The sequence below is a fragment of the Helianthus annuus genome, chromosome 14, assembly GCF_002127325.2.
Source record: "Helianthus annuus cultivar XRQ/B chromosome 14, HanXRQr2.0-SUNRISE, whole genome shotgun sequence".
Taxonomy (NCBI): Eukaryota; Viridiplantae; Streptophyta; class Magnoliopsida; order Asterales; family Asteraceae; genus Helianthus; species Helianthus annuus.
Window position 1 is genome coordinate 120,023,174 of NC_035446.2, and position 72,089 is coordinate 120,095,262.

At 38.3% G+C, this 72,089-nt stretch overlaps 1 protein-coding gene and 1 long non-coding RNA gene across 2 annotated transcripts; both read left to right on the plus strand.

Moving 5' to 3' along the window:
• Positions 1-18,297: 18,297 nt before the first annotated feature.
• On the plus strand, positions 18,298-22,716 carry LOC118486394. Its single transcript, XR_004878785.1, has 2 exons — positions 18,298-18,525; positions 21,926-22,716. It is a non-coding gene; the product is annotated as an uncharacterized LOC118486394 (long non-coding RNA).
• Positions 22,717-30,797: 8,081 nt separating this feature from the next.
• Positions 30,798-37,448, plus strand: LOC110909196 (diacylglycerol O-acyltransferase 2). Its single transcript, XM_022154227.2, has 10 exons — positions 30,798-31,030; positions 32,871-33,088; positions 33,181-33,255; positions 35,020-35,105; positions 35,297-35,403; positions 35,779-35,934; positions 36,026-36,112; positions 36,664-36,761; positions 36,865-36,952; positions 37,074-37,448. Exons 2-10 carry the CDS (start codon positions 32,895-32,897, stop codon positions 37,173-37,175), a joined length of 993 nt encoding a protein of 330 aa, XP_022009919.1. The 5' UTR covers positions 30,798-31,030; positions 32,871-32,894; the 3' UTR covers positions 37,176-37,448.
• The last annotated feature ends 34,641 nt before the right edge of the window (positions 37,449-72,089 follow it).

Consider the following 72,089-nt stretch of genomic DNA (forward strand, 5'->3'; position numbering starts at 1 on the left):
ACGATTGGTGTAGGTTGTTCAAACCTGTCTATGAGACATTATTGTTATGACTTAATAAGTCTCATGGAGTTGTATTGATTTAGGAACTCACCCCTTATATAGGTTCATTCAACCCTTGAACCTATTGAGCGATATGGCCTAGGAGCTCATCCCCTTACATGGCCCTAGCCATGCAGTTTTTTGCTAGGTTCTCAACCTAATATTAGGATAGAAAGACAAGTTTGATAAATCAACTTCATTCATTCAAGCAGTACCTGCTTTTTACAAAAGGTTTTCATTTTGATACAAACCAAACTTTTCTGTCTAAACATAGAATTTTCTCAGGGTTTTTCCGTTCCAATGTCTTGGAAGCCTTTTGCCTTCTGAGTCTGCTAGCTTGTAGGATCCGCCCTTGTGTGCTTCGAGGATAGTATATGGGCCTTCCAATTTTGGGCCCAGCTTCCCTTGATTTTCCTTTTTGCTAGCTTCGTTGTTTCTGAGGACTAGATCTCCTGGTTTGAATCGTTCATTCTTAACCTTCTTGTTGTAGTAGGCTTCCATCTTCTGTTTGTACTTAGCTTCTTGTATTGCCGCTTGATCTCGGGCTTCCTCTAGGAGTTGTAAATTCAACATGGTCTCTTGTTGATTTGTTTCGGGATCCATGTTGACAACTCGTTGGGTTACAACTCCTATTTCAGCAGGGATTACGGCCTCGGATCCAAATACCAAGCTATAAGGTGTTTTCTTGTGACTTGTTTTTTCGGTTGTTCTAATTGCCCATAGAACACTAGGCAATTCTTCGAGCCAATTGCTTTCATATCTTCCTAATCTCGTCTTGATGCCTTCCACTATGCTTCGGTTGGCCCTTTCAACCTGGCCGTTTGATTGCGGGTAAGCCACTGAGCTAAAGATCTGGTTGATCCTGTATTCTTTGCACCAAAGGCTGAAAGGTTTCTCAGCAAATTGCTTTCCATTGTCGGTGACAATTACTCCCGGCAACCCATAGCGGCAGATGATGTTTTCCCAAACGAAGTCTATGACTTGTTTTCCTGTGATCTTGGCAAGGGGTTTAACCTCTGGCCACTTGCTAAAATAGTCAATTGCTACTAACAAGAATTTTACTCCCCCTTTGCTCGGAGGGAATGGCCCAACAATGTCCATTCCCCACTTATGGAATGGCCATGCCGAGGTTATTGGAACAAGATCATGTTTGGGACTTCTGGGGATTGGGGCATGGATTTGACAGGCATCACATTTCTTCAATTGCTCAATGGTGTCACAATGCATCGACGGCCAGAAATATCCAAGGTTCATGAGCTTTGCAACCACCGACCTAGCTCCAAAATGAGCTCCGCATACTCCTTCGTGTATTTCCTTGATCAAATACTTGCTTTGTTCAGGACCAACACATCTTAGCAAGGGGGCAAGGTAACCTTTTTTGTAGAGTGTTTCTCCTTGCAACACATATTGTCTTGCTTTGATTTTAACCCTTTCGGCTTCTATTTTATCATTGGGTAGTTCATTATTTTGAAGGAATTTTTTGATGGGAGTCATCCAATTTGGATCTTCTTCAGTGACTACATCTTGGACTTCCAATTCATCAATCGATGGGGCCTTCAACACTTCAACCAACACCTTTTTAGTGAGGTGGGCAAAGGTGAGGGATGCTAATTTACTCAAGGCATCGGCCTTTTTGTTTTGGGACCTTGGAATTTGCTTGATGCTGCATGTTTGGAAGGTGTTCATCAATTCCTTGGATTTCTCTTTGTATCTTCTCATGTTGGGTTCTTTAGCAATGTAGCTGTCGTTAACTTGGTTTGAGACTAGCAATGAATCTGTGAACACTTCAAGCTTCTGAACTTTCATTTCTTTGGCCAGTCTTAAACCAGCGATCAATGCCTCGTATTCAGCCTCGTTATTGGTGGTCTGAAAATTAAAACGGAGAGCATATGTGAATTCTAACCCTTCAGGGTTGATTAGAACTAAACCAGCTCCTGACCCTTCAACGCTTGAAGCCCCATCAGTAAATAATTTCCAGGCTTCAGGGTTGGAGGGTTCAGTGGTTGTGGTGTTTACTTCGTCAATTGTTTGGCTTGGGACTTCCACCAGGAAGTCGGCCAGAACTTGAGCTTTAATGGCTTTTCGTGGGACATAGGTGATGTTGTGCTCACCCAGTTCCACTGCCCATTTTGCTAGCCTTCCAGAGTTTTCAGGTTTTTCAAGCACATTCTTGACAGGTTGGTCAGTGACCACTTGTATAGGATGTGCTTGGAAGTACCTCCTAAGCCTTCTAGCTGTTTGAACCAGAGCTAGGGCAAGTTTTTCGAGGGGAGGATATTTGGTTTCAGCTAATTTTAGAGTTTTGCTGAAAAAATAAACGGGTACCTGGGCCTTGTCTCGCTCAATGGTGAGGACTGCACTGATGGCTTCGTCAGCGATTGAAAGGTACACCGATATTACCTCCCCAGTTTCTGGTGCTGCAATATCTGGTAGGGAAGCTAAGTGTTGCTTCATTTGATTGAAAGCTTCTTCAGCTTCGTCAGTCCATTTGAAATCCTTCTTGTCTGAACAGTTCTTGAGCGTTTTGTAGAAGGGCAGAGATCTTTCGGCCAGTTTTGAGGTAAAACGCTTCAAGGCTGCAAGCTTCCCATTTAAGCTTTCAACCTCCTTCTTGGTTCTTGGTGGTTTAGCTTCGAGGACTGGGAAGTGGGTCCTTCTTCGTAGGGGGGAAGCAGACACACTGAAGCTCCCAGGCTTCCAACCGCTGCCTCTTGTGAGGAACCTTTTCATCAGAGTATACCATATTGACTTCCTTTCCCTTGCCTTCAGCCATCTTGTCTCGAACTCCTTTTACCAAATGGGCGAGTTCTCCTGACTTAACAGCCTCTTCAATTCTCTTTTTTAGTTGGAAGCAATCGTTGGTGTGGTGTCCCTTTTCTTCATGAAACTCACAGAATTGCGTGGAGTTCTCATTTTTTCTGCTTTTGGGGAGAGGCCTGGGAGGTCTAAAGTTTTGTTTGACTTCTTCTGTTGCCAGGATTTCTTGAGGGGTTTTTGTGAGGGGAGTGAAACTTATGCCTTTTTCTCTGCTTGAAGGGTTCCGACCTTCAGACCTTCGAGAGTCTGAACCCTTTGGGCGCCTATCATAGGAGTTGAAGTTTCCCCTCTTTCTAGCTGGGCTATTGCTTCGCCAGCCGGACCCTCTTTTCCTTTGTTCCTTGATGTCTACAGCTTCCTCTCCCCGAATGTGAGCTTCGGCCCTTTCAAGGGCTTCTTCCAAGGTTTTGGGCAGAGACTTGTTGAAATCTCGTGTGAGGTATTTAGAGGTTATGGCGTTCATAAAGCCGGCCACTCTCATTTTCTCGTCTGCCCCCACATAGGTCAGACCTTCCTTTTTGTATCGTTCAATGAATGCCCGAAGACTTTCATCATCACGTTGTTTTATCTGGAAGATTACTGTTGCGTCTTTGACATATCGCCTTTGTTGGGAGAAGTTTGCCAGAAAACCCCTGCTGAGATCGTCAAAGCTTCGAATGCTTTGAGCAGGTAGGTCGTTGAACCAGATTCTAGCGGATCCAACAAGAGTCTGCATGAACATTAGGCAACATTCAGCGTTTGACCATTTTTCTATTCGAGCTGCACCAGTGAAGATCTGGAGATAATCCTCAGGATCTTCAGTCCCATCATACGTTCTGATGTGGGTTGGCATCTTGATCTTTGATTGAAAATCATAATCGGCTATCTGCCTTGAGAAGCATGAAAGGTTGCTTGGCTTATAGGGTTTAGCCAAGTCCTCTTCAGGCCTTGTATCTATATTGTTACTATTGCCGTGATTCCCCTGAGTGGCTAGCACTTGATTAATGAAGTGTTGCCACGGGAAGTTGGCCATCATCTGGGTCATCATATTGGGTATGAGGTTGAAGCCTTGAAGGCTTCCTGGACCAACCGAGCAGTTTATTCCAAGAGGGGTGCTAGTAACAGCACTTCGTGCTAAAGGGAGCACGGACAGAGCTTGCTCCCATGTGGTTGTTACAGAAGCTGGATAGCTTGTCACTGGGGACTGTAGGAGCTGGTCAAGCGTTAGCTCGTGTCCCAAAGGAGCACCACTAGTAATTGGTTGGGAAGAGAGGATAGGATGTACCTTAGGATTTGTCATAGTGGACAGATAAGGGTGAGGGTTTGGAGGGTTACTGGGACCAGCCTCACTTCTTGTGGTAAAAGGAGGTAGGGGTGGTCCGGGAGACAGCGTTGGCTCAGGTTCGTCATAATCTAAACGAATCCTTATACCCGTTTCCCTTTCTTTACTCACATGCTGGTTAAGAAGTGACCTTAACTCAAGGAAATTATTTGCGACCCCCTCGGGGGTAAGTTCAACACGTGCTGGGGTATCAGATACACCGACATTGAGAGATGGAGCCCCAGATCTGGATGGAGTTGGTGTGTTGAAGGTAAGGAACTCGGGTGTGCTCCCCGGAGTCGAGAAATATGTTGGTATAGCCACATGAGCTTGGCCACTACCCGGGGTGGAAGTGTTTGGAATCTGATTTACTTCTCCCGGAGATCCACTTTCAGACATGGTGACTTTAAGTGAAGAGAGCTACACTACTAGGTCTTTTTTGAGAAGAAATAGCGGCGTAGCCCCACGGTGGGCGCCTGTCACACCCCACCCAATGGCGGAAACATCGGGATGAGACGAAGTGTGAAGATTGCTCGAGACATCATAACACTATTTGTGACGATAATTAAATAATTCCCATTTCATTTCATAACTTTCAATTGACAACAATACAAGAAATTCAAATACAACAAGTTTAACAAAAATTACATGATAACATAACAAAATTGATACAACATATTAAACCCTAACGTCTATATGTATATCTAGGCATCAACGCTACTTCTTTTCTTAGCATCTTCCTCATCAACCTGTAACATGTTTAAAATAATTCAATGCAAATGCAAAGGCGAGTATACAAGTTTGATACGTACATAGCAAAAGATAAGTCTTGAACAATTCCTCATAGCAAGCATGTGATTCAAGATAAACATTTAAACATGGCATGTGTCTAACATATCAAGCCAAGAAAACGCAATATGCTCATGACATAACCGATGATAAAGGGCGGGTCGTTAATCCTATAGCGCTACATATGTCACGGTTTGGCTCGTACGAAGTTAATGATAAGTTCAACACATAAGAATCACCCAAGTTTAAAGTATCAAGCCATCACGTATACAAGCATGTTATAGGAATGTTCATGTGTTTAAGCAAAATGTTCATGTGTAAGTTTGTTGATAGATAAAACATGTTACACCCCAAAAGTGATAAAAGTAAAAGGGGAATACGAGTATACTCACAAAGTTTGCATATGTTTTCCGATTATCCAATGTGACAAAGTTGCCGAGGTTGGAAGGTTGAATGCGTAAGGGTTTAAGTTCAAGCATGTTTAGAGTCGAGATTTGGAATGAAAGTGACATGAAAATATTATATCAAAATATTCATCTTCACACATAACACTTGTATGACACTTGGTAACCTCATGGGTTATAATGATTTTATGAGTTGAACACCCATAAGAATCATAACAAGGTTTAGGTCCTTAGATGATAACCTACTACTTTGACAAATGAATATGATTTCAACATCAAAGATTCGAGTGTACATAGATAGTATGTAGGTCGTATATTATACACATATTATTAAGTCCAAATGTTCAAGTATTCAAGTAAGAGGTAGAAGATTACATCTTCATTTAGGTACCTCAAGTTGAGTCATGGGTGTCATGGATGGGGTAGGAAGACAAGGCTTCCATTTAGGTACCCCTTTGAAGTTCACCACTACACTTGATGTAAAAACAACCAAGGAGGGTCATGAACTAAGGTCTTTACATGTATGTAAAGTAAACTAACTAATAGAAATCATCAAATCATGTGAGGATTGTATGTTTGGACAACCCAAGTTGTTCCATAATCACTCATGTATCAAAGACTATGTTTGACATGATTTGTGGGTTGAAACCCTAGACAAAACACCAAGTTTATGAGGTTTAATCCTCTGATTTCAAATGTCTCAACCTTGTTTTTAAGCTTAACCAACCATGGGATAAGTTGTAAGCATTAGGACATAGGCATGAGATGTGTTAGACACAAGTTGCATAGGTTTAAACAAGTTTTGAAGAACATAAAAATCAAAAAGAAAGTTTATGGACTATTTCGGGGCATTTCCAGGTCTGATTTCTCCAAGGAGAAGACTAGGAATCGAACCCCATGATTATCCAAGCAAGTAGGAAAAAGAATCAAGTGAATCGGATAAGAATTGAGTGAGTTATGCACATTTTCGTGAAGGGGTGTCAATCTGCTCGAACCTTTGCTTTCAGCTATGGTTTGGAGGATGTTTTGAGAGTTTTTAGTGTTGCAAAAGTGGTAGGGAGGCTGGTTATAAGTGGTATTTATAGGGGGAAGGATTAGGGTTTCAATGGGTTGGGCTTTGGAAGTGTTTAGAAGGGGTTACACCTTGAAACTAGCCCACAAAACCCAACTATATGGGGCTGAATTTTGCTGAATTGGGGCTGCCATATTTCTTTATTTTTTTTTATTTTTTAAAACATTATAATGAGTAATTTTGTTAATTAAGTTGTGTAATAATATGCAACAATGTTTCCCCTAACTTGTAACAAGGTGAAATATGAAATAAAACATGATTTAACTAGGTAAAAAGTGTAATGTACAAGTATGTAACATGTTTGTAAGTGACAAGTATATGTCACATATTAGATGATTAACCGTTGTATAAATAAGCATATTATTAGGGGTTTTTAGGTATCAACAATATAAGGACAAGCATGGACATGCATCGTGAATAAGTATAAGTATGAATTACAAATAAGGATTCGATGTACAATGAATTCGAACGTATGAACATGTATGAATATGTAGATGGTGAATTTAAAGAAATACGAATTTTATTTATGATCCAAGTCTTGGATTTTACAACGAAAAGACGACTACAATAATAAAAGATTTCCAAAAATAGCATTACAAGGCGAGCTTTCTAATTATGGAAAGTATGAAAAAGCAGGGCGTTACAGTCTCCCCTCCTTTAGGAAATTTCGTCCCGAAATTTATTCAAGAGGAAGACCTTGGAGAAAAAGCATTTTGGCTAAAAGAATCGAGACTTGGGAGTTTTGAAACGTTTAGAAAAGTACGAAATTTTGAAGAACGACAGGATAGGAATTTGTTTGACTAAAATGGGTTGAGGCGTTTAAGCATAGGTAAAACGGGTATGCGTGCGCATAGGCAAAGGAGTTTAAATAAGTTTGAATGTGAACGGAGTTCATATGAAAGAAAGGATAATGGAGAATAATAGGAGTATGGGGTGAATAATTGACACTAAATGAATGCAAGTATATGAATGATATAAGTATTAGATAGACGAAAGTAGCGTGTTAAAGATGAAGTCTCGGCATGGATAATCGGATATGATGCGTTTGTGAGTTGTTTAAAGCTTGTATTAGGTCCAAAAGGTCTGTAAAACACTGAATTTCTCATGGCACGTTTTACGAAAGTTTGGTAACATGGTGAAAACACTTATATATAGGAAGTACCAGCGGCGTATCCACCATGTTTTGACCATGTTATGTCCGTTTCGTCTTCGGTGTCATGTTACGTTCCGTGTATTACCATACGCAGTAGCACACTCTATGGTTCTCATACGCCTATCACTATAATCCCGTGTGCACCCGTGATTATTTTGATCGTCGCATGATCCGCATAGCTTGTACTAGTTGTGTATGAATCGGGGTATACATAAAAAAAATTAGAATGTGTACGTACAAGAATGTAGTATATAAGCAAGTCCATGTTTAAGTATGTGTGGGACCCACGCAAGCGAATCCCTCGGGTTGCGCTCGCGTATAGGTACGAATGTATGAATCATGAGTAAGGATGAAAGTATGAGCATAAGTTTAAGTATGAATACGCATGTATGTATGAGCATAAACATAAAACGTGTAAGTAGTATGTGTACAAGTAGAAGCGTAAAACGTATAAGTAGTATGCGTATAAGTACAAGCATAAGACGTATGAACATAGGTGTAGGTGTGAAAAATAAATATTGCGTAAATAGTGTTTGTTGGGACACCACGGATCTAAGTGTATAAAACATTCAAAAGGTCGAGTATGTAAATACGAATGATATAAATGATGTTATCGCAAGGTATCGACCAAAATGTGTACGATGATATGCATGTATAGTTGTTTAAATGAAACATTGAGTTTATCGAATCAAAATTAGGTTGACCTTGGTTGAAAGGGTAGAATATAGTTGTGTATGTAAGAGGATATAAAGTACTAATTGGTTAAGCATAATGTATTTTTGTAATGATTGAAATGCTACTTTTGTTAAAAAAAAATTTCATGTAAGTCAAAGATTGTCGGTTCCCATGAAGACTTCTTGCCCGCGTGTTTTGTAAATTGGTGTAGGAAAAAGGTTTTCGTTAAAAAGTAAGTTCGTTTCATCAAATAAGAAATTATGAATTTAGGAGGTCCTTGTGAAAACTAGGATCTTTAGAAGGGAAATTTAGCAAAAGGACTTAGAAATAAAAATAAAATAACAATTGATTTGTTGGTGTTGGAAAGGGTATTTGGTAAAACAATCAAATAACTTCTATAAGATCTTATAAGTATTCGGGAAAGGTTGGTTGGATTTTGATTAAAAGTAGAAGGTGGGCGTGTTTTAGTGATTAAGTCGAATATGAAGTTCATGGGCAAGAGTTTCATTGAACCGATTAAATTGATAGGTAGCATTTCGTAACGTTTTGAAGTTCGAGCAATAAAACGTTTTAAGACATGATTATGAATTTCGCGTATATGAGTTGAGTGAAAATAGATTGTAGAATAAAAAGTACGTTTGATAAAACAATGTATTTCGAAATCTGTATGAGTGGGTATTTTTAAATAACATTAAACAATTTGGGTATAAAGTATGATCGAGTTTGCATAATAAGATATTTCGAAAGAGAAGTTTTGGTAACGGTCACCTAAGTAAGGGAATCACCCCTAACTCGTTGGTGAGGTCGTTTTAAGGAAAAGGGAGTGGAGCTAATCGTCAAGGTAAGGAAGTCACTCCCATCTCGATGATAATCCACTTGTCGTTACAAGGAAAACGAATTTAAATTATATGAAATCATGCATACGTATAAATGTATGGAAAAGGTTCAATATGTTGTGTGTGTGAAAAGAGAAATCGAAAGTAAACTCGAGTTTGAAAGATTGCATCGTATAAATAAATAATAGAAACACATGTTTGACCAAAGTTTGGAGTGTTCCAAACGGAACTTTGACTAACCAAAGTGGTCGAAAAGTCTTTTGAATTTGAGGAGCATGCTTTGGCCTAATAGGTAAAATACTCTCGCCGACAAGTCGGTTAACGGTATTTACCCTTCCGGTTACTACATGTCCCAAATCAATCGAAATTTCGAGACTTGGCGGGATTTATGAAAAAAATCAAGGAGTGGAACTAGTCGGCAAGGTGCGGGTTTCACCCCTCTATTGACGATTTCGTATCCTAAGTGTGGTTGATACTCGTCGGGTCAAAATTTAATTTCAACACTATGACGAGGGTCCACTAGAATTTGAAATTCGAATTTCTCCATCAAGGTGAGGATTTCACTCCTAACTTGGTGGTGAATTCCGTGTAAAAAGAAAGGTAGAAGGATTGAGAGTCATTCACCAAATTGTGGGTTTCACGCCTATTTTGGTGGACTCGTCTCGTTTGTGCAATATGTGTGTTGTCGGATTTAGAATAGTCGAGTAAAACGCGTGAGGAAAAGTGTATATTAAAGATTAAACAAACAAGTATAACATGTCAAGAATATCACAATAAAAGTGAAATGATGAAACGAATATTAATGCATAAAAAGTATGTCAAGAACACACATAAAGGATAAGACGATGAAACAAGTATTAACACATAATAAAAATAAGTATAGCATGTTAAGTGTTAACGCATAAGTGACACATATGCTTACAAGATCAAGAGAATAAATAAAAGCAAATAAGATAGCATGCAAGTAGTTTTTAGTAAAACGTACGAATAAGGCTCTAGAACTATAGACTAGGTTAAAGCATTCCTACTTTTCCTAATTCCCTATAGTTATGGCTCTGATACCAATCTGTCACACCCCACCCAATGGCGGAAACATCGGGATGAGACGAAGTGTGAAGATTGCTCGAGACATCATAACACTATTTGTGACGATAATTAAATAATTCCCATTTCATTTCATAACTTTCAATTGACAACAATACAAGAAATTCAAATACAACAAGTTTAACAAAAATAACATGATAACATAACAAAATTGATACAACATATTAAACCCTAACGTCTATATGTGTATCTAGGCATCAACGCTACTTCTTTTCTTAGCATCTTCCTCATCAACCTGTAACATGTTTAAAATAATTCAATGCAAATGCAAAGGCGAGTATACAAGTTTGATACGTACATAGCAAAAGATAAGTCTTGAACAATTCCTCATAGCAAGCATGTGATTCAAGATAAACATTTAAACATGGCATGTGTCTAACATATCAAACCAAGAAAACGCAATATGCTCATGACATAACCGATGATAAAGGGCGGGTCGTTAATCCTATAGCGCTACATATGTCACGGTTTGGCTCGTACGAAGTTAATGATAAGTTCAACACATAAGAATCACCCAAGTTTAAAGTATCAAGCCATCACGTATACAAGCATGTTATAGGAATGTTCATGTGTTTAAGCAAAATGTTCATGTGTAAGTTTGTTGATAGATAAAACATGTTACACCCCAAAAGTGATAAAAGTAAAAGGGGAATACGAGTATACTCACAAAGTTTGCATATGTTTTCCGATTATCCAATGTGACAAAGCTGCCGAGGTTGGAAGGTTGAATGCGTAAGGGTTTAAGTTCAAGCATGTTTAGAGTCGAGATTTGGAATGAAAGTGACATGAAAATATTATATCAAAATATTCATCTTCACACATAACACTTGTATAACACTTGGTAACCTCATGGGTTATAATGATTTTATGAGTTTAACACCCATAAGAATCATAACAAGGTTTAGGTCCTTAGATGATAACCTACTACTTTGACAAATGAATATGATTTCAACATCAAAGATTCGAGTGTACATAGATAGTATGTAGGTCGTATATTATACACATATTATTAAGTCCAAATGTTCAAGTATTCAAGTAAGAGGTAGAAGATTACATCTTCATTTAGGTACCTCAAGTTGAGTCATGGGTGTCATGGATGGGGTAGGAAGACAAGGCTTCCATTTAGGTACCCCTTTGATGTTCACCACTACACTTGATGTAAAAACAACCAAGGAGGGTCATGAACTAAGGTCTTTACATGTATGTAAAGTAAACTAACTAATAGAAATCATCAAATCATGTGAGGATTGTATGTTTGGACAACCCAAGTTGTTCCATAATCACTCATGTATCAAAGACTATGTTTGACATGATTTGTGGGTTGAAACCCTAGACAAAACACCAAGTTTATGAGGTTTAATCCTCTGATTTCAAATGTCTCAACCTTGTTTTTAAGCTTAACCAACCATGGGATAAGTTGTAAGCATTAGGACATAGGCATGAGATGTGTTAGACACAAGTTGCATAGGTTTAAACAAGTTTTGAAGAACATAAAAATCAAACAGAAAGTTTATGGACTATTTCGGGGCATTTCCAGGTCTGATTTCTCCAAGGAGAAATCTAGGAATCGAACCCCATGATTATCTAAGCAAGTAGGAAAAAGAATCAAGTGAATCGGATAAGAATTGAGTGAGTTATGCTCATTTTCGTGAAGGGGTGTCAATCTGCTCGAACCTTTGCTTTCAGCTATGGTTTGGAGGATGTTTTGAGAGTTTTTAGTGTTGCAAAAGTGGTAGGGAGGCTGGGTATAAGTGGTATTTATAGGGGGAAGGATTAGGGTTTCAATGGGTTGGGCTTTGGAAGTGTTTAGAAGGGGTTACACCTTGAAACTAGCCCACAAAACCCAACTATATGGGGCTGAATTTTGCTGAATTGGGGCTGCCATATTTCTTTATTTTTTTTATTTTTTAAAACATTATAATGAGTAATTTTGTTAATTAAGTTGTGTAATAATATGCAACAATGTTTCCCCTAACTTGTAACAAGGTGAAATATGAAATAAAACATGATTTAACTAGGTAAAAAGTGTAATGTACAAGTATGTAACATGTTTGTAAGTGACAAGTATATGTCACATATTAGATGATTAACCGTTGTATAAATAAGCATATTATTAGGGGTTTTTAGGTATCAACAATATAAGGACAAGCATGGACATGCATCGTGAATAAGTATAAGTATGAATTACAAATAAGGATTCGATGTACAATGAATTCGAACGTATGAACATGTATGAATATGTAGATGGTGAATTTAAAGAAATACGAATTTTATTTATGATCCAAGTCTCGGATTTTACAAAGAAAAGACGACTACAATAATACAAGATTTCCAAAAATAGCATTACAAGGCGAGCTTTCTAATTATGGAAAGTATGAAAAAGCAGGGCGTTACAGCGCGAACTTGTTGACGCAACAAACACGAGACCAAAGATAGTAGCTGAGTTGATTAGGCAAAAAGGTTGAAGGGTTCAACCTTGCCTAACGCAGGTCGCGGGGTCCCCCCACGTTTGCAAGACGTGGAAGGAGGTTTACTAGTTTGTAATTGTTGTTTGCTGAAGGTTCTTTCTCCGAGGCGTACTCGAATCCAGAAGTGAGAGCAAACAGAATGTGTGTGGTGGATGTGATAAGGAGTGACTTGGACGTGAGCAAGTACTCCACGAGTGACCAGAGATGAGAGAATCTCAACTGATCCGAATGTCTTTTGGAGTAAATGAGATGTCTTTTTATAAGGGAAGACATCTCCCAAAGTGGCATGTACAAGACTAGTAATCCTGCTTGCAGTGGAGGGTTTCCCCTTTTGGGGTTGAAGGCTTTTGACCCCTGGGTAATAACGTGTATTGTGCAGACCTGCTCTGCTTTTGCGGCCGAGGGTTGGTGAAGCAAGCTCAGGATGTGATTGATTACTGTTTACTCCTCGCTTTTCCCATCTTACAGCTTTTCAACCAGTGAACCCTTTTAACCATTTAAGCATTTGCATATCTAGTCACTTTATTTAATCTTGGGCTACCCCCGTCATCAATCCTTGTTATATGATTTTATGCTCACCCCTAATATATACTATGAATGAAAATAAGATAATGAAACGATAAGTAAAATTAACAAAATGTGTCCTTAAATAAATGTTGCAGTCGTATTTTTACAAATGATGGAAGCTACGAGGGAGGTTCTTTCTAAAACTGTCTAGGGTTATGAAGTTTGCCCCAATCATCTATTAGGCCAGAGGGCGTGGCTTAACGCTACCCTGCCCCCTCAGCGATTTTAGTGTCCCGGAACGCTATGGACTACACCGCGGGATTTAAACGGGGGGCGCTATGGAGTCATCGCCAGCACGCTAATGAGCATTTTTGAGGGGATCGATGTGTGTTTGGTCAATATGACCGTTATATGAACGGTAACTTTTAAAAAAAAATAATTTTAAAATTTATAATTTACCTATAAATACCTACCCTTTTCTATAATTTTCATCTCTTCTTCCTTTACTCTTTATACCAAATCTCTATACTTTTTTTTCATAATCACACAATGTTTCCCAACAAACAAAACGTGTGGGATCCGAACCATCAGTTTTGGCAAAGTGCACCAAACAATCCCAACGACGAGCAAGAAGACCGTTATCGAGGAGGACTGAGTCATTTTGGAGGCTCGTAAGCCACAAATTCGAGCGAAATATATTTTAGTTTTTATTTTCTAGTACTTTATTTTTTAACTTTGCATTTTTTAGGACTTTGTAATTTTAATTTTAATTTAATGAAATTATGTTTTTTTTTATTTTCTAGTTATAAAATTGGCATATAATTTAAAAAAATAAAATATATAAATAAAAAAATAATTAGGTAATGATGATGGGGGCTTTAAACCATTGCATGCAAGTTAAAGGAAGGGGCTTTAAAGCGCCCTGTGTGACGTGACGGTGAGGTGGCGTAAAGGGCTTTATACCACACCATGTAGCCTTAGGGTACCTTCTAGTCAATGCCTATGATTTATGATTCTACATTTGAAAATTAACTATTAATTATAATTAGTAGACGTTTTTGTGTGTTTAACTTTCCAGGTCTTTTATATATTTTAGGTGACCAATTCTTATGGTGGTCGGGAAACCGATACATTTCAAAAAAAAATCTAAACCCTCCATGGAAGTGGTATTCAAGTTTTTCCCATAACTCAATCAGTGATGAAACTTAAACTTGGTCACAAATTATAATAAAGTTCTCTTCTCCCTAAAATACAACTAGAGGTTCAAACTCATATTTTTTCTTAACAAAACTCAAAATTTATAAAGACTAAATTACATAAATGGTCCGTGTGGCTTGATCCAAATTATGACCATAGTACTTAGACTTTTTTTTGCACTGGCAGTTCCAGTGGTTTGTTTTTGTTTACACCCCTAGTCCAAAACACTAATGTGCTTAACTTTTTCTGTTAAATATGTGTAAAATTACCATTTTACTCTTTATCCATATAAAATCAAACCACAAAGACCAACGATGTAATTTACTTTATTATATAAAAGTTTAATTATTTATTATTAATTCATTATATATATATATATACACACACAACATATATATTATCCCAACATATTTTAAATAACTAAACCACAAGCACACAAATTGTTAAATAAATATATCAAATACTCATAAATCAAAACATTAATGATATTCCAAATTATTTCACATTTATTATTGTAATGAATAACACATATATAGCAAATATTTTAAGAAACCACTAAATTTAGGTTTTTGAAATTTTGGGATAATTACACTTTTTAATATTATTAATTCAAACCCATCACTGGTTCGACTTAGTTATTTTTTATATGATAATGTTTTACATTTCGGTTAGAATTTTGCTAATTAACACGCCGCAATGCGCGTTCATACTAAATACTAGTTTTTATAGATAATAAAGTTAATAAAAACAAATATTATCATATTAAAACAAAATAAATGACATTATTTACCAACTTAAAAAGAAACCAATTTAAATAATTTAACTACATTTTTTTAATCATGACCATATTTGCACACACACATTAGGTTTTCTATCAATTTGAACGAGAGATAGAGATTTATAGACCGCGACCCACAGTGGGCGGTCGACGGTACGATTTCGGTGAAGGTTAATTCAAGTACAACTGAACCTAGCCGCTTCAGTTCATTCATATAAGCTTCATCTGATTGAATTGTAGAGTCTAAATTCATATGCATCAACAAATATAGAATTTATAAGACTCTTTAAACACATGCCTCTTTCCTATTGGATCTTAGGGTGGATCATCATGATATAGGAGTCGATTTTTTAGACGCTTGGGACAAGTGTCACGTTTTAAAATGAATAGATTTTTGTGTATTTTCTAACTTTGGATGATTCAGATGTTTATTTTGCTAAAATTGGTTTTGTGAATATTTATTCCGGTCATTTTCCCTATTTATTATAATTATACGGGTGTGTTGTGTACTTTATCCTTCAGTTAGATATTGTTAATATTCAGCCGTTAAATAGCAACACTTGCTTGAGGGGCATTTTGGTAAATTTACCTTTATTTTGTGTTTGTTATCAGATTGAACATGTGCTTGAAATGATGTAATTTGTGATGATTTGGATCTTTGGTTTAGGTGATTTGTTTTAATATATATTGATATAAACTAGTTAATTTTCCCGCGCTTCGCGGCGGATAATGCAGTTGATATCGTTTTGGTTCCTTACGGCATTAGATGAAAAAAGTTAAACACAACTACGTATGTAATTCATTAAAACAAATTAACGAATACAATTTATCAGAAAGAAATAAAATTACTTAGATCATGTGTAGTGGGGCATTATGGGGGCATTATTTAAAAAAAGAACGTCCACTCCTCCATTATATAGGGCATTATGGGGCATTATTTTTGAAAAAAAATTGCTTGGACATTATAATTAAAACGCCTAAATTGGAAAAGGGAAGGTTTGACTGAGTTTGACCCATCAATGAGAAAATAGTTTGCTTTTTTTTTGTTTAATGATTGGAAAGGGCATTATCAGACATTATTCTCACTACGCCACTTTTACAATAACGCTCCATATTGACTGGGATGACACATGTCGGATAATGTCCCATAATGAGGGCATTATTTTTCTAAACCACTAGGGGTGGTCTTAGACTCTATATTATATATATAGTATATGAAAAAAAGTAATGATATATTTAAGTTTATTAAATATAGGTCTATACACATCAAATCGTGAAAGATGTGATATAAACGTCACATGTTGATACCTCACTAACCTCATTTATTTTTTTCTAGGGTTTTTTTATTTTGTTACACATTACTACATGCATTTTTATTTTTTCTATAGGTTTTTCATTTTGTTATACACTACTACATGCATTGATGAGTCACTATTTATATATACTCTAATTTGCAACATTTTTATGCAATAGAACTTGTACCATGTGTTTCATTTATTGTACCACTTTAGAAGGGATTCATGCTTTTTAGGAATGGCAATGGGCCACTTGTACCATGTGTTTCATTTGTTATACTCTAATTTGCAACATTTTTATGCAATAGAACTTGTACCATGTGTTTCATTTGTTGTACCACTTTAGAAGGGCTTCATGCTTCTTAGGAATGGCAATGAGCCACTTGTACCATGTGTTTCATTTGTTGTACCACTTTAGAAGGGCTTCATGCTTTTTAGGAATGGCCATGCTTTTTAGGAATGGTAATGGGCGGGGCTTGGGCCGGGTATTGGTAATCCCAAGTCCGTACCCGGTTGTAATTCTTTGGCCCATACCCGGCCCGTTACCCGTCGGGTATTTGTCGGGTAATTACCCGTCAGTTATTGGGCATACCCGCGGGTATCGGGTATGCCCGTTAATTTCTTAAAAATACCCGTTGGGACAAATGTGCAATTTTTACTTTGACGTTTATATAATTTACTATTTTAATGACTATAACAAGATTATGACAGAAGACTTTTTTTAGGTAAAGGGTATAACAGAAGATTATGGTATTGTCCCTGACCTCAAGCATTATGCTTGTGTAGTTGATTTACTTTTGCGTGCATGGGAAGAAGCTTACGTGTTTATTAGAGAAATGCCTATAAAATCAGATTGATCAATATGAATGGATAAATGCCGGGTATTATACACTTTTGTGTAATTTTTATGCTGATAATGGTAAATGGGATGAAGTTGCAAAGTTGAAAATGACTATGAGAGAAAAAGGGGTTATAGTTGATCTTGGGTGTGGTTGGGTGGAAGTGAAGGGGAGCATTCATGCATTTCTTACTGCTGATAAGAACCATCCTTAAGGAAAAGAAATAAATTCAATTTTGAATGGCTTTTATGAAAAGATGGAAGAAATCACGTAATTTGATCATTCAAAAGCAGATGCTTTGTGTGGCCGTAGTCAAAGATTGGCCGTTGGATTTGGGCTTTTAAATACGGCTCTAGGTGTGCCTATATGAGTAACAAAAAATCTTTATATATGGTTGGTGGTGGTTTTATTTTTTACGGTTGTGGTGTTGACGAATGCGATGTTGTGGTGGCTATTGTTGTGATGATTTTGGTGGTTGTGGTCTACCATCAAAAAAACATTTAACATAGTTACATATATCTAAAATCTGTGAAGTTGCATGGGAGCCGACAACCACATACACATGTTTAGAAACAAAACGTATACAAACCTTGATTCTCGAACGTATGGGTATGGTCAAGGGTAAATGGACAACGATGGTTTATGGTGCAATAATATGTACTCAAAGCGGATTTACTATCTTAATGATTGTGCTTAGTAAATATACTTTATAGATCACCCTAATATAACTTGCCGAAAAAAAGGATCTGTTAATATATTTTAACACCGCTACATTGACTTGGTTTCGCAACACATCTTCAAGCCCCAGCCGCATCGCGGCAGGGTGCGCTTCTAGTTTAGGTTTTAAGTTTCAAATTTATCTACTAACGATTTAAAATATGTGTGTTTAATTTACAATTATTACTTTTATTTTTTCTTTCTCCCAAAATAATAGCTGCAATTTGCAAGCTGGTTTTGTCAGAGATCACGTGAAAAACACTTCAAAGCTTTAACCTTACTTTTTTTTAAAAAAAATTAACCTTACTGTCTCCTTCTCTCTCTAGAAGGATCGTATTCTCCGGAGGTAATGAGTGGCGTTTTTTTCTGACTGCGGAGTGGTGGCAGCGGGTTGAGACGCCGTCGCCGTCGCCGAGGAAGACAACCGAAAACAGTTACTTTCTTCTCTCTTTCCCAGCTTCCTTTTTCAGAACGTAGTAGCCACCACCATCTAACCTCCACCGTGTACCAACTAAACTCACACATCACATGCAAGGTGTCACACCCCGATTTCCACGTGTCTCACCGGTGGGCCCGGTGGGGGATTACCGTGACGTAGTTGGCAACAATATAGTCAAACCACACAATTATATGAATGTACAGCGGAAGCATAAAGATAAATATAATTCAACCATTGATTGTAATATCGAATGTATCACAAATAGTCGAATGGTATCCACAGGGGGATCAAAATAATAAAAAGTGTTGTTCAACAGACAAGGCATCAAAAGCTTGCGAGACTCTTTAGGATGCTAAGGAGCTATAGCCAGCCGATTACGTTTAGTACCTGCACTTAATCTTTTTGGGAAAATACGTCAGTTTACACTGGTAAATACATTCAACCGACACTTTTGTAAAATGTTTAATAAAATTGATTTGAATGCACAAGGCACAAACTCTTTTATAACTTGGGAGAATTATTTAATATTATAATCTTATGAACGAATTACATGTTCCTTTTTGCGTTCAGTAGCCCGGATCTAGTCCGGGTTAAAGATCAATAGACACACCACATTGCGTAAAACCGAGGTGGGTAAACCAACGGTTACGTCTTTTATTAATATAGACATAATGCCGGGTGTACGCCTACACCCGGATGTCGAGGTCGTGGCCATTTCGTAAAATGATGCCTAGGATATCCGGGACATGGTCATTAACCCCCCAAAGGCTTTTAAGTAACAAGACTGTTTAAACGAGCCGATCAAATTATTCAATTAACCACCAAACGATGGAAGATTTGATGCTCGATCAAGCGGTATTTTATATATACCGTAACCCAAGCCCGTAATACGGAAAATAAGTTAAAAGTATTTACCTTTGCAAGTATTGTCCTTAATTGATTAAATCACAGATATCTTTTACTGGGGCTCCTATTCTGGAACGAAGGTTTTAAAATAACCTATTAGAATCCTAACGGGTCTTTATATTAGCCGTAGCCTAGACCGGTCAGTTTCAAAGGATAGATACGATTTAATCGCGTGAAAGGCGAGAACCGAGAATGGAATGTGATTCTGACCCAACAAGTTCGAAGACTTGTTTTATATGGGTTTAATATTCACACTCTGGATTTTGGGGTCAAAATAATATGGTTTGACCCGTATCGGCTAATTTATGTAAACTAGTTACATAAGCCGAACCGTGCGCGCAATAGGCGCAACGGGTAACCGTAAGAGTCCTACACTTGTTTCCTAAGTCAATATGCCTTAAAGAGGTTGTGGTATCAGTAAGATACCTTCCGTGATGCCCGTAACGAGTTTAAGTTTATTATACGCCCCGTAGGGGTTTTCCGGTCATTTTAAGGACTTTTAAAAGGGTTTTAGAGTTCTACAGGAAATTTGAGTTTCCCGTTCAGTTTATAAAGTTCAAAATACTTTATTTATTATTTAAAATCAGTAGCAACTGGAATCGGGTCAAAAGACCTTGTAGAACTCAAGTTTTGGCCGAAAAGGGCATATTCGTTATTTACCGAACCGTAGCCATAACCGCAGGTTATGAGCAGGTTAAAATTAATTAAAAATCTTTAAGAATCCCAAAATATTATTTTACTACATTGAGTAAAAGGTTTGGTGACGAAATCTTGGTTTAGGTAGGCGTTATGCTAATCGCGCCGTTTATTACAAAAGTTTTTTTTAATTGCGCTATTTAGCATAACTCCTATTCTAGACCTCGGATTGGCGTAAAACTTTAGGGACATGCTTAGAATTTAGTAAGCAAGGTTATGGTCCCTTCACGTGTCCGAAATACTCGTTTTATTTTGAAAAGGGCGTTACCGTCAACTTTTAAGCAATTAACGGAAATGCGTAAAAGACTCGGATAAACAACGAACCGGTCACAGAGGGTGATACCATCACGTGACCTGGTCCTAAGAGAGTCCTAAAGCATATCTACATTGCACTAAAACGGGTCAGAACTAAAGTCAAAGCAAAAGTCAAACTTTTGCGACATTCGGCTCCGAACCGGGTCAATATAGCAAATGGCCGAATCAAACGAGCTTAGACAAGTTTATATACTTAATATCATGTTTTATAAGTGTTCAAACAGGTTTCATATCATCTATATTACAGATTATGCAAGAATCGCAAAAATGGCTTTCTGTTGACTTTTTAAGTATACGTTTGACTCGACATTTGAACTAGTTAGAGTGGTGATCAGGGGGAACCCTTTTGGGGGTTTATTACCCACATAAATACCAACACATAACTACTTTTGATTCGAAAATTCACTGGACCATTCGTGATTTATCGCAAAGTCAATCGTTAGTTACGACGGATTGACTTTTAGGCTAAACTAAGCAAAAACAAAGCCATAGAAGGTTTGACATACTTACAGAGACTTGTGCACGACTTAGGATTGTTAGAAGAAAGCTTGTGAGCTTCAGAAATGATCAGAAGATGTGTTTTGAGGTGTGGTGAACTTATGCACAATGTAGGCCTATTTATAGTGAAAGATTGGCCTCTAGATCATTACAACTCAGGCTACAAGTGAGTATGGATGTTCAGCAGGTGGACCTTGATGCTAGGAGGCAAGTAGGGGGCACCCATGCTTCACTTATTGCACTTTTGATCGTTCACAACTTCAAACAACAGGTCTGTCCAAAGTTTCTGCATCTGGGTGGTTCACGCGGCCCGCATGGAAGATCAGGCAGACTTGTACGCGGGTCGCCTGAGTTCTCATAACAGAACGCGTGATGGCAGAAGGCTCGCGGCCCGCATTAACTTACTCATGACCTTTACGCGGCCCGCGTTAGGTCTAAATTTCTGGATTTTTGAATCTTTTATAATCATTGCCTAAATCTTGGTAATTAATAACGAAATCTTTGGTAATTAATAACCTGACCTTTCGGGTTTGAAGGGGTAACTTTGCGATTTGACCCTCGATTATTTTCAACTAAGGGCCTCGTGTTATTTACCCGCATTATTAAGTCCCCTGTTAGTTTGTTAATTATTTGGAAAGCCTTAACTTTCATTGTTGACGCTTTTAACCCCTCTCATACGAATTTGATCATAACTTTCTCGTTTTAAAACGGAACTTCGCGGAACTTATATAGTACATTCTAGTGAGCGTATTTTACTGTTACAAAGCCTCGGGTACGTCAAAGGGTCACTCAGAGGTATAATTAAACATGTTGACACAGTTAACCTCCGGTAGCTTGTAATCTCTCACTTTCTTCCGCGTTTCGCTTCCGTACGATCCATGATTTATTCGTTTGAAGGTACGAGCATCGTTTAGGGTTACTATACAGTATACTTACCCTTGTTTGACATTTATAACCCTCGAATTTACATACTTTCAAGGTTTGTCAACTTTAGTCCTTTATTTAATATTAAATGCCACGCGTAAACTTAAGACACGTGTCAATACATTATTGGACACAAAATTTCGAGGTGTTACACAAGGGTTTCCCGATTCTATCTTATCTCGAAAAAAGCCTTTTTTTTCTGATTGCGTACCGTCTCCACAGTACAACCGCCTAGCCACCTTCCTTTTTTCCGTCTCCAGCGGTGGTGGTTGGCCATCATGGTCACCGCCGGAAGCTTGGTGGTCGTGCACTTCGAGTGAAAGCGGTTAGTTACAAACATGGGTCAAAACTGTCTTCCTTTTTCCGTCTCCATCAGTGTCAAAGCCGCTGAAGATCTCACAGCCACTGCCATCGTCGGAGACAACCATTACCGCCGCCGCTAGTTTGCGTCGGTCATCTCTACCAACAGCTCTTGCTTTGTACATGTGCTTTCTGTTAAGGGACCAAAGTTGTAAACGCGGAGAAAGACCGGTGGCATCCTTCTAACACTCTAATAAAGTACTATTGTACCGACATTTATGAATTAGCCGATACGTCGCCGGTGAAGGCTGAGAGGAGGAGAAACCCTAGAATCGCATACGCTTTCATCCTCGTCTCCGTACGGACTTGTCAGAGACGGTCTTCGAAGCTCCTAGTGTCCGGTGAGTCGGTGGTGGGTGGGTCTTCAGGGGTTGAGTCTTCGGGGGTTGAAGGAGAGGGTTTGGAGCGGCTGCGCATGACGGCGGAAGTGGGAAAGAGGCGGAAGACGGTGGTGGTCACGTTGATGGTGACGCTGGAAGACAACGGCACATACACCTTGCAAAGATCAGTGAGAGCAGCAATGGTCGCAGAGATCAGGAAGAAAAGAGATTGAGAGTTGTTTGTTGTTTTGTCTGCTGAGGGTCGAAATGAAAGAAGACAAACTTCAGTGGCAAAAGCGAAAAGTCGGAAAAATCCCTGACGCAAACATACGTTGTGAATTGATATATATAATAATAATATGTGTTTTTAGTTTTTTGTGAGTGACATATGGTGTGTTGGGTGATAAATGGTGGTGTTGGACGATATAAGGTGGTGGTGGCTGTTAGTGGTTCATTAAAAAGCATATGAATATGATGATGGTGATGAAAAAGGTTCAACATAATGATGGAGGAATCTGGACTAGATTCGTATTTTTGTAACAACAATAATAATGCAAGTTTCATCATGTTCAATGCATATGAAGGCAACGGTTAAATGTTGATGTAATAATTACAGAATTTAAAGGATTAAATTTATAATCTTTGATATAACATTTTAAAAAAAATATAATTACTGGGACGTCAAAGGGTACAATGTCAATTTTCAATAGAAAATATGAGTGTTTCTGATGCAAAGTAATGCACAACCGCCTCCTTTTAGAATTTAGAAATGGAGCTACAAAGGTATATAATACTATATATGATTGGGTGCTACTCTCACAAACTTGATCCCCTCTCGATGTCTCTCTCACATGGGGTTAGTTTAGTCACTCCCTAAATAATTTTGTCACCCAACTGTTAAGAAACGAACACTCCTTAAGAGTTAAAAGTAGACACTCAAATGCACATAGGAATGGCAAAAATACCCGAGCCTAATGAGTATATCCGAAACCCGACACAAATGGGACGGATATACCCGATATCCGACGGGTATTGGGTCGGGTATGAGATTAGTTTTAAATTTTTTTGCGGGTATGGGTCGGGTATGGGATTAGGTGATACCCGACCTGATTACCCGAAACCACATACCCGTTTACCCGAACTATATACCCTAATATATTTAATTTATATTTTTTATTTTTTATTAACCTATGTCTATTAGTGATTTATTTTAGTACGTTCGTAATGAGAAATGTAAATTTTTTTAGTACATGTATTTGATAATAGTATATATATTTTGTATGTTGTGAAGTATATACATGTAAGTGTATAAATATATTAAAGTTATTATTAATTTATGATAAAACTCCTATGTATGTAATGTATATTTTTTATTTATAATAGTTGTTGTATAAATAAAATTATATAATAATTATAATAGTAAAGAAATGTATTTTGAAATCACAAATGTATATCTTTTAACAAACTAACGGGTATACACGATACCCGATGGGTAATTACCCAACAAATACCCGACGAGTATTGGGCTGGGTATGGGACACGATTTTACAACCGGGTATGGGTATGGGATTACCAATACCCGACCTGTCGCAACCCTCGACCCCTGCCTCGGGAGGCGGGCGGTCGCAGCCTATTCAGAGATGGTGGTATTGATGTTTATCAATTTGGCAGCGGAATTTACATCAGGACTGTAGTTAGGAAATATTTTATCAGAGTAAAATACCACATTTTTATAATATTAAACACATGGGAAATTCCCAAGTTTTCATTACAAACATTTTATAGGGATAAACCCTATTTTATTAAAAAAAACATCTTCTTTATTTAGGTAACTTTTATAGCCACTTTTCCAAGCCTTCAGTGCTGTCCAGCTGGCTTCTAATTGGCTTTCACATTTTGTTACCTGAAACACGTTTAAAAACATTTTGTCAGTGAGAAATACTGGTGAGTGAATCCCAAATTAATCAAGACAGGTAAATCAGTTTACAGCATTGAGGGCGATCTCGCAATTACATTTGTTTATATTTTTACTTTAATTACCACCCACGTTACTGTCAACCCGACTTGTGGTCATGTTACTACTCACAGTGTAGTAACAAATTTTGTATACAAAACCCCAACATACCGATGATAATTGTAGAAATTACAAATACTCAATCACCGTGAAATATAATTTAAAACATTGAGGCTTTGTAAAACAGTTTGCAAAAAGGAGGATTACTCACATTGCTATCTTAAGTAATTTCATGTGGCTTCCTAGTTATAATCTATAAATTTTAAATAATGCACACGCGTTAGTATAATAACCCAATTTTACATTAGTTATACCCTCCCCGAGACAGAACTCCAACGACTACGTCGGGCAGAGCCTCAACAGCCGTTACGAAGCGCTAGATCAATCGGGCAGCGTATCTAATACGTAACCGGGGGTTAAAATACTTACAACGAGGCAGAACTTAGCTATATTAGTGGGTATAATGCCCGAGTATTATGTCTACACTACAGAAATTGAGAGAGAATCACGAAATTTGAGCGACGAAAATGAACTGCTGATCGATCTCATTTATAGGACTGGAACAAGGGTTCCTCGCGCCCCGCGAAAGAGACCGTAAGGGTCTTCGCGGCCCGCAACATAGGGTATGTAGGGCCTAGCTTTGCCCGGTCATGGGGTAGACTCAACACGAGTGAGGACACGTGGCAACTCCGGAGGAGGCCTGGTGTCCAGGCGTTCGCGGCCCGCGTAAGCTCAAGGGTAGTCTGTCACGCCCCGCGACAGACTCATTTTATTGTTTTTATTTTATTTTTAATTATATAAAGGTATTTTGGGACCGGTTTTCGTATACAGGGTATATTTTAGGGCGTATAGGGGTGTCCGAATTATTTTAAGAGGGTTGTTATACGACCTGAACCCGACCCATTGCCATCCCTAAATGCACACAAACAACAACATAAATAAAACTAGGAGAAAATAAATAACGCACAAAGTTTACATGATCGAAAGGAACAATGCGCTAGAATGCTGATTTTAATGATTTTGATGTAGGTTTATAATTACGTCACACACATAGATTCTTTAGACTTGACATGTGTGTACACTAAAGCCAAGAGTCGAAATAGTTTCACTAAATATTGAATGACGAAAGCCCTTGTGAGTTGTGGACTTGTGGTAGGGTTGCTGGTTGCCTAAGTGGTGAGTCCCTTGGGTCTCTATTAGTCGAAAATTAATTCATCATCCATCATATATTCAAATCTGTTTTCAAGCAACATATTCCTTCTAAATTTCAGAATTTATTGAGTTTATAATTAAGGTTCTTACTTTTAGGGTCTTTGTTTAAATTTATATAGTTATTTTAATTATTGAATATGTTTTAGTTGATATATAACTATTCTAGGGTAAGTTGTAATAATCAAAGTTTGGAGTACACTATAGTATTTTATTTAAAATATGTATGATATATATTTTTGTTTATATAATAATATACTTGTTTAAATGACCTAGGTTCTTACGGCAGAAAAAACATGTTCTTGAGATTATAGATAAGTTGTGTAACACTAATGTTATTACCGGTGGCTGACCCATGATTTTTACTTATGGGGCACACATAAAATAATAAAATATGCAAAAATAAACTTCATTCAAGTTACATTTGTCCTGTTTGTGATTTCCTCTTAGAAGTTCCGTATGTGATTTTCAAGTGAAAATCCAACACTCAATTGGGTATTTGGGTTTCACATATGATTTGGACTGCAATATAAACATGAGATTATGAGATTGGGTACTTGGGTCTGAAATATACTCTGGAAGGCTTTTATATTGGAGTATTGGACTAAGAGGCCCGTTCTCAGTTTCAAAAATATGTGAGGTCCAAAAGTTTTTATAGATCAATTAACACTACAAATTTTAAAATAACCTACATATAAGAAAAAGAGTAAATTACAAGTTTTGTCCTTTATGTTTGTATCAAATTACAGACGTTGTCCTTTACCTTTAATTTAACGAGTTTTGTCCTTAACGTTTCAAAATCCTGCACGTTATGTCCTTTAGGCTAAACTCAGTTAGATTTCTTGGTTAAGTATGGTATGTACCTTGCACATGAGAGCATTTTTGTCATGACACCTTTCCAGGGGCTATTTTGTCAAAAAAAAAAAAAAAAAAAACTACTCAGGGACTATTTTGTACCAAACTTAAAAATTAAAAAAAAATATATACATTACTAAACACACTCTCTCTCATCTAAAACTCCTTTCTTTCCCACTCTAATAACAGGAATTCTCAGTTTAATCCCCCACCCATCTGTTCTTCACCATCCATCAATCTCTTCCAAATTCATCTGAAATGCTCACCAAATTCACCCTTAAAGCCCTAAAATGACCACCACCATCCACCACCACCTCTTTCTCCTCTCCACCATCCTCCTCCTCCTCACCACCACCACCGTCACCGCCATCATCCGCCCCAGCCAGTCCCTCACCGCCTCAAACCCTACCTCCACCTGGACGTCCTCTAACAACACCTTCTCCTTCAGATTCATCTCCAACTCCGGCGCCACTTTCGCCGCCTTCACCTACAACGGAATTCAACTCTGGAAAGCCGGCAACGACTTCGGCGCCATTGACTCCACTGCCACAATCACCTTCACTAACTCCGGAAACCTCCAGTTAACCAACGGCTCCTCACTCCTCAGGCGCCGTCGTCTGGCAGTCCAACACCGCCGGCCCAGCGTCACAATCGCGGATCTCACCAATTCCGGCAACCTCATCCTCCAAAACTCAACATATTCCGTTGTCACCAACCCTAGGGGTCCAATCTATAGGTATATCATCTCTTTTAGATCCAACACTTTGCACATCTGTTATTATGGTTCAAACCCGAAATCGTGTAAGCAATGTTGAAACTAGATAGAAATGTTACAAAGGAAAGTAAGTGTGAATAATAAACAACATCTAGGAAATGATTGAACGATTTGTAGTGGAAAAACAAAAAAGCCAATTTAGTTTTTTCCCTTTCTCACTTTTGTGATGAAATGGGGGTGTTATCAGGGTTTTAAGAGGGGGAAACACAAGTGGGGAGAGGAAATGACTGTTCTACCCTCGCGTGCAATGCATGTGACATAATTTAACAAAAAATTCTAACTGGGTTTGCCCTAAAGGACATAACGTGCAACATTTTCATACATTAAGTACAAAAGTCATCAATTTTAAAGGTAAAGGACAACGCCTGAAATTTGAGACAAACATAAAGGATAAAACTTGTAATTTACTCAAAGAAAAATGTTCATCGGTCATATCCGATCTGACCCATACAAGGCCGGGCTAATGAAGCCCCAAAAACCCAATAGAGCCTAAAGCCCAAAAGTTCGGTCCTTTTTATAAATAATATTTTATATATTTTATATAATATATTTTATGCATAAACTAGTTTTTTATAAGTTTTCACCTATAAAACTTATGTGTTTATTTTATTATTTTTTTTCTATTTTTTTAGTAGTTGTTTGCTTATATATGTTTTTCCAGAAGCTTATGTCTTGGTTTTGTTTTTTTGGAGTCGGGTGTCTCACTAAAAACAGCCTCTCTATCCTCTAGGATAGAAGTAAGACTACATGGTATGGTGATGGACCATCCTTGGAGGATGATCCGCCACGTAGGCGCCACGTCACATTCCTCTCTAAGATGGTCCATCCTCCAAAACTAGAAGGCATGGTAGGATGATCCTAGTCATAGTCCTCCACCACTTTTTATGTTTTTTTTTAATTTTTTTAGTATTCTATTTTTTTTTAACATTTAACAAATATACTAATAAACTATTTTCATTAATATTAAACCCACATAAAGTTAAATAATTTGATGTTTTTTCATGATGTCGTGTTGTAATTTTTTCAACATCGAACGTTTCGGCTCGGGTTCGTCCTCGACATTCATCGTCATTATTTCCCATTCCTTAAGCCGAATTTTTTCATCGGAGATTCGGATTTTCTCATTCGACAATCGGACCTTCTCTTTTAACTTTTCGTCCGATGCACGACTTTTTTCTTCGACGGCCCGCTCCTTCGCCTTCGTCTTTTGGGCCGAGATGTCGTTGTACATTTTTAGGTGTTCCATAAACTCCACCATGTTCGGGTCCACCTTTTCCTTTTCTTTTCCCTTGGCCCGCTCCTTCTTTGTTTTGTCTCGGCCCGGTGGACGCTCGGGTTCACGTACGTTATACTCGTCTTCGTCATAGTCGGCGTCATCATTTAAGTTAATGTGACACCTCGCGTCCGATCCACCGGCGCTTAAACTACCCATTTCCGATGTTTTTTGGCGTTTCGCCATCGCCACCTCGTTAGGAATGGGCGCCCATTTTGGGTCGTCTTTTACAACCATCCACGCGCGAACGTGAGGAAAGTTGGAACCATGATTTTGCTTATACTTTTCCAATGCCATTTTGAACACATCCTCGTCGTTCCACCCGCTACGACGGTCACTTGTATATAATTTGTTATACTCCTCGCAAAACCGATTAATGGCCGAGTTCAATTTTCGCCACTTCGAAGAAACCGAGTCGATATCTCTATACGGGCCTTGGTCCATCATGGCGAGAAACTTGGCCAATACCTTGGACCAAAACCCGTCACCCGGTTAGTTATTACCTATAAAAAAACAAACAAAGAAAATTAAAAAAACAAAACAAACTTTAAAACAAACAAAATTAAAAAAAAAAAAACTTACTGTTAAGAAAAAAAATAAAAACTTTAAAACTGTTAAACCTAATAAAAAAATAAACTTAAAAACTAACCAACTTAAACAAAAAATAAACTTTAAAACTAAAATATAAACCCACTGTTAAGAAAAAAAATAAAATTTTAAAAATTTAAACTTTAAAAAATGTAAACTTTAAAAAGATGTAAATTTTAAAATGATGTAAACTTTAAAAAAGTACGAACCTTTTACCGGGTTGTCGGAAGTGCCAATGAAAGCCTTGGCTAAGGCTTCTTCTTCGATTGGGGTCCACTTAATCGCTTTCGGTTTCGACGTTTGATCACCCACCACTTGTTTGCCTTTGTTTCGTTTTCCTTTCCCTTTAGGCGGTTGGGTTTCGGGCACAATCTCCACATCGTCTTCGGGTTCGGATTGGGTCGGGATCGGTTGAGGTTGAACGGGGGGTGTGGGGATTGGTTGAGGTTGAACGGGTGGGAAGTTCCAAGCACCCCGCATCATCATTTGTTGAAGGGCTTGATTTTGGGAGATTTGAGTGAATTGGTTTGGCGAGTGTTGGAATGAAGCAAACGCGTTCGATGAATATTGGGAGAATTGGTTCGGTTCTAGCGTTGGATAATATCCCGGAACCGAAAAAACATTTGGTTGGGTCGGATTGTTGGGAGTATTCGGGTTGTTCGAAGTGTTCGGGTTCTCCGGGTTGTTGAACGGATCCATGAAAATTATGTGGAAAAAGGTTGAGAGAATAGTGGAAGGAGTGTAAAAATTATATGAGAAAGAGGTGAATTGTTGAGGTTAATTTGGTGTTTGATGGTGAAAATGGAAGTTATATTTATATATTTTAAAAAAGTGACCGTTTGGCATTTTTCCCAATTATGGTATTTTTGTTTTTTTTTTTTTATTTTGTAACGGTCAAAAAATTGAGGTGGACTCACTATTTTTGCATCGTCGCAAACGGCAACATATGGACGGAGAGGACGGGGACGGTAGGGGGCGGCACGGTGTTTGGACCGTCGACGGGCCGGGGCCGACCCCCATACCGTGTAGCCTAAGGCTTGCCGACATCCTACCCTCCCTAGATCCTATCGCTAACTTCGCTATAGGTGGGATTATAGTGGGTATGATTGTTATTGTTATCTTTATAAATATTATATTGTATTGTTATAAGATGGGCGCCTAGATAAGTGTGCTCATTAACGACCACCAAACCAGTCCAAATAGACAACAAAGGAGAGGTGAACAGCGCTAGCGGAGAAAGACTGCAATATCATTTTTATTTATTTTTTGAGCCAAACATATTAAATCAAATCACTCACCTTTTATTTTTTCTTTACTTAATTTGTTTTAATTAAACACAAAACGGATAACCACTTCTTTTCTTTTTACCTACTTAAACCACCGTATATTATAGTATAATTGTTATTCTATATAACATATCGTTCATAACCTCTTTTGATTTTTTTTAAGGCTCTCACTGTTTTACACTCTTACATGTATACGGCTCGTGTAGAGTTATACAGGCTGTATAACTGATTCTTGCACACAAAAAAATGGCAAAAAGTATTTTTTTTCTTCATATGTACGGAATGCATAAAATTATACGACTCATATAACATTATATATGGTCCAAAATTTATTATCTTAGATTATTCTATACTAGCCCGTACACGTAGTTCAAAAAAAATTATTAGGGCACATTTTCAACGCAAGGTCGCCACGCGTCTTCTAACGGTGGGAAGGAGCCAAAATTCCAGACACGAATCCAACGTATGGAGGGCCTCCAATCCATTGCTAAATCACCCTCCTTTCTTTCAACAAATCAATTTTAGAACATCTGCTGGATAATTTCTCCCCAATTGAAGGTTTTTGAACATCAATTTCGGCAGGTAAGACTGTAACCCACTCTTTAATTTGAATCTGATGTTTTACACTATAAATCAGCTTCTACGGTGGTTGGTTGTTTCACCACCGCCGCATGGCGGAGACGCTACGGTGGTGTCCATGCTTGTCTAACGTTGACGAAAAGCATGGAATATTATTCAACGGACGGAAAAAACCATATAAGTTAACCCACCAATCATTCTCAATGCTTTTTAGTCTTTTACCAGTTGCAGAAAAAAAACAGACAAAGAAAAGTTGTAAAATTTACATTTGACACCCTTAGGTATTGTGTTTTATTTTAGAGTTAAATCCCATTTTAGTCTAGTTACGGTGGTTTAAGTTATTTTACTAGTTTAGTTCAAATGTTTTATTTTTGGCTGTGGGTTCAAAAATATTTTACCGTTACTATTTTAGTCCACCTGGTTAACGGTATCTATTTTTTCTGTAAATTATAAGGGTAATTTGGTCATTTTATATGTAATTTTGTTAACTAGAAGGGCAATTTATATGGCCGAATTGCCATTCTCGTTAACAAAAAAAAAATGAATAAAGTTAACCCAATGGACTAAAATTGTAATGGTGAAACTTTTTTGGACCCACAGACGAAAAATGAAACCTTTAGACTAAACTGACAAAATGACCAAACCACAGGGACTAAAATGGCATTTAACTCTTTATTTTATTTATGTTTTCACACAATAGACATATACCATTTCGTACATCGATGTTTGTAAAGTGTGGAGCGTTTAAATCTAAGCGATCGGTGGATCCATCCGGCTTGATTTCTATATGGTTTAGAAATCGGGTTTAACTGTTTGGTTTATTATATAAGGTGAATGTATTAAATGTAACAAGGTTTTAAGGCTATGTTAGTTTGTAAATAAGCTTGTTGGTTTATTGTTTAGATTTTGGAACGGCATATATATTTTTATAATACGATTTTAATGAAACACTAAAACATTACAAAAATAAAAAAAAGAGAAAAATGTAAAAAAAAAAAAATGTTTTAAGAGGGTTGGTTTACTTTTTGCCTTACCCGGTTTCTAGCCCGTATCGATTTGGCCAAAATCGGTTCTAATCCTTCTTAAAAAACCTGAATCAGCTTTGAACCGGGGCTGATTTGAGAAAATAAAAGCGGAGTTATCTCTAGGTGTTATTATTCTAAATGTATTATTATTATTATTATTTGTTAAGAAAGTGCATTTTTTTTTAACGGCATTTAACTAGAAGTTTATTAAGGGTATGTTTGGCAAAAGTAGCTGGTGGCTGGTAGCTGTAGCTTTTTAAATATATTTGGTGTTTGGCAGAGTAGCTGAAGCTTTTAATAAAATGTATAAAATGATCAAAATGGACATGACTAAAAATTTAAAATGTTTGTGCATTAAAAAGTTCATTATCTTTAGATGTTAAAATATTCATTTTTCCCTAAAAGCTTGTAGTTCCTTCTAAACAGTCTATTAATTTATCTTAAACTTTGAGGTAAATTACAATAATATTCTAAATTACCTTGTTGCCCATTTAATATGCATTTTATATAGTAGTATAGATTTTAAAATCTTAATACATACTCATTTTAATATTACTATTTGTGTACAAGATCATAAAATTCCTATCTTATTTTCCTCTCGTGACTACGTCAATTAAAAAAGAGTGCATTAAAACTTAATTATTTTGATTGGTTTCACATAAGTCAAACATCAAATCTTGACTATGAGACATACAAGGGGCTTTAAATATCCATCTTCTCTTAGAACCTGTAATCTAGTTGAAACCAACCCCAAGTCAAAACACCACCCAAAATTATAAATTACACATATTGTAACCAGTTATAATTACAAATCTCAGAGCTTTAGGAACTCTTCATCCATCATGTCTAAGACAGAGGAGACTAATGGAATCCTTCCGTCATCATCGGACGAACCATCACCGGCGATTTTCACTAGTAAACTTGTTTCACCAATTCATACATTCTTTGCCATGATCATATGGCTGGGCTCTGTTCATCTTATACTTCTTCTCATTGTGGCTTCATTCTTGTTGCTCCCTTTTTACCAATACTTACTGTAAGTAACTCTTTACTTGTCTATAATCTTGTTTTCAAACTTTTAACAGTTTTGAACTTTTGATATCATTAATTTGTGATTGGGTTTTTCAGGGTGTTGGGGATGCTTGTGGTGCTTATGTTTATTCCAATTGATGAGAACAGTAAATGGGGCCTTGCTATAGCCAGGTTGATTCTCTTTGTCCTGATAAAGTGATATTATTATAAATTTAAAGTGGAACTTTATTATTCAAACTTTAGTTAAAGTGGTTTTAGAGGTAAAAAAGCTGATGCGTTTGATTTTACTTGTTGCATAAATAAAGGTGGTACGCTACTAGGTGGAATACGTTGCGTATATAATAAAGATGGTTTTGAGTAGAGGTGTCAGTGGTGTTGGGTTGGCGGTTTGAATTGATGAACTTGAGCACGACTAGTGTAACCCATTTATGTTAACGGATCGAACGGGCTGACAGGCTGTAAAAGGCATAGTTGTTAATAGCGAATAGCGACAAGGGACCTATATGCTACATAGCGAATAGCGACAAATAGCGACCGCTATTTTATAAATAGCGATACACTAGAAAAAGAATTTTGAAAATTTATATATATATATATATATATATATATATCAAAATACCTTGGTATATATGCTATTTTACATGTATATTTAACAAAAACATATAAATCCAGCTATGTTATAGCTATATGTAATTGCTATTTACATCAAAAAAAACCTAACTGTCGCTATTCACACTATTGGTCGCTATGACCCAGATAGCGACACTTGGTTGCCTCGCTACATAGCGCGCTATAGCATCTATTGACAACTATGGTGAAGGGGCTGTAATAGATGGGTCTTAAACAGATTGAACATGTACAATATATATATTTTTCTGTTTTATGATTCTAGTTTAAATGGCTTGACACGTCAAATGAGTCGGCTTGTTAGATTAAACGGGTCAGCCTGTTTCATTTTACAGTTTCAACGGGTCAGCCTCGTTTTCTTAAACGGTTTTAATGAGTCAGCTTGCTTCATCAAACGGTTTAAACGGGTCTGCCTGGTTGATGGTTTAAACAGGTCAGCCTGTTTAATCAATCGGTTAAAAAAAGGTTAGCCTGTTTAATTAAACGGTTCAAAAGGGTCAGCTTGGTTGATTGAACGGTTTAAAAGGGTCAGTCTGGCTGATTGAACTGTTTATATGGGTCAGCCTGTTTCATCAAATGATTTAAACGGGTTAGCCTGTTTCGTTAAACGGTTTAATTAGGTCAACCTGGTAGATTGAATGGCTTAAATGGGCCAGCCTGGTTGATTGAACGGTTTATATGGGTCACCCTGTTTCATCAAATGATTTAATCGGGTTAGCCTGTTTCGTTAAACGGTTTAAACAGGGCAACCTGTTAGATTGAACGGTTTAAATGGGTCAACCTGTTTCATCCAACGGTTTAAACATGTCAGATGTTCCATCAAACGGTTTAAATGGGTCAGCCGGTTTTATCTGACGGTTTAAACAGGTCAGCCTGTTTCATCAAATGGTTTAGAAAGGTCAGACTGTTTCATCAAACGGTGTAAACGGGTCGGCCTGTTTTATCAAACGGTTTAAACAGGTCAGCCTGTTTCATCAAACAGTTTAAATGCATCAGCCTGTCTCATCAAATGATTTAAACGCTTGAGCATCAAATGGTTTAAAGGAATCACCCCGTTTCATCAAACGGCTTAAACAGGTCAGCTTGTTTCATTAAATGGGTTAAAGGGGTCAGCCTGTTTTTTCAAATGGTTTAAACGGGTCTCGTTTAATTAACTCGTTAAACGGGTCAACCCAAATAGGACATGTCTTGTTCGGTTGTGTCAATGAATAGTCACCCCTACTTTCGAAGAATCGAAGGCCCCCTCTAAAAAGACGATTGCTTTTCCATTCTTTTTTGCATGTATTGAACGTGTTCCATCAATTTTAGGTACATATATAAGTACGGGCGTGGCTATTTTCCTGCTACTCTATATGTTGAGGATATTAAAGCTTTCAATCCTGATCAGGCTTACGGTAAATTTGATTATATTCTTCATCCAGCACTATATCTCTCGGAAAAAAATAAATTCGTTGTCGACACAAGTTGAATTTTAAATGATAATAAGTGGTCAATTAATAACTATCACAAGCTTCTTATAGCTAATATAATCTAGTGACCATACTCAAATTTTGATGATTTTACATCTAAAATACGGTTAGTGCAGTCTTCGGATACGAGCCCCATTCAGTTTGGCCAATTGGAGCTGGAATTCTATCAGAGCTTACTGGTTTTATGCCTACCGGAAAAGTCAAAATTCTTGCAAGTACAGCTGTAAGACTTTCATCTTTTAACGTTATAAATTTTCAACTCGTGATGATCTAATAGGTCGATTCAGGTTATGTTGTATCTCTAGATAGTCAAACGGGTATATGTAGTTAATATCCCGATGTATCAACCGATATATCAGTGATATATCGGTTATCGGTCCCCTGCCGAGATAGCGGTACAAAATATTGGTCAGAATATCAGTACTGATATCAGCGATGTTGTCCTATATTTGACCAATATAGGACCGATATTTGATCGATAAATCACCGATTTTCCCGATATCAGTACCATTCTTCTTATTTCTACCGTTCATTTTTCTTCTTAGCTGCTATTTTTTTGTTATTGTCCAATAAATGCTGAATGTTGGCATTTTTTTAGGTGTTCTACACACCGTTTCTGCGGCATCTATGGACATGGATGGGACTGTCATTGGCTACAAGGGAAAAGTTTTCGTCTCTCTTAAAAACCGGGTGTAGCTGTATAGTGATCCCAGGTGGAGTACAAGAGGCATTTTATATGGAGCATGATTCCGAGGTTTGTTTTTTCACATACAAATACTCGACTCTGCTATTAATTTGCTCATATAACGGATTTTATATGATTCAATATTATATATTTTGTATAGGTAGCGTTTTTAAAGGCGAGGAAAGGATTCATAAAACTTGCAATGGAGACCAATTCTCCTTTAGTTCCCGTTTTCGCCTTTGGCCAGGTATAAATTCTATTTTTACATTATTTATAACTGTATATAGTCAGATAGTGTGAGGTTCAATGGGGAACACTAAAAAAGTGGGGAACAGTGGGGAACCGACTCAAACGAACTCCGATTGGACTCATTCCAGTGGCGTTGGAACCGGCTCGTCGAACCCTAACTAGGATCTCTTAACCCTAAACTCTAAATCATAACCCCTAAACCCTAAATATATTAGAGTTTGGTTTTTAGGGTTTAGCTTTAGGTTTAGCCTTTAGGGTTTAGCTTTTAGGGTTTATAGTTTAGATTTTACGGTTTAGCTTAGGTTTTAGCTTTATTTTTTAGTTTTAGGGTTTAGAGTTTAGGAGTTAGGATTTAGGGTTTAGGGTTAAGAGATCCTAGTTAGGGTTCGACGAGCCGGTTCCAACGCTGCTGGAATGAGTCCAATCGGAGTTCGTCTGAGTCGGTTCCCCGCTGTTCCCCACTTTTTGAGTGTTCCCCAATGAACTTTCCCCTAGTCAGATAATAATACTTAAATGGTAATATGTTATGTACATGTTTAAATGCTGCAGTCCTATGTTTATAACTGGTGGAAACCACGAGGAGATTTCTTCCTAAAACTCTCTCGAGCTATTAAGTTCACACCTATTGTCTTCTGGGGTACTTTATGGTATGTTTCAATATCTAATTCATATAATTCTACATTTTACACGAATCACTTTATCGCCAAAACACATTAATGACGTTTTTGCTTGTTAAACTTAATTGTGCAGGTCTCCTATACCCTTTCGGCGACCAATTCTTGTGGTGGTCGGTAAACCGATACATTTCAAGAAGAATTCTACACCCACCATGGAAGAGGTACACAAGTTATTATTGTTACTTTGAAGGGTGGTTTTGTAATTACCTACTTTTCGAAATATGTGAGTTGTATTTTCATTGGATCTATGATCTAATGATTTGGTGTTAACGTCTTTTGTAGGTTTCAGAAGTGCATGGTCAGTTTGTGGAGGCACTTCAAAGTCTATTCGAGAGGCATAAAGCGAGAGCAGGTTATCCTGATCTTGAATTACGAATTATGTGACGGCATTTTGCAAATTTACAGATTTAAGTTTATGTCCAGAATACTCATAGCAGCAGGTGAAGGAATAAAAGAATAAAGTTAATTAGATGTCTATGAAGGAAGGTTTTATGATTTAAAACAATAGTTGATTACAATTTATGGAATAGTAGATGAGAAAATCAATATTGTTCTCCAAAGTTGTTTGTTTTATAAATAAGATTATATTAATTGTCTTGTTGAAAGTTATAAGCTTTGTACATGATCTTTATTATATATATTTTTAGTGTTTACAAACAGTTGTGTTTAACCTTATTGGAAGAAAGGTCAACAATCCAATTGGGCCCCGAATCGCTGATTGTTCCCTTTCGTGTCGCCCATTTGCTTGCTCCAATTCGTCGACTCTCCGCCCCTCTCATTTGATGCTGACAACACCATGGTCGTATTTAGGTAATGAGATGGTTGTAACCTTGGTTTTAAAATGTGTGCATCTGGAGCGCATAATGCGCTCATTACATGATGTGGTGATGATATTGTACCGGACTATGCAATTCCATGATGCGCATCGCATGATGTGGTCCGATGTGATCTTATGCGCGATGGGGCGGCAATTCCATGATGCGCGTATCACATGATGTGGTCTGATGCGATCTTATGCGCTATGGGGCATCTTATGGCTTTTGCAGTTTACCCGTATTTGTGGGACTAAGCTTTTCAAATTTGATTGAACAAATCTAACATTTTGATTGAGCATTGGTAAGCATTTGAATAAATTAGACCACAAAGATGATGAGAATATCTTATATTTTAGTGTCTAATTAGAAAGATATAAAATATCAGTTTACATCTAAGGGACTACTTATGTAACTTACAAAGATAATTTAATAGTTGAGGGACTGCTTGTGTAATTTACTGCACATAATAAAAAAAAATTAATACAAATAATAAAAATAACAAACCAAACTATATTTGGAAGTACAGCTATAACAGCATGGATGGAGTGGTAATTCCATGATGCGCGTATCACATGATGTGGTCTATTGCGATCTTATGTGCTATGGGGCATCTTATGGCTTTTGCAGTTTACCCGTATTTGAACAAACTGGATCGTCGATTGCAGTGGGACTAAGCTTTTCAAATTTGATTGAACAAATCTAACATTTTGATTGAGCAATGGTAAGCATTTGAACAAATCTATATATATATATATATATATATATATATATATATATATATATATATAGGGTAAGGTTCATGCGAGAACCACCTTTATTGCGAGAACCGCGAGAACCAATGTGAACACAAGCTAAAATAGCTAAAAAAACCTAAAAAAACCCTAAAAAAAACCTAACCCCCACCCCCCCACCCCCCAAAAACCTAAACCCCCCACCCCCCCCCCCCAAAAAAAAACCTAACCCCCCCCCCCCCCAAAAAAAACCTAACCCCCCCCCCCCCCCCCCCAAAACCTAACCCCCCCCCCCCAAGCTAAATGCTAAAAACTAAAACCCTCAAAAAACCTAAAAAAAACCTAACCCCCACCCCCCACCCCCCAAAAACCTAAACCCCCCCCCCCCCCCCCCAAAAAAAACCTAACCCCCCCCAAGCTAAATGCTAAAAACTAAAACCCTCAAAAAACCTAAAAAAAACCTAACCCCCCCACCCCCCACCCCCCCCCCCCCAAAAACCTAAACCCCCCTCCCCCACCACCCAAAAACCTAAACCCCCCCCCCCCCCAAGCTAAAATGCTAAAAACTAAACCCCCAAAAAACCTAAAAAATCTAAAAAATAAAAAAAAATCAAAAAAAAATCTAAAAATTTTTTTTTTATTTTTTTACTATTTTTTATGTTCAAATCGCTACTTTTTGTAGCCAAAAAAAAAAAAATTTTTTTTTTAAAAAAAAAAAAATTTTTTTTTTTTTTGGATACTAAAAGTAGCGATTTTTATATAAAAAATAGTAAAAAAATAAAAAAAAAATTTTTTGGGTGTTTTTTAGATTTTTTTAGCTATTACTGTTTGTGTTCACACTGGTTCTCGCGGTTCTCGCAATAAAGGGTGGTTCCTAACGGATCTTTGTCCTATATATATATATATATATATATATATATATATTAATAAATGAGATGATTTGGGCCATGTGGCATGTGATGGTGGAGCTTTTTTTGCTGATGTGGCATGTTATGGTGTAGGTATATTGTAATTTTGGAGGGAAGCCATTCTAAATAGCCTAACACAAAGTTGGACGCGGGATTCATTTCTTTTTCGGGTTGGAATCTTGATTTGAGTCACTTGATTATATAGTTTCTTTTCCTTTGCCAATCCTAACCCTAATTTCCTCCTCCAACAATTGACGCCACTGCTCTGCCGACATGATCTCCTGTTTCAAACCCTAAACTATCAATTTTCTTTCTGATTCTTGGCTAACAACTTCAGTTCTGGTAATAACAACTTCAACATCAGGTAATAACAACTTTGATTCTGGCATAAATGTTCGATTGATGTTAACTTTTTTTGTATTGTCTATTTTTCAGATTGATTTTGTTCATCCTATGTTTCCTCATTACTAAGTATTGTCTATTTTTTAGATTGGGGTTTCGAAAATCTCTATTGAGGATATCTGCAAGTGAGGTATTCTTCAGATTAGGGTTCTACTCTATTAAATCTTTATTGTCTATTGTTCATGGGTCGTTCACTATAAATATTTCTCTCTTTTGTTTTTTACTTTTTATTGTGATATCTTTATAATATTCTGATAGATCTGTGGCTGTAACGCCCTTAATTAATAAATCAAAATTTTACGATATTTCGCATATAAAAGAATTTATATGAGATTATACCTTAGTACGATAAAACGAGTTTATTAAAACTTTATAAAAATTAAACAATTCAACGTGTTATCATTGATTTCGTTTCTTAATAACAAAACAAAGTGCGGAAGCTTTAATTTGGTCGTGTTCGGTTCTTCATTGAGCTTGATCGTCGTCATCTGGTACTCCAATTATTACGTACATATCATAAATCGTGATATACGTTAGTTATATGAAATCTATAACTAATCTAGCTAAGCTCGAAAGATCAATATGATGACCAGGTAACTCATCTGGGTTATGCCTTAAAAGCAACTGATAATCCAGATGACCAGGTAACTCGTCTGGGTTATGCCTTAAAAGCAACTGATAATCCAGATGACCAGGTAACTCGTCTGGGTTATGCCTTAAAAGCAACTGATAATCCAAATGACCAGGTAACTCGTCTGGGTTATGCCTTAAAAGCAACTGATAACCCAGACAGAGATTTAACAAGTCTGGGTTACAGAACTTGACCACTTTTCCCCTTTTTAGTAAACGCTGCGTAACTTCTCCGATATTTATCCGTTTAGCTTGAAACTTGTTTCTAATTGACCGTAATACATTTGCCTACATTATTAACTCCTAATCTTTAACATGGATTCATAAATTTTATGATTTACACAACTATTATCGGGTTTATGCGCAATATTATTTTGACCCGTTATGAGATTTAAACACTTTAAGCTTAAATTATCCACAACACTTCATATCTTTTATTCCCGCTTAATGATCTTTATTCATCTATCATCACAACTTCAATTGTGATGGATTATGATAGAGAAATTCATTATACTACTATTCTACCCTCGAATTTGACATTTTTACGAAAATGACCCATTACACATACCTGGCTCGGGTCAAAGCATTGACCTGTTTTAATACCTTACATTATTAGTTGCTAATTAAAAGCAATGCAAGCCATACACTATTCTTCATGTGACCACAAAACTCGACAAGAAACCATTAGTCATTATTGTCAATGGTGATAACATCACCATTTGACCCGTTTGGTCTAAATGTCCATTTTACCCACCTCTTGACTTACTCTTATTGCGTTAGGATGACTAAACATTATGTAGTGCGAGATGGTTTTTATTTACCATCTCATCCATTTGGCCCGTTACGGTTTACACCATGTGATCATATTATTTAAAAAGTCGTTTCTCTATTCGTTTGACCTATTATGGCTTACGCCATAGGGTGTCTTTTCAAAACTCATTATTTATTCGTCAACACGTGACCAGATTACCATTGTACCCATTATGGCTTACACCATAAGGTAACTTTTCAAAACTCATTGTTTATTCGTCAACACATGACCAAGTTACCGTTTTACCCTTTTTACCATCAAATATGGTTTGTTACCATTTTTACTTGTTCCGACCCGTATTGGTTCGTGTCGGAACGTCATATTTCAAAGACTCATTTCAAATACTAGATCACTTTGTTATTAACCAATACATAAGTAGATATTCTACTTAAAAGATGTAAGCTTTACTTACCTTGCATCCGATTATGTTTTTCCCGCGTATTTGATCTTCTTGACCCGCTTCTTCCCAAGCTTCCACCTAGCTTGTCAAGCGTCAAACTACCATTTATCATTCGCAAGATGGTTAGATTAGTCATCATTTATCACCACTATTCCACCTTATGGACTTTATATCAAAATTACCATTTGATCCTATTATAGGTCAGTTTGGCTTTTAAAAGTCAACAACTTATTAACATATGCAAATGCACAATTAAATTCAACAAACTCGTTTAGGCATTTCATCAAATACTTGGTAGGCCTTATTTTTAGGCAACCATTTTAACTAAATTCCCAACCAAGTTCGTATCATTTCTTTCACTTTGACAAGTACATGTAATAGTTAACATCCAGTTAACTTAGCTTTCAATTATCAATACTAATTCATCCATTTATCATGATAGAACTAAGGGTTTTCATATCTATGTAAAAACCCATTTTATGTCATGTATGAACACTTAAAAAATTCTATAAATTGTTCATGTATTTCACTCATACAAGCAAGCATGGTGGTTATGAACATTACTACACTATCAATTTCATCATATCATCGAAACCCACTTCATGTCATATATGAACACTTGACCTAGTCTCAAATTTATTCAAGTATTTCTCAAATACTAAGTATGATCATAAACATAAATACATCATCAATTTCATCATGCTACTTAAAATATTGAACTCAAAGTTATCACCTTCAAGTTCATCCACATACTTATCATCACCAAAGCATAAATTACAACATACCTTATGATCTCCAAGCTTAGATGATCACGAATTTATGTTCATGCATGTGATTTGGCCCTAATTCATCCTCCAATTTGATGGATTAATGTTGAACAAGGGTTTATTCCTTGTTCTTCTTCTCTGATCGTTACTCTCACACACACTTAATGTGTGTTATGTTTTATTTTGTTTATTAATAAACCTAAGTTTCACTCCTTTTCCTTTTTCGCCCCTCTAGTTTGTAACTTTATTTTTATAGGGCTACAACTCATCGTTTTATTACTTATTTACATGTTACTAACTAGGTTAATTTGTTCCTAGTTATTTTGTTTACGAGTTAACTTTTACCACTAACAGTACTTTACCCGCTCTTTAATATTAGTGTGGTTTGATTATCGAAACCCGATTTTGGGGTGTTATAGTGGCTGATAGATCTCAGGGTATCAAATTGGGGTTGATGATGTTCTGCAACAGTGGCAATTGTTTTCACTGTTAATAACGATTGTTTTCTTCCGGAATTCTTTGAAATAAGAGGAGTTCACTAGGTTTTCTTTTGATTATTTACAGATCATTATGAACAACATCGAAAGATTTTATAAAAGTCTTCACCGGCGGTGGATTCAGTCCGTAGGGTTTTTGAAGGATGCTGATAGACACCGAAAAATAAAGGGCTAATTTATTGAAATAATAAGATAGTTGGCCTTATTCGAGATGGCTAATCTCCAGTGCAAAAACACTTGGATAATCAAACTAAACAAGACATAGAAAACTAGGGCATAAATGAAATACTTAAATAAGAAATAGAGAGGTTACTAATCCTAAAGTTTAGCCCTTAAATTCAGCCCTTAGACTCGTTCGTGACTTTCACTCTAATAGCAGTCAACCCCCCATTAATCCAGCCCTAAATCTTTGCTTTTCATTGACTGGGTCAAGGTAATTGAACCGGGACTCGTTGGACCCAGATGGGTCAACCCGCCGACAAGGTAGAGTCCTATCAATACTTCCCGCCCGGAGAAACGACTTGTCCTCAAGTCGATTTGGCGAAAACTAATATGCTCCTATCATTAATTGTTCCTTGAACGGTTCAATGGAGAGATGGTGGCATGTAGTAGAGTTATGAGCTTCTTGTTGGTCGATGTCGAAAACCCACCTTTGTGCCATCCCATACTGATTTGGCAGGTCATTTTGACACCTGGTTGAAGTTGGTAGTGATGCGATCGGTGGTACAAGAGCTGCTGGAAAGTTTGTTCCTTGTATGGGCGTGGTTGTAAACAACACGAGGGAGGGTACTCGTAGAACAAGTGTGATTGTTGGTGATGGTGGAGGTTTGTTTGAGGACGTAGTGAGGCAAGGAGAAGTGTAGGTAGTGATGTGCTTTGGTGGCAATTCAACGGTAATATGTGGTGGGGTGGCAGAAGTAGGTAGTGGAGATGCTACTGTTGGGGGTTGTGCTAGAGGAGATGGTGGTGTAGAGGCGGAAAATGATGGTGAGGATGGTATGGTCCCCTTGATCAGATTTGTCAATAGGCCTTGAGGTTCATCCTCGGGTTCTAAATTATGTTTAGGATGAGCAATGTGAGTAGGGATGATAGGATCAATCGGTGAACTAGAATGTACCATGATAGCGGATGTTCCATACATCTGGGTCTTGATTGTTTCAACATCATTCTTCAGGGCTACAAAAATTGAATCCAGTCGCGTTCCTATGGCTGCTAATTGAGCAGCGATAGCATCTTTGTAATCCCCGGGTTTCTGATCCATCTTCTCTTCGTTTCCCGGCAATGGAACCAAATTATAGACACTGGAAAATAAAGGGCTGATTTATTGAAATAATAAGATAGTTGGCCTGATTCGAGATGGCTGATCTCCAGTGCAAAAACACTTAGATAATCAAACTAAACAAGACATAGAAAACTAGTGCAGAAATGAAATACTTAAATAAGAAATTGTTAGGATCTGAGTTTGATATGATTATGTTTGTTTAACTAAAATGAAGATGAATCAGAAACAATTGCAGCGGAAATAGATGAATAAACTTTCAACACAATCAAAGAGAGAACAATTTTAAGCAAACATGTTTAACATAGAGTCGAATGATTGTATTTGATTACAATACTCAAAACTAATGCATGCATGCACAAAGTCTCCCCCTCAGCCTGAGCTCACAGTGATTGTTTGTACAGAATGACTTGGTGATGAAGAGAGATAATAGAACAGTACAGGGTACTGTTCTATTTATAGTACAGAACAAACCACTATGGCATCTTTGCTGACGTCACCATGAAAGTGACATCTAACCTCCTAACAACCTCTAACAACTGTTCTTTACAAACACTGCTTTCTAACTACTGATTACAAAAATATTACAATAAAGAAGGTAAACTATTGCTTCTTCATTCCACTGCTTTATCCTCAGCAGTGCTTTGTGTCTTTGGCAGTACTTGAACCATAGCAGCAGATTGAGCAACAGTCCTTTGTCTTCATCAGTCTTTAGTGTTCATCAGTTGTTGTAGATCAGTAGTTGATGTAGAAGGGCAGTACTTTAGAGGACATCAGATGTTAGGCCACATTCAAGGGGAAAGACTGATGCTAACAATTGCTTATTGAGAATCCACTGATCTGATCCAGTTTTGGCTTTAATCAACTGTTCCTTTGTAGGGTTCAATCCCAACAATCTCCCCCTGGAACAGATGATGCCAAAACTCTTCATTATTCTGGATTTTTATTGTCTCATCAAGAGTTCCCTAACTTGACCTTTGAATTGTAATTCAAAGTTCATAGAGTCCTCATCATTCTCATCCCTGCACAGTGGAAGCCCAAGGAGATCTTGTAAATCTTCAACACCCAGGCCAAGTGCTTCTTCCCTTGATATGTGCTTCACCTCACCATTGGATTTGAGCAGAGTCAATACGTGGGTCTTTTGATCAGACTTCCACTTTAGTATCTTTGAATCCAATGGGTTTCTTGGGAGAGTTTTTATTGTTGATGAGTTTGGAGATTGAGGCCTGGTGATGACAACTTTGGCAGGGTCTTGAGATTGTGCTGAGTCTTGTTTCTCTTCCATAAGTGTCTGAAGAACCATCTTCATGATATACTCTTCTTGAGCCTTGTCTTCTTTTGTCATTGTATCCATCTGCTTTTGTTTCCTTCTTTGATAAAGGATGGTAGCAGGTGGAACAGTGGGTCTCCTGATTGGTAACTTTTGTTGTTTGACTGGCACCACTACTTCTGGATAATCAAGCTTTTGAGGAGCAGTGGGATCTCTCTTCCTCAACTCTTCTAACCTTTTGTAGGTTGCTAACACTTTATCCTCTGACCACCTTGTAACCTGGTTCCTTGACCCATAATCAGCAGCTATCAGCTCTTCTTTCATTCTTTTCAGTTTCAAGGCCCTTCCTGGTACATTTTTCTTGTACTTGGCCCAGACTGGAGGAGTTTGCTTTACCTTGTCTTGAATCATCTTTTGAATTCTGGCTATCTCCTCTTGTAGTTCACTAATTGTCCATTCTTTGTATTGATACTTTTCTGCCCTGTACTTCTTGTATGCCATGATGTATTCAAGGTAGTCATTTCTCATGCGTTCATCATCCTTTTCTGATAATTTCTGACAAAGGTCTTTTGAGAACTGCTCTAAGGTTCTAACTTTGGTGAGCAGGTATTGCAAATTTCTTTGAATTTCCTTGTCAGATTTTCCCTTTGTGTCTCTTTTAGATATATCCTCTGCTTGTTGGGCCTTTATTTTGAGATATTCTTCTATATTTTTTGGCAAAGGATAACCTTGAACAGATGGGAGATTCCTCTTTTCAGGGTCATCTTCAGAGTAGAAGGATTTGATTTCCTCTCTGACTGCTGGAAGATCTAGAGGATATTGTAATCCTACAGGGACAATGGCAGTGTTTTGATTGAAGGCTTGAACTGAAGATAATGGAACAGGGTTTGGAATGGTGACAAGGGACAATGGTTGTGTAGATGTTGGAGTTGGAGAAGTGTCATCTTCCAGTACAATGTTTGTTACCCTTCTCCTTTTGTGCTTTGGAGAAGTTGGTGGAGTATTTGTGGGTTTAGTGGTGGTGATTGAAGTGGTAGGTGTCTGACTAACAGCTGTTGAAACAACTGTTGTTTCAACCACTATTGTCACTACAACAGTTGATGTGTCAACTGTTGTCTTCTGCTTTTTGGCAGGTGGTTTTTGTGGTGGTGAGGTTGTTTTTGGTATGGTAGTGGATTGAGTGTGGGTTGATGTAGTAGTGATGGCAGTTGTTGGGATAACATCTATTGAAACCACTGAAGAATCAACAACTGTTGATACAACATGTGTCTCAACATCTGTTGGTTTGGAGGTTTGATGAGAGTAACCTTTGGGGATTTGAGGAGTATGTTTGGTGGTTTTGGAAGGTGTGGTTTTGGGTTGGCTTACTTTTCTAGTAGGCTGTCTTCTTTTAGGTTTAGAAGTACACTGCTCTTCCTTTTCCATCAAGACTTTCTTCTCCTGAGCAAACCTTTTTGACCCTTTTATTTCCATTGACTCTTTCATGTTTGCTTTTAATTCAGCAAATGCATTTTGAGTCTCATCAACCTTTTTGGAACCATCTGGCCTTGGGATTTCTACAACCAGTTTAGACATTGGATTTGGTTTAATGTATAGACCATCTTCTTTTCCCTTCTTCCCATTATTTTTCTACCCCTTTTTGGCATCATCAGGATTTTCAATATAGATGATCGAAGGAGGAGTAGTGCCAGTGGTTTGGAGCAGATGAGCTTTAATGGCTTTGATATCTGCTTGAGTATCTTTGTACCTAGCTTCCGTGATATTTCTGATCATTTGAATTTGAACTTCATGTGGTTGATCAGCATATTGTCTTTGTTGATGAAGTATAGGTTGAAATAAATTCCATAGCTCAGCAGGGGATGGAGCAGATGTTGCAGATGGTGTAGCAGTGGGTCTGGCCTTTTGAGCTTGTAACAACTGTTGCAGCATAGATTTGATTTCTGCAACAGATGTGTTAAGTTTATCAACCCTCCCCGTCAATTATTTGTATTTTAAACCATCACCCAAGTTAATGGGATCATCTGATTTCCCACCAGTGGTGGTTGTATCAGTGGTTGACTTAGGGAAAGTTTCCAAGAAATCATCCACTAATGCCCCTTGTTCTCGGTACTGGGGACTTCTTTCTTCAGCAGAGGTTACCATTTTAAGGTTACCAGTGTATAATGGAAACACACCAGTGGACACTATGGTTCCCAAAGAAGAAATTGCCTTCAGGGGAGTCTCACTTATGAAACTACTGTCCAGGTGTAAACCAGTGGGTTCAACACCTGTAGTAGCTGCTCCACTTGAACTACTGACAGGAATTACTTGTAATTCCTGCAGTGTAGCCTCCTCAACTGTTGATGGGTTAGCAGAGATAGAGACACCAGACTCAGTCACTTGTTGTGGTATATTCTCATTGACAGGTGATTAAGAAGAACTGATTTGTATCTGGGCCATATCAAGTGCATACAACAGAGGTATCATTGATGGTGGAAGTTGTGCAGTGAGGATAGGGGTAGAAAGAGAATTTACCCCGGGAGGAGGGCTGTGGAAGATGGAATCAAGTGATTCCAGAGCTTCATAATGTGGTGTCCCTGTGGATACAACCTGATCCTTTTGAGAGGATGCAGGAGTAGTTTGAGACTCAGGTTGAGGTCTTTCTTCCAACTGCTGTGAGGAAGTAGCAGCAGTGGTTATTGGTGACTTTTGTGTTGTCACATGTATAACCTCTGGGACCTCATCTTCTAGAGTTACCTTTTTGGTGGGTTTGGGGGGCTTTTGGGATTTTTTCTTGGGCTTTTTGGTGATTTTTGGTGTGGGTTTCACAGCAGGGGTTGTGCTGCTGTGATCACCAGGAGCAGTGGGCTCAACAGCAGGGCCTGAGGAGCAGTTGTTGCTGCTAAATTCTGCTCAGGTACCTCTGTTTGTGTTTTGGAAGGTTTTGACAGCCTTGTGAATGTTTCAGAAGTTAGGCTGTTTATTTGAAAGGGATTTCCTTGGATAAGCACATGAGCATTATCCTTTGAAAATTTCTTTTGAAAATAAAAACTTAAAAACCTTGGAAATAATAAAAATGATTTTTTTATTAACATTCTTGACCATATCATTGAAAATCTACTGGTAGTAGTTAAAATTTTCTTCATTCATTATAGCATAGCCCAGGTATTGAATTTTCAATGGTATCTCATTGAAAGCAGTAGTTTTATTTGACACACACATAAGGAGGTGTAAGAACCTAATACGTATTTGACAAAAATTCGCAGCGGAAATTCGTGCCATAAAAATTTCTTTTATTACAACATCTTGACTTACTTGAAAGTTCGTTTTAATATGTATCTTTTACAAAAATAAGGTATAAGTCCTGTTTGCTAAAGCACATACTCAATTATTCCCGTACAATCTATCTTGCGACTCGGTCTTCGATCTCTATTTTTCGTGATAACCGCCCGTGATTCGTACAACTTGCACTCACCACATACATTCATAACATTAGTACACAATACATAAACAAGATTCAATCTCATACACTTCCCATTTCGTTATCTTTCTAACTTTAAGAATTTCATCTGTGTATCCATATCCTGATGAGGCTTCAACAATGTACCTGCATTACTTTTCATTCTCAAGGCACACTATTAATAACGTATTACTCGACGTATCTAAATCATGCATACATACATTCTTACATGCATACATATACATCTACATACGTACATACCTTCCTATATCTCTACATACATGTATACACTCATAGTACTTTCATATATACCATATACACATCTACATACGCACATACATCACTACGCCTCTACATACGTACATATACACATACGCATCTTCACATATACATAAATACACGTCTACATACTTACATACATTACTACGTCTCTACTTACTTGCATACACTCATACGTGCCTTCATATAAACTTGAATACACGTCTACATATGTACATACACCCTTACGTATACGTTCAAGATCTTATATACCTCTTATATATCCATACGTTAATTACATGGTACTTAGACTTAGATTTGTAGCTCATAAACATCAAAGGAACGATCAAAATCATGTTTGGTTGGCCCGTTGTGGTCCACGGATAACAAACCGAAGCCTACTATACCCATATCAACTTAGATAACAAATTTCAGGTTTTTGAACAAGGGGAGGCCGTCGGCGACGGCCCTAGGGGCGTCGGCGATGACCCTTGCAAGTGCCCGTAGCCCAAAACTTCCGTAGACAGCCAAATAACCCGTCAGCCAAAAACTGACTTTCCAGAGGGCGTCGGCGACGGCCTCTAGAAAGTGGGTTTTTGCTGCTGTGTTGTTTCGTCGTTTGTACGCACTAAAACTCGCATAACTTTCAACCAGTTTATCCGTTTAACCTCACGTTTCTTCCTACATGCTCGTAAATTGACATTCTATCATGTGGACTTGAAATCCCATATCCGGATTAATGAAATTCTTAACTTACACACTATCGGCTTATTATTCATTTACGATTTATTCGACCCGTTCATGTTTTTATCAAATAACTCATTTCTTTTAACCCAAGACTTACATGAACCTTATGACATAATACTTTTACACTATCCGGAGTGTCGTACTGGGGTTTACGCACCGAATACCCGGTATTCGTTAATCTCATTCTTTATTACGTAATTGGACATTAAATAGTACAATTTCCATCTATGAAATTGTTTATTCATTTACTCATAATTTACTACCGAACCTCTTGCCCATTACCCCGCGTCACCGTTTCTCGGTTAGCATGCCTACGTACAATTTTATCCATTACCCGGTTATAATACCGTCGTCATTACTTATACAAGCATTCCGCATTGCAATAAATCATCATTTTGACCCGTTTGGTCTACTTAACGAAAATCCTCACTTCTATATAATCAAACCTTATTAGACTTCAATTACCATGCTTAAATAACTAGTACACAACTGTGCTTAAATAAACTAAGAAGTGATTCCGGAAATCACTTACCTTATGCATCCGTGTTCGCGTCCGTTTCCTTTCCTCCTCTTGACCCGTTAGCCTTTCATGCTTGATTCCATTTCGACATGATTCCTATACTTTCATGTCATCGAAATCACATTCTTATTAGCATACACAAGTTTACATGTTGAAGATCATATCAATTGCATATTTCACATTTGACTTTCATTAGTCAATTATTACAAGCATAAGACATATACCCACTTTCACATCCTTTCAAACTTATATAGATCACCATGTCATTCCATATAACGCGTATTGATGTAACATGTACCATACGACTTCCTAATATCCTACCTTTACAATAACAAGTCAAATTATGCTTCCTATGTGTAGTTGACTTTAAGAAGTCAACGGTTTATCATATGAACTTCCGACTTATGCACATATATCCGTAACATCATTTATGCTATATCAATGACACTATATACATTTCTTACTCACGATGCAAATGTGCTTACAATCACATGATCACCTAGTGATATTAAAGACAACGTACAAGTCCTTAATGCATAGTCTTGACCAAGACATACATTCAACCCGAATTCTTGTATGAGTTCCATCTAAAGCACAATTTTCAAGTTAGTATACTACTAATTACATCATTACCTCATCTCATTCATATATATCAAGCCATTTCATACAATCTCACATCTTAACTTCACTTAGACATTTCATCATACACTTGGTGTGCGTACACCATTTAGTGCACATTGTACAACTAATTAAAGCACATTCTTCCTAGTTCATCCATGGATTAACATAATCTTTCACAAATCATTATCATAACCAAACATCATGCACATTCTATAAAATACTAAATTCATTTAATATTAATCCATCTAATACCTTACACTACATCACGAATTGAGCAAGGCTTGGACATGGTGAAACACCCATGTCATCTTCATCACCCAACTAGTGGGTTTTTATCTTAAAACATCAAATTAATCGAATTTATGCCTAACACATGTTTCCTAGATTACCAAATCAAAAATTACAACTTACAAAGTGTTTTTTAGGGCTAGATGATTAAGAATTCAGGTACATGCATTAGATTTGGGTTGAATTCCCCTTTCAATTTGAGCAAATTGCATCCTTAGAGCATTCTCCTCCTCTTCCCTTTGTTGGTGTCGACACACACACACACAACACACACACACACACAAACTACTGACTTTGTATTTTACACAAATTTCATCTTAAATCTTTAAGTTCAGCCCCTCATGTTTGTTACTTGTTCATAATTGTCCCAATTTCATTCCTTGTTTGTTTTGACTAACTATTTAACTAGGTTAAATAGCCTAGTCATTTTGTTTTATGTTTTACATTGGAAACATACTAGCGAATATATAAATTCAGATTTTGGGGCGTTACAAGTCTACCCCCCTTAAAGAAGGTTTCGTCCCCGAAACCTTTCTCATTTTCAGTAGACCAATACTACTCTTACTTTTTCATCTATCCATTCACGATGCTCAATACAACATGAATACATTCGGGATCTTTGCATAAGTCTTATTCATGAATAAATATAATCGTACGCATTGTCCCTATCTTCTTAAATTAGTAATTTACTCTCATAATCAGACAAGGGCCAGGGTCTGATCCAGAGCTCTTATTAGTGTCTTTTACTTTACAATGCTAGCTCCTAGCACATATCATCACTAGCATTTCATTCATTGAATCTATTCCAATTGTATACAATTATTATTCATACAAACCTATGTCTACGGCTTGTTTCTAATATCGTATTTAAGCATATTACATTCATACATTTACTAATCGAAACAAATCAATTTATTTCATTCTACTCATACATCATATACAATCTTTCATTTTGTTCACTTTGAGTCAACCTCAACATCCCATTACTATTGTTACTTCTAATTATCTTCATGTTCATACGAGGGGTCAACATATCATCATGAGCATACTATAAACATTTAATTATATCAATACTTACTCATAATCACAAGCTAAAAATCTTACTAACCTTGATTTCGTTGTGTATCCCAACGGTTTGTGGCCCGAGTCGGCCCGTTTCTTCATGAGTTCATGCAATACCTACATTGATTGCTTCCATTGATTTGTTGAGTATCCGCCTATGCGCATCCTTTCAACAATGTCTTGTTCAGATGAACATGGCCAACAAGCCCAACATCAAAATTAGCATTTTCCATCGGTACTTGTCATTATTACTTTTTCTCCAAATTTATTTTATTCGGGGTTTTAAATGCTCACAATTCTTTCATTCTTATTATTATTTCATTAACCTTTTTGTAAAACTTCCCTTTCCCATCCATACTTAAGTTACTGTTCGGGTCGTAGCCCGTCATTTATTTCGACTCCCAAGGGTCAGTTATCAACACATCTAACATGTAGCTTAATCAAAACTTCTTTCCTTGACTCAAATTTAGGTTTGCGTGTCATTTATGGTCATTCTTTCGTTCTTAAATCCGTCTCGTGGATTCATTCATATCGCTCATACCCTTCATCTCTTTATGTTTTGAATCCGCCTCGCGGATTTCAACATATCATTCATACATTCCATCACTTCTATGTTTGAATCCGTCTCGCGGGTTCAAACATATCATTCATACATTCCCTTACTTCTATGTTTGAATCCGTCTCACGGGTTCAAACATATCATTCATGCATTCCATTACTTCTATGTTTGAATCCGTCTCGCGGGTTCAAACATATCATTCATACATTCCATTACTTCTATGTTTGAATCCCTTCAAACATATCATTCATACATTCCATTTAAATAAGGTGCTTTAAATTTTCTTGAGAGTCTTATTATTCTCACCCACACGTGCACCTAATACCCAATCCTTTCGACATACCTGCAACAATTATCATGGTCTCACGAACGTCATATGTTTCTCGCGTACTGGCCAGGTACGCAATCCACATACTGGTTTCGTGCCTTCATGTAATCATCACCTTATGTCCGAAGGATTAGATTTCGGCACGTGTAACATTTCATAACTTCATTACTATTTCATCATTATCCTCCCTTTAATAGGTTTTACCATTACATGTACCCACATATGAATTTCCGTACCAGGGTTCAAATTCGTCTTATTACACGCCTTGGTGTCGGTCCTAGACCGCATTCGCAGATCATCCTCTCCAAATAATCATGGTTACCTTACACACAACATACTGTTAGTTTTCTTTATATGCATATTCGAGTACATTGTTACATTCGCTTCTACCTTTAGATCTTGATCGAGTCTTGGATTGTACGGGTTCCTGGTCACAAGAGCACACGGGTTTAAGTTCAAGTATTTACCTCATCATACTTGATTTCTCTCAAACCGGGGCTCTGGTACCAACTTGTAAGACCCTAATACGTATTTGACAAAAATTCGTAGCGGAAATTCGTGCCATAAAAAATTCTTTCATTACAACATCTTGACTTACTTGAAAGTTCGTTTTAATATGTATCTTTTACAAAAATAAGGTATAAGTCCTGTTTGCTAAAGCGCATACTCAATTATTCCCGTACAATCTATCTTGCGACTCGGTCTTCGATCTCTATTTTTCGTGATAACCGTCCGTGATTCGTACAACCTGCACTCACCACATACATTCATAACATTAGTACACAATACATAAACAAGATTCAATCTCATACACTTCCCATTTCGTTATCTGTCTAACTTTAAGCATTTCATCTGTGTATCCATATCCTGGTGAGGCTTCAATAATGTACCTGCATTACTTTTCATTCTCAAGGCACACTATTAACAACGTATTACTCGACGTATCTAAAGCATGCATACATACATTCTTACATGCATACATACACATCTACATACGTACATACCTTCCTACATCTCTACATACATGTATACACTCATACGTACCTTCATATATACCATATACACATCTACATACGCACATACATCACTACGCCTCTACATACGTACATATACACATACGTATCTTCACATATACATAAATACACGTCTACATACTTACATACATTACTACGTCTCTACTTACTTGCATACACTCATACGTGCCTTCATATAAACTTGAATACACGTCTACATATGTATATACACCCTTACGTATACGTTCAAGATCTTATATCCTCTTATATATCCATACGTTAATTACATGGTACTTAGACTTAGATTTATAGCCCATAAACATCAAAGGAACGATCAAAAACATGTTTGGGAGGCCCGTTGTGGTCCACGGATAACAAACCGAAGCCTACTATACCCAAATCAACTTAGATAACAAATTTCAGGTTTTTGAACACGGGGAGGCCGTCGGCGACAGCCCTAGGGGCGTCGGCGACGACCCTTGCAAGTGCCCGTAGCCCAAAACTTCCGTAGACAGCCAAATAACCCGTCAGCCAAAAACTGACTTTCCAGAGGGCGTGGACGACGGCCTCTAGAAAGTGGGTTTTTGCTGCTGTGTTGTTTCTTCATTCATACGCACTAAAACTCGCATAACTTTCAACCCGTTTATCCGTTTAACCTCACGTTTCTTCCTACATGCTCGTAAATTGACATTCTATCATGTGGACTTGAAATCCCATATCCGGATTAAGGAAATTCTTAACTTACACACTATCGGCTTATTATTTATTTATGATTTATTCGACCCGTTCATGTTATTATCAAACAACTCATTTCTTTTAACCCAAGACTTACATGAACCTTATGACCATAATACTTTTACACTATCCGGAGTGTCGTACTGGGGTTTACGCACCCAATACCCGGTACTCGTTAAATTCATTCTTTAATACGTAATTGGACATTAAATAGTACAATTTCCATCTATGAAATTGTTTATTCATTTACTCATAATTTACTACCGAACCTCTTGCCCATTACCCCACGTCACCGTTTCTCGGTTAGCATGCCTACGTACAATTTTATCCATTACCCAGTTATAATACCGTCGTCATTACTTATACAACCATTCCGCATTGCAATAAATCATCATTTTGACCCGTTTGGTCTACTTAGCAAAAATCCTCACTTCTATATAATCAAACCTTATTAGACTTCAATTACCATGCTTAAATAACTAGTACACAACTGTGCTTAAATAAACTAAGAAGTGATTCCGGAAATCACTTACCTTATGCATCCGTGTTCGTGTCCGTTTCCTTTTCTCCTCTTGACCCGTTAACCTTTCATGCTTGATTCTATTTCGACATGATTCCTATACTTTCATGTCATCGAAATCACATTCTTATTAGCATACACAAGTTTACATGTTGAAGATCATATCAATTGCATATTTCACATTTGACTTTCATTAGTTAATTATTACAAGCATAGTACCCACTTTCACATCCTTTCAAACTTATATAATTCACCATGTCATTCCATATAACGCGTATTGATGTAACATGTACCATACGACTTTCTAATATCCTACCTTTACAACAACAAGTCAAATTATGCTTCCTATGTGTAGTTGACTTTCAGAAGTCAACGGTTTATCATATGAACTTCTGACTTAGGCACATATATCCGTAACATCATTTATGCTATATCAATGACACTATATACATTTCTTACTCACGATGCAAATGTGCTTACAATCACATGATCACCTAGTAATAGTAAACATAACGTACAAGTCCTTAATGCATAGTCTTGACCAAGATATACATTCAACCCGAATTCTTGTATGAGTTCCATCTAAAGCACAATTTTCAAGTTAGTATACTACTAATTACATCATTACCTCATCTCATTCATATATATCAAGCCATTTCATACAATCTCACATCTTAACTTCACTTAAATTTCATCATACACTTGGTGTGCGTACACCATTTAGTGCACATTGTACAACTAATTAAAGCACATTCTTCCTAGTTCATCCATGGATTAACATAATCTTTCACAAATCATTATCATAACCAAACATCATGCACATTCTATAAAATACTCAATTCATTTAATATTAATCCATCTAATACCTTACACTACATCACGAATTGAGCAAGGCTTGGACATGGTGAAACACCCATGTCATCTTCATCACCCAACTAGTGGGTTTTTATATTAAAACATCAAATTAATCGAATTTATGCCTAACACATGTTTCCTAGGATGATACTAACACATATTCATGCTCAATTTTTAAAACACTGATGTTTAACAACAATTTTTAACAAAGAGAATGAGAGAACAGAGGTTGACTTTCAGCAGTGGACAACATTCAACAAAACAGATGTTTGAACCAAAACAGTGGTTATGGCAGACTTTTAAGGATTAATGAAAATTTTCATTTTTAGCTATTTTTAAGGATGGATTTTTGATTTTCTGAAAACATTTTAATGCTTTTTATTCATAGAAAAACAGGATTTTGCCTGTTATTCCATGTTAAGCATGCCAATCCTAGAGATCAAGCTTTCAAAGGTGGATGTGTCTAAAGCCTTTTTTAGCACATCTGCCAGCTGATCTTTAGTTGGAACATGGTGCAGAGAAATCAAACCTTTTTCATAGCAATCCCTCACAAAGTGATGTCTGATATCAATGTGCTTGGTGGTTGAGTGTTAAACTGGATTTTTGATAAAATTTTTTGCTGCCTGACTGTCCAATATGAGAGGTGTCTTTAAGGCAGTGATACCAAAATCCATCAGTTGATTTTGAAGCCATAGCAGTTAGACTGTACAGCTTGCAGCAGCAATATACTCTGCCTTAGCAGTGGATGTTGAAACAGCTGCTTGCTTTTTGCTTTGCCAAGACACTAAGCAATTGCCTAGGAATTGGCACCCTCCTGAAGTGGACTTCCTTGTTGTATTGCATCCAGCAACGTCACTATCTGAGAAACCTGAAAGCTTGATATTTCCACCAGCTGGATACCAGTTACCAAGTGTGGGAGCACCTTTGAGGTATCTGAATATCCTTTTTACAGTAATAAGGTTTGACTTTCTTGGGGCTGATTGGGATCTTGCACAAACACATGTTGCAAACATGATGTCTGGCCTAGATGCAGTTAGGTATAATAAAGACCCAATCATGCTTCTATAAAGAGTTTGATCAACCAAATCATCCTTTTCATCAAACATGACTAACTTGGTGGTTGCTATGGGTGTACTACATGGTTTGCAGTCATTCATATCAAATTTTGTTAAAAGTTCTTTGGCATATTTGCCTTGATGAATGAAAGTACCATTTTGCAGTTGCTTTACTTAGAGACCAAGAAAGCACTGTAGTTCACCCATTGCACTCATCTCAAACTCAGCTGTCATGAGTTGTCTGAACTCTTCACACATTTTAGGACATGTGCTTCCAAAGATGATGTCATCCACATAAATCTGGACAATCATCAAATCTTTCCCTTTCCATTTTAGAAACAATGTTTTATCAATTTTACCTCTTGTGAAACCAATGGAAAGAAGAAAGGTGGAAAGATTTTCATACCAGCCTCTAGGTGCTTGTTTCAAGCCATACAAAGCCTTATTTAGCTTATAGACATGATTTGGATCAAATGGACCCTCAAAGGCAGGAGGTTGACAAACATATACCTCTTCTTGAATTTTACCATAGAGGAAATCACATTTGATATCCATTTGAAACACCTTGATGTTGTGGTTGACAGCAAAGGCCAAGAACAGTCTGATAGCTTCCAGTCTTGCTACAAGGGTAAAAGTTTCATCATAATCAATGCCCTCTTCCTGTCTGAAACCTTGAACCACTAGCCTTGCTTTATTCTTGACAACAATGCCCCTTTCATCAGTTTTATTTTTAAAGCCCCACTTTGTGCCAATAGGACTCACACCCTCTGGCAATGGTACATGCTCTCATACTTGTTGTCTTTTAAACTGTTGGAGCTCTTCCTGCATGGCCTTTACCCAACTGTTGTCTTTTAGTGCCTCTTGGTACTTGACTGGTTGATGGAGAGATAGGAAGCCAGCAAAAAGACATATGTTTTGGGATTGGCTTCTTGTGAGCACCCCTTCACTGATGTTACCAATGATTTGGTCAGGTGGATGAGACTTCAAGAAGATCAGATTTCCTTTGTATGGAACAATGGCATTTAAAGGTGAGGGCTGCAGATGTGAATCATCTGAGCTAACAACTGTTGGTGACTTTGATGATCCAACAGTGTCTTGAAATGGAGGTGGAGGAATAGGTGGAATTGGTGTGGAAAGATGTTGACTTTTATCCACTGTTTGAGGACCTTTATCAACAGTGTTTGATGATGTGGAAGCAGGGGTTAAAGCGCTACTTTGGTCAACAACTGTTGAGGTAGCAGTGGTTGAGCTTTGACAGCTGTTTTGAACATCTGCTGCTCTGGGAATGGATTTGAAGTTTTGTTGTGGAATGATCACTTCATACCCATTGTCTGATGGAGAATTTTGAGATGGACCTGCACTGTTAGTCTTGACAGAAACATTTTTCAAAAGTAAATTTATCAAGATCAAATAACTTTGCAGGGTTTGCAGGGATTTTCATTAAAGAAAGTTCATTGAACTTTACATTCAGAGTCTCTTCCACTGTTTTAGTCCTAGTGTTAAACACTTTGCAGGCCTTAGCAGTGGTTGAGTATCCCAGATGATATCCACCGTCTACTTTGGCTGCAAATTTTGAAATTGAGTCTTTTAAGTTCAAAATAAAGCATGGGCAGCCAAATACTTTAAAGTATGAGATCAGTGGTTTAATTTTATACAGAAGTTCATAGGAAGTCTTTTGATGCCTGAGGTTGATTAAAACTCTATTCTGGACATAGCAAGCAGTGTTTACTGCCTCTACCCAGAAAGTTAATGGCAAACCTGAATCAGCAAGCATGGTTCTGGTAGCCTCAATCAGTGTCTTGTTCTTTCTCTCAACAACCCCATTTTGCTCTGGTGTCCTTGGAATGCTGTACTGCCTTACAATTCCTTTTGACACACAAAAATTATCCAACTCCCTATTTCTGAACTCTGTGTCATTGTCACTCCTGAAGACTTTTACTGGCAAGTCAAACTGTTTTTCAACCTATTTGACAAAGTCTTGCAGAATGCCTGTAGTCTCATCTTTGGAATGTAAGAAATAAGTCCATGTGAACCTAGAAAAGTCATCTACAATTACCAAACAATATCTTTTCTTTTTAAGACTCATGACTTTTACTGGGCCAAACAGATCCATGTGCAGCATTTGCAAGCACTTGGTTTTTTTGGACTCTTCAGTGGACTTAAATGAGCTTTTATGTTGTTTTCCTTTTAAGCAAACACAATGCTCAGGACAGGTGAACAGTTTTTGAGGAAGACCTCTTACTAACCCCTGTTTTAACAAAGCAGTGATTGTCTTGAGATTTATGTGCCCCAATCTCCTGTGCCAAAGTTCTGTCTCTTTGTTAGAGGCAGCTGAGAACAGCCAGGCATCAGTCTTGGGGCTCTCTTTTGACAAATCAACTACATAAACATTGCCACTTCTTTGAGCAACAAGTTGAGTTTTTCCATTTTTTATTATTTCTTCAATGTTTTTAACCATTTCTAGTCTAACAATCCTACAACACTCCTTAGTGAAGAATGAGCCATAGCCCTTATCACTCATTTGTGAGACACTAAGAAGGTTGAATTTTAGATTGTCTATCAGATTGACATTTTCAAACTTAACATTTCCAGATTGAACTGTACCAGAACCCATCACCTTTCCTTTACCATTATTACCAAAAGATATATCACCCCCTCCATGAGTTTTGAATTCTTTGAGTAGGGCTCTACATCCAGTCATGTGCCTGGAGCCTCCACTATCTTCATACCAAAGACTATCTAAGCATGCAGAAGCTCCCTGCACATCAAGTAAATAATTAGTTCAGGAGGGTGTCCAAAGCCAATAAGGCTTTGGATGGGGTCTCAACAGTGTCTGTGTTAAGTTCAGGTGGATGGACAGTGGTTACCTCAGGTGTTTGGACAATTTTAGAACTGTTTTTGTCAAACCACTGTTGGGGGTCCTGTCCTATCAGCTGTTGATACCCAAAGGGATGCCTATTCACTCTTGGTTTAGAAGGCTTTTTGTAAACCTCATAAACATGTGGGACCCTTGGGTATGGTGGTTGACCTTTACCTCTTTGGTATTGTCACACCCCAACCGATGGCGGAAACATCAGGGTGCGAGCACTAAGCGTTCAGATTGCTCATGAGATTTCCACAGCACTATTGTTTCAATAAAGATTAATTGATTTCGTTTAATTGTCTAGTAAACGTTATCACAAGTATCACATTACAGACCAAATCATAAATGGTTCAAATTGTTCAAAAGACTAAATTAATTAGGCGACGTTTCTACGCATCTCCTAGCTTGATTCCCATGCATTCCAAAGCAACCTATTAGCCTGCAACATGTATTAAAATATCAATACAAAAAGTATTGGCGGGTATACAAGTTTGATAATAGAATAATAGATTAAAACAACTCATATCCACAGTGTAAGGAATAAAATAGTTTCAGCCGTGCTAGTGTCGCAGTCCACGTAGTGATAGCCCAAGTATCCCGATGCTTTAGTGTTTACCCAAGACTCAAGGTAAACCAGACTCCTCCTAACAATACCCGCCCCCCCGAGAATAATGGGGGAGGTGCATCTCCTATAGCGCTACTATTGTTAAGGCGGAACTACACACTCTGGATTAAACGTCACATAGCACAAAAAAATCAAGAATCAAGAATCGCAAGTTTCATGTTCACATAGGATAGAGTTCAAGTTTCAAAGATTCAAGTTTCAGTTTCATAGAATACATGTTGCACCCCAAAAGAAGGGGATCGAGTATACTTACAGTGATTGCTTAACAGTCGCAACTGTTATTGGATCAAAGGGAGCTCTATTTAGAACTAGCATGATTAGATTACAATAGGACAAGAGTCGGGCAGAATAACAAGGTTGCTTAAAGTGTCAATTCAGTCACTGGATCAGATGGCTGTCCGATTGGATGGCTATCCGATCGGATTTCCAGTCGCTCGGGTGACACATGTGCGTGAGGAGACAGACGGCTGCCCGATCGGATGGCCATCCGATCGGGTTGCCACTTGATTTGAAACTCACAAGTGAGGGGGATAGGGTGGTTGTCCGATCGGGAGGCTGTCCGATTGGGTTGCCACTCGATCCGGGTGTTAAGTGTCTTGGTCACCTCAATCGGGTGGCTGCTCGATCGGGCGGCTGTCCGATCGGGTTGCCACTTGATCAAGGTTTCCAATGTTTCCAAGTTTCTAAAAAAGTAACTAAGTGTTGGAAAGTATGAAGTTTCAGGGCTCAAGGACAAGGGTCACCTGATAGAGTGGCTGTCCGATCGGGTTGCCGCTCGATTGGGTGACCCTTGTTCTTGTTTACCATTTTTGTAAAAATTTCTAAGTTTCTAGCTTAACGGTGACGGTACGGCACGTACTGTGACAATAGTAAACTCATTAGCACACCGCCGTTCTGATCGGGTGGGAATCACCCCTGTCCAATCAGTCGCCTGTTCGTAACGAGTTAATGTCAGAATCCGTTCCATGCTCGTCTTCACTAGTATTAACTTCGATCCAAGCCGGCTTTAGACTATTCATCCAGTCCTCAGCCCGTTTAGACCCGGGTGAGGTGAAAGTTTGAGAAAAAGATGGAGATACTCAAGTTTTATAGGAAAAAGTTTAGATTTAACTTAGATTTAGTGTGAAAACGCATGAAATATCTTAGATCTGAGCTAGATCTTGCTCAGAATGACATCACATGGCAGTTTGTACAAACCCCCGTGATGACATCACCCTCAAGAACTTAGATCCGAGAGATTTCACGGTGAAAAGTGTGATTTCAAGGGTGAATCATGTAGAGGATGAAGTATAGACCAAGAAAGTACAAGGATCTAGCCTAAAACGTACCGAAATCGATGAGAAAATGGAAGAGAAAGGGTGCTTGTGCGTCTAAGTCGAGCCGGTCTGTCACATCAGTGAAGGACTGATGTGACAGCTCTTATTTATAGTGTGAGAGTGTGAAGGAGGTAAGGTGTGCACGGGTCGGGTGGCAGTCTGATCGGATGGCCATCCGATCGGGTGGTCATCCGATAGGGTGACAATCCGATCGGGTGACAAACCGATCGGATTGCCACTCTGGCCAATCCAGCCTTTCCGTGTTCCCGTCTTTGATTCGTTTTGCGAGTTAGGTTAAACGTTGCATTGCGTATAGTTTAGGTAAAGTATCTAGATTACATCATAAACCAAAAGTTTTCAAGTTCCATAGATTCCGCCAGTGACAAGGCTCCAGTCTCTCGTGCAACCAAGAATCAAGTCTCACGAGTCTAAGGAGTTAAGCACCAAATAAGTATCAAGAGTCAAGAATCATAGTTTCTCAAGCATCAAGAATCAAGAATCAATAGTCCAAGTTTCAAGTATCAAGAATCAAGAATCTAGCTTCCATAGTATCAAGAATCAAGTATCTAGTTTAATCTTTAAGCACCAAGAGTCAAGTATCTAGATTAAGTATCAAGCCTCATAGTTTAAGTATCAAGAATCAAGCATCTAGAATAAAGAATCAAGTATGTATTAAGCATCAATATCCAAAAGTATCAAAGTATCAACATACATAATTACAGGGACTAAAACTGACAATTGGTACAAGTTTAGGGACTAAATTTGTCAAGAGTCTAAAGTTTAGGGACGCTGGGCGTTACAGTCTCCCCTCCTTTAGGAGATTTCGTCCCCGAAATCTTCGAAGAAGACTGCTCGAAGAGCTGTGGATACTTGGCCTTCATGTCACTTTTCAACTCCCAAGTGAATTCGGCGCCACGCTTTCCTTCCCATCGAACCTTAACAATGGGAATTTTGCGGCGCCTCAGACACTTGAGAGTTTGATCCATGATTTTGACCAGTTTCTCCACAAACTGAACAACTTCGTTTATTTGCAAGTCTTCGAGGGGAACCTGCAGTCCCTCATCGGCTAGGCATTTACGTAGGTTAGACACGTGGAACACTGGATGCACGTTGTTTATTTCTTGTGGCAAGTCGTGTTTGTACGCTACCTTGCCAATCCTTTCAAGTATCACGAAAGGACCCACATAGCGAGGAGCGAGCTTTCCCTTCTTTCCAAAACAAACTACTCCCTTCCAGGGAGATACCTTGAGTAGAACTCGGTCACCAACAGCAAATTCCAGAGGCTTCTGCCTATTATCAGTATAGCTCTTTTGTCTGCTCCTAGCCTTGATCAAGTTATCACGGATCTGAAGAATCTTGTCCGTTGTCTCTTGAATGATTTCAGGGCTAGTAAACTGCTTGTCACCAATCTCATGTCAACTGAGGGGAGATCGGCACTTGCGACCATACAAAGCTTCGAAAGGAGCCATCTGAATACTGGAATGATAGCTGTTGTTATACGAGAACTCAATCAGTGGTAAATGTACATCCCAGTTACCACCAAAGTCGATGACACAAGAACGAAGCATATCCTCTAGGGTTTGAATAGTACGCTCGGTCTGTCCATCCGTCTGAGGGTGAAAGGCCGTGCTAAGATTCAAGTGCGAACCCATAGCGGACTGAAACGTTTGCCAAAGACGCGAAGTAAAACGACCATCACGGTCCGAGATTATGTCAAGAGGTATGCCATGACGACATATGATCTCGTCGGTATAGATTCTAGCAAGTTTCTCCACTCTGTAATCTTCACGAATAGGAAGGAAGTGGGCTGATTTCGTCAAACCATCAATAATCACCCAGATACTATCGTGACCTTTAGAGGTACGGGGTAGTTTAGTAATAAAGTCCATAGCAATGCTATCCCATTTCCAAACTGGGATCTTAGGTTGCTCTAAGAGTCCAGAAGGACGCTGCTGTTCAGCCTTTACCTTCGAGCAAGTAAGGCACTTAGACACATATACAGCAATGTCCCTCTTCATGCCAGGCCACCAATAAATCCTACGCAGATCCTGGTACATCTTATCGGCACCTGGATGTATAGAGTAACGGGATTTGTGAGCCTCAGTCATAATGAGCTCACGGAGATTATCGCGATCCGGCACTCAGATGCGATTTAGATAGTACTGAAGACCATCAGATTTAGTTTCGAGCTAATTCACATTAGCACCATGAACTTCAACAGTTAGGCTTCCTTCATTAGCTGACGAATACTAAGCTTCACGAATACAAGCATGCAGACCACTAGATAAACGAATAGCCTTGAAATGGGTTTTACGACTAAGGGCGTCGGCTACTACATTCGCCTTGCCAGGATGATAGCGAATTTCGCATTCGTAGTCGTTAAGCAATTCCACCCAACGTCTCTGTCGCATGTTCAGCTCGTTTTAGTCGAAGATATGTTGAAGGCTCCTATGGTCGGTGAAGACCACACACTTAGTACCGTAAAGGTAGTGTTGCAAGATCTTTAACGCAAAAATAACCGCACCAATCTCCAGATCGTGAGTAGTATAGTTTTTCTCATGTACTTTGAGCTGGCGAGAGGCATAAGCAATAACCTTGTCTCGCTGCATGAGCACACAGCCCAATCCACGGTTCGAGGCATCACAGTATACCACAAAATCGTCATTGCCATTAGGTAGAGTTAACACAGGAGCATTACACAAAAGGTTCTTAAGAATTAGAAAGGATTCCTCTTGTTCGGGACCCCAAACAAAAGGTTTCTCCTTTTGGGTTAGCGTAGAAAGGGGAACAACGATTTTAGAAAAATCTGCGATGAACCGACGGTAATAACCCGCCAATCCCAGAAAAGAACGGATTTTGGACACGGATTTAGGCGTACACCAATTCTTCACTGCCTCAATCTTAGAAGGGTTAACATGAATACCCTGACTACTAACAATATGACCAAGAAATTGTACTTCATCAATCCAAAACTCGCACTTAGAAAATTTAGCATACAGACGTTCACCACGTAGAAGTTCAAGCATAAGAGGTAGATGTCGAGCATGATCAACCTTAGACTTAGAATATATAAGAATATCATCAATAAAGACTATCACAAAACGATCCAAATAAGGTTTACACATATGATTCATAAGGTCCATGAACACGGCGGGTGCGTTGGTCAATCCAAATGGCATGACTACGAACTCGTTGTGCCCATATCGAGTACGAAACGCAGTTTTAGGAATATCGTCTTCGAGGACGCGCAACTGATGATATCCAGATCAAAGATCGATCTTGGAGAAGCAGGACGCGCCTTGTAGTTGGTCAAATAGGTTATCAATATGAGGGAGCGGATAACGATTCTTCACGGTAAGCTTATTCATTTCACGATAGTCGATACACATACGAAAGGTACCATCCTTCTTCTTGACGAATAAAACGGGAGCACCCCACGGGGAGGTACTTGGACGAATAAAACCCTTATCGAGTAATTCCTGCAGTTGACTAGATAACTCTTGCATTTTAGAAGGTGCAAGACGGTAAGGAGCCCTGGCGACAGGAGTCGCACCAGGTACGAGATCAATACGAAAATCGAAGGATCTTGGAGGAGGAAGACCAGGTAGATCTTCGGGAAAGACGTCAGTGAAATCACACACCATTGGAACTTCGCTTATGTTCTTCCCCTTGCCTTTTTGTTCCACCACGTGGGCCAAGAAGGCAGGGTTCTGTTTACGTAAGCTTCTGCTCGCTTGTGTGCATGACATCAACCTTAGTCCTTTTGAAGGTCGGTCTCCATAGATGATCAAAGTATCACCAGAGGGAAGAGGAAGACGAACAAGTTTCTCGTGACAAACAATCTCGGCATGGTTCTTACGCAACCAGTCCATATCGATAATAACATCAAAGCTACCCAAACGCATGGGTATGAGATCAATAGAGAACGCGTGATCGTTAAGAGTCAGGGAACAATCACGAATGATAGAATTAACAAGAATCGACTTACCATTGGCGACCTCAACAGAGAACGACTCAGGTAACTTGGAGCGTGTACAGCTTATCAAAGACTCAAATTCCACGGACACAAAGATTCTATCGGCACCAGTATCAAATAGAATCGAAGCATAAAGGTTATTAACAAGGAGCATACCATTGACAGCGTCATTGTCGTTACGAGCCTGGTTAGCATTAAGGTTGAATGCTCGTCCATAAGCGGCTGGCTGCTGGTCCTGGTTCAGCTGAGGACACTGGTTACAGAGGTGGGTAGTATCTCCACACTTGTAGCATGCACGAACAACATTGATTGGCCTTGGGTTTTGCAGAGAAGCTGGAGGTGCTGGTAGAGCTGCCTGAGCCGGGGCTTGCTGAGCTTGCTGTGCTGGGTTAGCTTGACGATAGTAGGGAGTCGTGTGACCATAGCGGTTACAGTTGGTACACAAACGACATGCAGAAGCAGTAGGGTGGTGATAGTTACAAGTTGCACACTTTGGATGAGACCCAGTGTATTGCTTCTTAGCTTCTAGGACAGCAGGATTAGCAGTAGTAGTAGTAGGAGCAGGTTTAGCAGCAGGGTTTGCAGCAAGAGTAATAGCATTACATCCGGAAACCTGAGATTTCCGATTCTTGTTCTTGCTGCCACTTGGCTATTTGGTAACTTGATTCGTAGACTTGGAGGGAGCAGAAGTAGCAAACTGCTTATCACGCACACGGTTGTTGTTCAAACTTGCTGCCAAACGATAGACTTCTTCAATAGTTTCCAGTTGAGCTGCTTCAATAGAATCACGCATAGACGAAGGTAGACCATTGATGTACTTGGTTATCATCCGCTTAAGAGTCGAAACCAAGTGAGGAACGATAAGACTTAGCTGCTTAAACTGGGTAGTATAAGTCAGGTTATCATCACCAACTTGCTTCAAATGCCAAAACTCTTCTTCAAGCTTCAGTTGTTCATGAGGAAGGCAGAACTCGAGCATCATGAGTTCTCGCACCTCAGCCCTTGGAAGAGCATAGGCATCTTCGTTTGAACGGATGTTTCTCTCATTCAACCACCATTCCAACGCTCTGCCTTGAAACATCCTAGTTGCACTCCTAGTATTTAAATGATCTGGGCACTCGCTGTTAATGAAGGTAATCTCGATGCTGTCGAACCACTCGAGCATAGCAGTCACCCCATCACTGCCCGTGAAAGACTTGGGGTTGCAAGAGATGAAATGCTTATAGTTGAACTTAGTAGGCTTTTGCTTCTCGGCCTTTGAGTCCACAGAGGATGGAGGAGCGTTATATCCTTGGAGCTCAGAGACGATCTTTGGCACGACTCGGGCAATCTGGTCGGCCATGAATGACATCATCTTTTTCTGAGACTTCTCCCTGGATTAACTGAGAGTGTCGGATAGTTTTTGAGAAGACATCCTAAAGATCCAATAAGAGGATCGTATAAGTCTAAATTCACAAAGCCTCACAATAAAGATTCACACGCAATAGACTAAAGCTCAACAAGATTCACAAGATCAAGATTCAAGTTTCACATAGATTCTAATACCACAAAACCCACGACCTTCGCATGGCACGTTGTACGAAGTTTGGCAATATGTCAGAAACGCTTATATATAGGAAGTACCAGCGGCGTATCCACCACACTTCGGGCACATTACTTCCACCTCGTACTCGGTGTCATGTTACGTGTCGTAGAACACACTTATCATCATCATTATCATAGATTCACATAGTTTACAATAGATTCGAGTATATTCACGTATGTAACAACTCTCACTAAAATCAATACTTAGGATGTTAATTATCTATTAAGGAAACCCTAATTAAGATCCCCAAGTGATTCTGCACAAACCCTGAAAGTTTCATAACAATCAGAATTAGGATTAGGGCCCCTAAAACTCAAGGGGGTAAACCCTAATCAATATTTATCTTCAGAATTTGTTGTTCAAGTTAAAACTAATCGTACAACGGACTCACCTAGGCTATGCAGATGACCAGGCTACCCTAGGCCATAGGGGTGTTCCCCGCGACACGCGACAGGGACCAAGGAACCCTTCGCGACACGCGGGCGGTTCCAATTTTCAGTACATATAGAGGGGGTTGGCACTTGACATTCTGCTTTACTTCGACGTAGAAATTCACAATATCCGCTGAGTTATAGTTCGATTAATACACAACACACACCAATCCCGAAACGCTGCTACGATTCAGGGTATTAATTCGATCGCTATTACGATTCAACGTCCGATCGATTGAAACTATCCAGCGTATGATTAAGTGCTGCTCAAATTGAGTTTATACTTTGTTATTCGTCGTGATTTCGACTTGAATATTTGAGTATTATCCAATTTCGGACTATGCTCTGTTATTCGTTGTGAATCCGCTGAATTGTTAAGTATTGCACTTTGTTAATCGTTGTGAGGGTTTAATCTCGTGAATTGTCGTAACTGCTGTATAGTTACTAACCCAGTTCGTGTGCATCATTGTTTAAATTAGGTTATTAGGCTTATCAGTAGGCTAAACTCTACCCTTACAATCAAAGAAGATAAGCAAACCAAGCAAAGCAAAGGTGAGTTCACGAACTTTCTACAAGGCACGGCCATCCTCCAGAGGTAGGATGCCACTCCACTAATCTTCGCACACATGCATGTAGGGCCGCGACGCGATGCGATACGGATACTAACGTTCGCACACATGTCTGGGAGACCGCGATACGGGCTAGTAAGCCAGTGAACCAACCGTGAATTCACTCAACTTTGTTGTTGACTCGTTGTTACATGCCTTGCAGGTCATTAGGTCCCTAGCTTAAGGAGCTTGCACGAGGAGGCGTGGTCGTTGTGGGAAAACTTATATTAAACTTATGTTTTGCTTCCGCTGTAAACTCAAAATATGTTTTGATACCAATTGTATTGTGGTTGGTTTTATTTACTTAAATACGTTGTTCAATATGATTGGTGGCTATGATCCTGGGCATGTCACGCCTCCAAGGCGGGGTGGGGTTTTGGAGGGGTGTGACAACGTAGATTTCAAATAGATTCCAATAGATTCAATAGACTCCCATAGATTCAATAGATTCAATAGACTGCAATAGATTCACATAGTTTCTCATAGATTCGTGTTTACAATCCATAAACAACGAAATCCCACATGGCACGTGCTACGAAAGTTTGGCAACATGACGGAAGCACTTATATATAGGAAGTACCATCGGCGTATCCACCATGCTTCAATCATGCCACGTCCGTCTCGTCATCGGTGTCACGCCTTGTAAAACACCGCTTTAGATTTCACCATTTCTCAAAACATAGATTAACCAGATAGATTCAATCACATAGATTAACAAGGTAGATTTAATCACTTAAACCGAGCCTACAAAACTACGAATTTCACTTAGCGCGTGGTACAAAGGTTTGGTAGCATGCTAGAAACACTTATATATAGGAAGTACCAGCGGCGTATCCACCATGCTTCAGACATGCCACTTTCCCCCTCGTCTTCAGCGCTAGGTTACATTTCGTATTTTGTTTCTCCATCCACACATACGTAGCTTACACATAGATTTCACTAGAGTACACGATAGACTTCACATAAGTTTCTCATAGAATACACAAATAGACCTTCCATAGCTTTAGAATTCCCATCAGACACTAAATTTCGCATGGCACTTGGTACGAAAGTTGGTAACATGCCAGAAACACTTATATATAGGAAGTACCAGTGGCGTATCCACCATGTTTCGGACACGTCAGTTTCCCCTCGTATTCCATGCCATGTTACACCTAGTGTCTTACAATCACATTATCACATAGATTGCACATAGAATAAAGCTTCATAAATTTAGTTCGATCTGAGATTAGCATTTACGTTTTAGATTGCGGACAACGTGTGATTCGTGTAAAGGTATGCCGAAATGAACAAAGAGCCGAGTTTAAACCACATGCATAAAATCGAGATAACATAAAAGCAAGATAGGCTTTATAAAACGTAGGATTGTTCCGGGTAGAGGAACGACGACTAAGCAAAGTGGTTCGAACCCTTTTCGAATTGAGGTAACGTGTCTTGACTTACTTAGACAAATACGTCATCGATGTTAGGCCTATGATATTCGTCCTTTTGGTCATTTCACGTACTCAATTGATCGGAAGTTACGAGAATTTGGCGAGACATGAAAATCAAGGAGTGGGACTAGTTATCAAGATCTGAGTTTCACCTCTAACTTGACAACATCGTACCCTAATAGCGTTGGTACTCATCCGCAGATAAGACCTCCTAGAATAGTATGGAGAATTCCCGTCAAGGTTTGGATGTCACTCCTGTCTTGAAGGCAATTCTCATGCAAAATACAAACATCGGTGAACAATGTTTTCAAAGTATAAAGTGTATATTATGTTAGCCATAGGAAAGGCATGTAAGTTTAACAGGAACATGCGCTGCAAGGAAGCAGATATAGTAGAATACATAAGTCTTAAACAACAAATAAGAGTCAAGATTCCTAGAACTATAGACTAGGGCAAGTATTCCTACTTATCCTAATTCCCTATAGTTATGGCTCTGATACCAATCTATCACACCCCAACCGATGGCGGAAACACCGGGGTGCGAGCACTAAGCGTTCAGATTGCTCATGAGATTTCCACAACACTATTGTTTCAATAAAGATTAATTGATTTCGTTTAATTGTCTAACAAACGTTATCGCAAGTATCACATTACAGACCAAATCATAAATTGTTCAAATTGTTCAAAAGACTAAATTAACTAGGCGACGTTTCTAAGCATCTCCTAGCTTGATTCCCATGCATTCCAAAGCAACCTATTAGCCTGAATCATGTATTAAAATATCAATACAAAAAGTATTGGCGAGTATACAGGTTTGATAGTAGAATAATAGATTAAAACAACTCATATCCACAGTGTAAGGAATAAAATAGTTTCAGTCGTGCTAGTGTCGCAGTCCACGCAGTGATAGCCCAAGTATCCTGATGCTTTAATGTTTACCCAAGACTCAAGGTAAACTAGACTCCTCCTAACAATACCCCCGAGAATAATGGGGGAGGTGAATCTCCTATAGCGCTACTATTGTTAAGGCGGAACTACACACTCTGGATTAAACGTCACATAGCACAAAAAATCAAGAATCAAGAATCGCAAGTTTCATCTTCACATAGGATAGAGTTCAAGTTTCAAAGATTCAAGTTTCAGTTTCATAGAATACATGTTGCACCCCAAAAGTTTAAAGTAAAAAGGGGATCGAGTATACTCACAGTGATTGCTTAACAATCACAACTATTATTGGATCAAAGGGAGCTCTATTTAGAATTAGGCTGATTAGATTACAATAGGATAAGAGTCGGGCAGAATAACGAGGTTGCTTAAAGTGTCAATTCAGTCACTGGATCGGATGGTTGTCCGATCGGATGGCTATCCGATCGGATTGCCAGTCGGTCGGGTGACACATGTGCGTGAGGAGACAGATGGCTGCCCGATCGGATGGCCAACCGATCGGGTTGCCACTTGATTTGAAACTCACAAGTGAGGGGGATAAGGTGGCTGTTCGATCGGGCGGCTGTCCGATCGGGTTGCCACTCGATCTGGGTGTTAAGTGTCTTGGTCACCTCAATCGGGTGGCTGCTCGATCGGGCGGCTGTCCGATCGGGTTGCCACTTGATCAAGGTTTCCAATGTTTCCAAGTTTCTGAAAAAGTAACTAAGTGTTGGAAACTTTCAAGTTTCAGGGCTCAAGGACAAGTGTCACCTGATAGGGTGGCTGTTCGATCGGACGGCTGTCCGATCGGGTTGCCGCTCGATCGGGCGACCCTTGTTCTTGTTTACCATTTTTGTAAAAATTTCTACGTTTCTAGCTTAACAGTGACGGTACGACACGTACTGTGACAAAAGTAAACTCATTAGCACACCGCCGTTCTGATCGGGTGGGAATCACCCCTGTCCGATCAGTCGTCTGTTCGTAATGAGTTAATGTCAGAATCTGTTCCATGCTCGTCTTCACTGAT

What these genes read in the sequence shown, in the direction of transcription:
- LOC110909196 (XM_022154227.2), top strand. Translation starts at nt 32,895, where the DNA reads ATGTCTAAGACAGAGGAGACTAATGGAATCCTTCCGTCATCATCGGAC. An exon ending in CAATCCTGATCAGGCTTACG is followed by an intron (nt 35,106 to 35,296) that starts GTAAATTTGATT and finishes CGGTTAGTGCAG; the next exon opens with TCTTCGGATACGAGCCCCAT. An exon ending in CCGTTTTCGCCTTTGGCCAG is followed by an intron (nt 36,113 to 36,663) that starts GTATAAATTCTA and finishes TAAATGCTGCAG; the next exon opens with TCCTATGTTTATAACTGGTG.